Source organism: Danaus plexippus, chromosome 12 (assembly GCF_018135715.1).
Source record: "Danaus plexippus chromosome 12, MEX_DaPlex, whole genome shotgun sequence".
NCBI lineage: Eukaryota > Metazoa > Arthropoda > Insecta > Lepidoptera > Nymphalidae > Danaus > Danaus plexippus.
The window spans coordinates 1,393,427-1,465,515 of record NC_083545.1 but is presented as its reverse complement, the minus strand read 5'-3'; the positions used below and the strand labels follow the sequence as shown (position 1 = coordinate 1,465,515).

Genomic DNA, 72,089 nt, shown 5'->3' with positions numbered 1-72,089 from the left:
TTTCTTCACATTAAATAGTACATGTTATTTTAGTAGAAATAATACTCTGATTAAATAAAGACAAACGTGGTCACTTTGTTATAAAATCAAAACAATATATTTAGCGTGGTTTTAATAATGGACTTTTAATAAGCCTATTTCGAGTGTAACCGCTGTGTAATGTATGTTATTTTTGAGGTAGCCTATAATTAAATTGTATACGATCAGTTTATATGTGACATGCATTTGAAATTAACATATAATTTACTTCAATAACTGATGGAACTTACATATTACCAGCAGTCTTATGTTTAAAGACATTTTTGTCAATTTTTTTTAATATAGATTTTTACCGAAACTATATGTTTATTGAGTTCTTATTATTATTTTTAATATCTCTTGCTTTTAATATTTTCTTGGCGGAGTGTGAACTATCAGTCTAAGTATAAAACCTTGCCTTCCCACACAACATTCTCTCATACCTTTTCCCACCTTTTTTATACTCTTAGATTGTCTTAGTTTTATTTGGTCAATAAATATTTTCAAATAGATATAAAAGTTTTTGTATTTTTTATACAGAAGTTTACAATCTGTTATATTGTCATATTAATATATAATCAATCTGAGCAAAATAGAAAACAGTAATAAAGAAGTATCTTGTTCTAAGACACATTAGGCTCCTTGAAATTCTATTATAGTGTAACAAGAATATATGGTTTGAGTGACTGTTTAAGAATTCACTTCAATTCCAAGAAATTGTTATATTTGAATACTATAAGACATTTATTAAATGCCGCTTTTCAGGTAGCAATGTATTTTTATATGAGAGATGAGTTATTTTTGTACATGAGTCATTAATCCCCGATTTTCAAAAAATATTTATTTTCTTTCTCATAAATCCGTGAAAGTGATAACCTTCTTATTAAAATAAAACCAGTCTAAGCAGATAATTTCTTCGGAATTGAACACCATGTTGATTGATGAGGAAATATTGCTATTAATTTATATATACATCCATATATAAAATATGTGATTGTATTTCACTTTTTAACTATCTTGCTAACCAGAAAAAAAACCTTCCTAATATATAATAATACTAAAATTATCCTCAACCAAAAAGATATATATTTTTTATCTTAAAGAGACTTGTATCAACTAAACCGCAACATACAATTCAGTTTTTATTAACCAAGCGTTCAAAGTACTAACTTTATAGTATAGTGTAAAGACATCTATCGTAGTATCTTGACGAAGCCTGTATCCGTTACCTCTTCCGACGTGACGAGACATGTTCGATGAGTGACAGTTAAATCAAAGTAGTTCCATTTTTTCTATTAATATAGATTCATTTTTTTTTACTATTTACTGACAAAATGTCAGCTATGCTTCTTTTGGTAGTAATAAAAAGTATTTCATGTTATTCTTAAAAACCGAATCTTTTATACAATAATATATTTGTTACGAACATCACAAGGTAGACCCTCATTACGAATCTCAAGGGAAACAGGATTTAAATTCGATCTTAAGTGTTCTTGTTATGTGAAGGGACCAAGGAAAAATCACGAAATATCATTAATTACGATCATTTCTGTTTATTAATTTTAAAAGTTGTGTACACCATTCGGAACGAATATATTTTTTTCTAACGTTTTTTGCTGATTAAGGTTTTCTTACGTATTTTGTGCATATATTTTCATAAAGCCCTTATAAAAAAAATTGTCTTTGACAGCATAAGTGACTATACTTATTGTTGTCTATGAGATTTTATACTTCAAAGGTTTAGTTTACATAATGATATTTTATACATAGTAATTATTAAATACTTTTGTAAATATATGCCGGCATCTAATTATGAACTTTTTCTAACTGAAAATGGCTTTTGTGCTATATAGAGTTAACTAATGTATAAATTTTTAACATAAAACAACAAAACTGATGTAATTTCTGTCTAAAAAACAGACTTTCTTATAACAGTAATGTTATTTTGCAGTTTTCACTTTTTTTCAACCGTCGTCCCAAGAGAATATATAAATTAGTATTACTTGTACTGAAACAATATTACTTGTTACTCTCTCATGTCAGAAGTTTGTTAATCACTCGCTTGGTATTTTCACACGTCGTTACCGACATCTCGACGACTCTCATGCTTTTATACCTCGGGGTATAAAATGGTGTAGTCATGCTCATTAAGCATGTGACCTTTTATGTGACCTTTAATCATCAAAATAAAATGAAATTATACTGTCATGGTTTAATTCTAACGACTTTATCTAGAAGGACTCTATTGTGTACGATTCCACATACAGGCACACTGAAAAAGAATAAGTAAAATTTTTTTTTGTCTAGCCACAAAATGATTACTAGACAAAACTTAATTGGTTATAACCTAAATTTTTTAAAATGACTGTATTTTGTACAATTTCAGATACTGGGACACTGAAAAAGAATAAGTAAAGCATTTTTTTTTTCTAGCCGCGAAATGATTGCTAATCAAAACTTAATTGGTTTAACAAAAAAAAAAAACAATTTTATATTTCGGTAAGTAATGGAATATTGGCCATTAAAAATATATCTCTTAAAAAAAATACTTCGTAATATAAATAAAAAAAATTCGAAGCACTTTATTAGAATTATAAACACACGAATTACATAATGACCATGTAACAATATTTTTGTTTTATGGAAAAAATAATTAAACTACGTTGAAAAGTTAATGAAAATTATTAATTTATAATTAAACTATTACAACCGATTCAAATATATTGAGGCAATACTATAACCAACTATATAAAAAAAAATTAGAAAATATGGCACGATTTTTTCCTTTTTGGTACTGTTTCCCTTGACCTCCACCGCAGTAAATTCTGTTTTAATGTGTGCCCCATGGGATTTCCCATCAGCAGTATTTCAGCAACTATCCCACTAAACCTTTTATCTCTATTTAACTTTCTTAGTTTTTTCATAAATCCGGATGAGTTTCCCATGTAGCGTGATATCAAACATTTCTCTTTACGTTTTATCTGCTTTAAGAAAAATAAGTATAAAAAATGTTGGTTTGCCAAAACATTATATACAGATACATAGCTATAAAATGCGTTGACCTGTTGAACGGTTAAATAAATGTTCTTTTCAATCGTTTATAACTTGTTAGGTCATAATATTGCGTGAATGTTATGTTTTTTCATCCAAAGTAATATCATTTCATAACGTTTTTACTATAATAATATTTTTTTAATAAAAAAGTAATACGTACAAATTATTTTTAATATAATTTTTCAATAATTATAAATTATATTGCCATACGTGACTAAAATTGAAATTTATAGGTACGCCACCTAATTTTACTCGCCAGTATGGTTGTGTTGGTACTGTAACATTCTTATGAATCACAATAAATAAATTATTAACATATCCTGAAAATAAATACATGCTTTTAAATTTATAATAATATATTATTTAAAAAAAATCAATTAATTCTTCAACATTACTGACCTAATTTGCGATAACTACAAATTTTGGTTAGTCTTTAACGAGTACCTAAATTAAATTTACAATTAAATTTTTTTTTCATATCTTTCATAAAATATCTAATATTATTGGTTTCTACATATGTAAAACTGCGGACGATGTTCTGTCTAAGAGATAATTTAATTATTAAGTCCGAATACCTCAAACAACAATATTTCTGGAGCCACGTGATATTGATTCAATAATCCTAATTTGAAATATTTAATTTTATTAAATTCAATTCTTTTTATTCGATAGTTAATATTAATTTATAGAAAAATTAAAAGGGTATAACACATTTTTATATTTTTTGGGAGATTGATTTAAAAAACTATCTAGTAATAATTAAACTTAAAGCCCATTCCTATATTTCATGAAAACATTTTCGGAAGAACAATTCAGTAGTCTATGTAAAGTAAATAATAAATTTTTAATTAAAATACTTTGGATGCGAAAGGTACATTTAACTAAAACAACATCTTATTTGTGTTTACATACTGCCGATTCCTTCACATGTCTGTTTTTAATATCCGGTATATGTTTTCAGAGTCTTATACCGATATTTCACTCTGTTTGTGCAATTTATTTAAAGTCACAGTCGCTGCCAAGTTATTAATTCAAAACACCTGTTTGTTCCAAAGAAATACTACTTTGTAAAAGGCTTCGTTGTTAGCTTATGCAGCATGAACGTATGTAAATATTACCAGTTATATATTTCAGTACGTAGTTAACGATATTTTTTTAATAATTCTACTGAACCTTATTTATATCAATCATTATTACACAAGTTCTAATAACTTGTGCAATAACGATAATACTAACATTAAAAAAAAAAGCAAAAATATGAATTTGAAATATTACAAAGACAAGTTGTCAAAAAAATACATTTTTATAAATGAAGAAATTTTTGTTTCAACTAAGATTCCATTTCCTTTACAACTTTTTAAATACATTTTTTTATTACCAGTGGTATTTAAATAAAACTGCTCAGATTAATTTTTACATTAGATATCGAAAACAACTTAGATTCTTCAGCAGTACTGTTAATGCATTGAGCACCGAGAATTAAAAAAATAGTAAAAATTAATTTAAAGTAAGTTTAAATTAACCATAATAATTGTTATTTAGTCTCAAGCGGGTTTACTACAACAGTTTTTAAGTATTTTTAATTTTTTTATAATTCATCCATTTTGTACAAGGTAGCATGTGATTACAAAGTATCATTGATGTTTGATTAAGAGCGAATTCGAGTGATATTTGTAAAGACATAAGCTAAATCATAACATTTTCTTTAACCAGGCAATGATATTATTTTTCTAAAGCTATCTAGAATATTTCGGGGACATTTGAAAATATTAAATTATTATTCCTAAAATTATGCAAAAATTTCATTTCTTATTATTTGTTTTTGAACGTCATCCACTATAAGTATGATTTTGAAGCAGCAGCAATTTTAAATAGCTTTAATATAAAAAAAATAATATTAAATTATATATAAAAATTATTTAAAATATATATTTATGAAAATTATAGGAAATCAATGCAAAAATTTAATTCATATATACATACATATTTACAAAATGAAAGATATGGATAAAAATCTATTTAATAAAGTTGGTGTTATGGAAACATACTGGTGATATGGAATATAACTTTCATTAAAGCTCGTGTAGATTCTAAATTGTATTACACAATGCTTCTCGAAAAATCTATCTCTGATAAAAAAAAGTACCAATAGATTTTTTTTTAAGAAATGTCACGAGCTTTTTAGAATATAGTAACTGTTTAAATGAAACTAGTATTTTTCGGATAAACTACGCGTGATTTATTTTTTGTAAAAAACTACATACTCCCGACGTTTCGGTTACTTTTCAGCAACCGTGATCACGGGCAGACGAGATGTGTATGTCTGTCAGTTGGTCCTGTTATTTATCACCTACTATTATAGTAACTGTTATTAGGGTTTAATTTTTTGTTTTTGAGGTTGATAGTAAAATTATTATTTTTATTAATTTTCACAAAGCCTTTGTTTCGTATAAACAGTTTTTCTCAAATTTCACAGAATGCGAACGTCCTTAATATCAAAGTCACAACAAAGCTTTTTAAAAAAAATATTTTGTCTTAAAAAAAGAAACATAATGTTTTTCAAATTAATGTATGAAATTATTTTGATATAAGAACATATAAAACCAAATATAAATAATATTTGCGAAAACTAAAGCTTGTAATGAGCTTATTTTAATAAGTCTTTAAGCTGATATTCAATTATGTAACTTTGTAGTCTACTTTAAACGCTCATAATATTATAATGGATAATAATTTTTGAAATTGTTTACACTGCACTTAATATCGGGATGAATAGCTATTCTGGTTCGTAAACCACCTAATTAAAATTAATTTCAAAATCTCCATAGTGGTACTAATTATAAGTCGGTAAGGTTAGCTATTATACACTATTTTAGATGTTAGTTATAGATGTCAATTAAAAAAGATTTGTTAATAAAATATTCAATTCTCTGACAGTTTAAGCTGTATACTACTCGTTTTAAGGGAAAAGACAATTATTTGTCTGTTTTTCAGTTACTGTAGAGTTACGATTTCACATGCCAGAGGCGTAATAGGAATTCGTTATTCTCGTCGATGCCTTTGACGTTTTTAGAAGTTTAAAACAGTAAAATTTTGCGTTTAAACTCCTGCAGGATGTCCATTATTTCAATGTCTTAAATTATTTAATTATAATGGAAAACACATGTTTAAAATTAATAAAAAATATTTACAACTATATCCGACTACATTTTTATTGCCTTTACATAAAGCTTAGAATATGTGAGAGATTCTTTTTATCATATTTATTGCACATTACAACCGACTGACGTTTGAGTCTTTAATTGCCCAACTATAAGTATGTGTATGTAATTGCCCAACTACATGTATCAATTCAATATAGAAGAAAAAATCCCATCAAAATAATTATACTAAATTCCTATAATCATGCGTACAACATTGATGCAATGTTGAGCTAACACTGAAATAAATGTATAAATATAAAATTTACACTAAAAAATTCTTCGACGCTACAGAATCTGAAGCCGAGATTTCCGGAATTTCACGTTCCAGATACTTATTTCGTATAACATGTTACGAGATATAAAGGCGTTGTATGATGCAATATTTTAATATAGATCGTTTAAAAATTCAATTTATTCATGAAGCGATGGCACCACCCATTAGATTACTTAGCGGGATATTATTAATTTATTCCTTGGTCAGCTTAAACGGGACTAGATAACAAGGATCATCCGGTGCCTTTATTACTTGAATATTTTAACACTTAAATCGCTATAAATACGGAGTTCATATTGATTCGGTTCCTGAATATTAAATTTGGATTATTGATCGGATAAATTTGAAATATTTAACAAAAATACTTATGGTGTTAAGCTAATATTTGTAGAATTATTTTATATGGAATGAATAGGACTATATGCATGTATGCAAATACATATATGTAAATACAATAATTAATTATCATTATCAGCTATGTTGTTAGTGTTATCAAACGCTGAGATATGTTAATTGAAAATTTAAAGGGATTACGAACTGTGTGTGATTTAACAGCAAATAGTATTCTCATTGCGAATATATCGCTTGCGGCTTAAAGGAAAATACAAAGGCATGCATAACACGTAACACGTCAATGCCTTCGTCAATAAAAGACTGGCATTGTTCCAGTTTATGAAATAGCAGCTGATTTAAATTTAATTCTAGGAATATAAGTTAAAATATTCCATTTATTTTATTTGCATTTTTTTTGCAGATTAAAACGATAGAATGAGTCAATTAAATAAATAGCAATAAATATTACTGTAACCAACCTTAGTAATTTTTTTAGAAATACCAAGATCTTTTCGATGTTCGATTAAATAATTTTTAATTCCCAACGAAAAGAGTTAAATATACTTATTTGAGCAATCGGCTGAAACTTATAATTTAACATTTTATTTGACAAAATGTTATTTGATCTACTGCTTCGGATGTCTAGTTACTTCAGATGATTTTGAATTATTTTTATTTATTAAATAATAATTAATAGTTCAGAAAAAAATAAAGGTAACAAAAATTTAAGCAACATTAGTTACAACATAAAAAATGCTCTTCTTGATCCCGGTTACACTTCATAGTCAAAGCTTTGAAATTAAACAAAGATTTTAAGCCAGGTGCTAAGAACACAAAAATATCTTTTATTTTGTTTCCATGGCACTGTTGTCTAATAAAAATAAATAAATTCTCCTTGAATTAATTTAATCTCGAAAATGGTACAAAAATATTATTTCCAGCTTACGTTCATAAATATAGTTTATTAAATAAGTAATTTAGGTTGTTTTCTATTAGGTAAAGGTTTTTTAATAGTTCAGCCTTATCAAATGTTCTTGTCGTGAATTGTCGTAGTGGCCTGGAGATTAAAGGCTCGCCTCTCATACGTGAGGGCGCGGGATCGAAAACTGGCAAGTACCAATGTGATCTTTTCCGTGTCATATGTACTTTCTAGGAGTCTTTAGATACCACTGACGGAAGGTGAAGGAAAACACCGTGAGGAAACCTGGTCTTATAATTTCAAAAATTATAAGATTGAAATCGCCAACCCGTCTTGAGCAAGCGTGGTGATTAATGCTCTAACCTTCTCCATGTGAGAAGAGGCCTTTGCTCAGCAGTGGGCTCCGATAGGCTGATGATGACGATGAAATGTTCTTTAGTTATAAAACAATTTATCACACTCTTAAATCAATATTATAATCAGAATCAAATTAAAATAGTGAAATTCATACAAAATATCAGGACTAATAAGTCTCATAATATAATTTGTAACTACGATACCTATAACAAGCGGTCCGCAACTACGTTGACATTTTTCGCGCACCTCTCAGCTGATTTGAATAGTTCTGCCACATATTTTATAAAGCCCGTACAGCCCTGTTTTGTGTTGTGGAGCTTATAACGTTAGAGTTAAATTTTATGACACGTTAATGAAATAATCTTGTCATGTTTAGCGGCGTGCAAATTACATAGCAAGTTAGGTGTTGGTTTAAAGTAAGCTTATTAACTTTTTTTTTTTTGTTTAAAATTAACTACTAAAATAATGATTAATTAATATATATGTATATATTAAAACAGTATCGCTATTCATTTATCTCTAAAAAAAACAAGTCAATATAAATCCAAAAGTATATATGTGCGTATAAGTTTTTTGAGAATTATAGAATTGATTGGTAAAATTTCACAACAATTAAATTTAATAAAATTTGAATTAAAGTTACAGAAAGTTAATAGGGACTAGTAATTGGGACAAATAAAAATGTTAAATTATAAAAATTGCAATTAATAATGAAAGTGAAATTCGAAAAATGAAAAGTTAACAACATTTTGAATAAACGTATCATAAATAATATTTTCATTTTTGGGACATGGCCTAAAGCCGCTGTATATACATGCAACGGTAAAATGTAAATTTTTACCCAGAAATGCTAATCCCGTTTGTGATCATATCACATTATGAATTTGAATGAATTCATATAAATGATATGTACATTCATATAGAAATATATTTATTTTTTCATGTATATAGAAATGAAAAATGTTCTAAACACTGTGATCATTTTAAATTATGATATAAAATGAATTTGATATGAGTAATTTGTTGTTGAAGTCGTTATTTCTTGTATACGATAATATTATCTTGTAACTTAATGAGAATATGAAGTAACAAAAAAAAAGTAAACAATTACCCCGACCTTTTTCTATTATTTTACTTAAATATTCTTTTCATTCTGAATAGATTTCTATTATTATAGATAAAATAATTAAACACTCAGTTACCTTCTAAAGCATTTTACTTTTATTGAGCATTGAGCATGTCAACCTGCATTTCACTTAGGAATTCTCACACTAGACGTTTACGTTGGCCTAATTATGTTTAGTGTCGTTTTTAACAAAAAGGCCTACATTTAGTTCGGTTTAGGTAGTCGAATTGTCGTTAAAAATGTACCCAACTATAAAAATAATATAAAAATAAATATATTGTATTGATGTATTAAAATATATTTCATGAAAATCCTAGTGAGCAAATTGTTATTGTAATTGTTTGTTTGTAAACTGTTTTTGTAGGTTGTAGAGCCTAGCTATAGTCTGTAACTAAAGATTGAATATGGGCTGGCTCGACCGGGAAAGTACCACCCTCTCACAGAAGATCGGCGTGAAGTAGCCTTTATTGACTGCATTTCGTTTGATGACTGAGAGCACTGTTTGCCCTTTCCCTATTCCCACCTTGGTCTGTCATTTCCCTTTTTCCCACCCCTCCCTATTCCTAAAAAACCGAGGTTGACAACGCAACGCATGGACATCCGCAACAGAGATGTTGCCGATGTCCATGAGCGTCGGTGGCTATTGCCCACCAAGTAGGCCGTCTGCTCGTTTGCCACCTTTAAAATAAAAAAAAAGAAAAACGTTTTTTTCACATGATATATTATCTGGTTGGGTTGTTTGAGTGAAATAAAATTAATATTAAGGTTTAACATATTTGAATATTGTTTAAAATGTAGTAAGACTTAGGATAATTATTTAATATGTTACCATAGTATTTTTGTCCATAAAAACACTTAACATAATTTCAATGTAATAAATTTATGCCTTACATATTTTGTAAAACGCTACTAATATAAATTATACAAACTGTCATGTTTTATAACTGTAATTTAGATGGTAATACTATTTGGAAGCAGTAACAATACTGTAATTTCTCATGCGTCTATATTCCGGCTTCTTGTGTATTAATAATACATATTAATCAAACGTCTTAAAACAATATGCCAGTAAATGCGATATGAGTAAACAACCATCCCTTTATTTTTTGTTTCACATGAACATCTGTATTGATGAGTTATTAAGTGTGTGCGGTATATTTTTTTGCCCCTATTTCAATTAGTGTGATGTTATTAGTGGGAAAAGGAAGTAATGATTAATACTATAAATATACCTTTTACACACATATAGAGGAAGTTTTCAGATGTTTTCGCACACCGTCTAAGCAAATTAGCTTTATTTAGCTAAATTTTCAAATTAGCTTAGTAAGTGTGCGAAAAATATTGAAAATTTAACGAATATCGTCGGGGCAACGCCGTTGTATGAATAAAATATCATGTAACGAGTGACGCTGCTGATTCCATGGAATGAACACCTGGCCATGTGATCCAGAAGATTCCTGATACCACACAATCATGTGATGGCGTTGTTATCCTAACATCGAGCCAGAAATGTAGTCTAAGGTATAGCTTTAGTTATCTAATTTTTATTATAATATACGTCACGAGTAAGTTCCGCAGTTTTCCTATAACTTATGACTGGCCATCTAAAACTCATTACTAAGCCGATCTATTGTGTATCTTCAAATGTGAATCACATCAAAGGACACATAGGAACCAAAAGGACAAAAATGAAATCCGCTTGCAACCCTTAATTTTTTTAGTAATTTTAATCTATTAACAGAAAGCAATTTCGACCGTAGTGTGTAGACTGTGGAAATTGTATATATATTTTGTTATTTCTACCAGCTGGTAATAAATATTATAAGGTATTACTGGTAATCTCTATTATATTGATATCGGCGTAAGTGCAGAGAGCGCAATAGTAAAAAATGAATAAATAAAGAAGAAAATATTCATTTAGGATACAGTTGAAGATTTTAAGACAAAAATATAAACTTTACAAGTGTAATAAAGACATACCTACATATGTAAATATTCAAATTTAAATAATTAGACGCGACGAGACAACATTGCTTGGAATGTTCAATGTTACAATGAATGATCCTTCTAAAACGTGGTACATATATCGCATACTTATGTAACATTATTTTACGTAGACTTTTAAGTAAAAGAAACTAAACTTTCCCAGGTCTTATGGACCTTTATACAGTATAAGTTTTTTTTTCATTTAAACTATAAATGCCTGATTAACATATACATTATTCAACAAAATTTCATTATGCACCCTGGACTTCTTGAGTAATCTGATGAATGCGGGAATAAAAGTTACCTAGAAAAAAATGTCGTTAGTGAAGATAGAAAGATACAGAGTGTCATTTCGTGTATTGATGCGGAGGCAAGATCGTGGGGGCAAAATAAAAGTGGAACAGTTTTGGCATAAAAGAAATTTTCTGACTCGACACTCTGGTGTCATAAGACAACAAAAATAAAAATTAGCTTGTTACTACAACGTCGCTAATGTAGTATACAGTGATGTTATAGCCTTTGTCTCTGAGGACGGGAATACTAAAACCATGCTGAAGATCGAGAGACAAAAGAATAGTTGAGAAAACTAATTTATTTTTGTTAAAAGATTACACCAATTTATTTAATATTATACATTATATGCGTTTTTTTTTATCTAGATCTTAAAATATTTGTGGAAAAAAGTAAATAATAAATATTATTTTAGACGAAAACTATATTTATATTTTTTTTGAAAAGATTCAGTCTCCAAAAAAAAGCCTTTTAATTTCAAAAAAAATGTTAATGTAAAATTTGTTTTTATTTCTCTTACTATCAAAATAGGTAGGGATTCTAGTAATTGTAAAACTGATCATACAAAAAAAAATGTGTAATATCAACAAATTATAAACAAATAGCTTTATGAACAATTGTGACTAGCAGGTTAAATACTAGAATCTTATAATGTAACAAAATACGGTTTTATAAGTTGATAAAAAATATAAGTAGAAAAAAAATAACCAATTTACGTATGTAAATAAAAAACTGCATAAGAATGTCTACATTATTTTAAAGATGTGACGTATAGTCGAGAAAATACCAAAGCAAAATTATATAAATTTTTTAATAATTAGTTCTTGTTGGGAACTTTAAATGGATTATTTTTTCATTTCAAAGTTTTCTAAAATAACGTGTTTCATACAAATAGATACTATGACTATAATTTGTGACATGTCTAAAACAGATGAACAAAATGAAAACAATGGCATGGCAACTATTCAGTAACAATATTTCTTTTAATACATGCTGAGGATTAAATAGAAACAGGGCTTGCAAACAAAACGCCATGGTCATACCATAATATCATTTTCGTGATACGGTCATCGAATGTAAGAATTCATTAAAATTTACCTGAAACAGGAAAATAGTTTTACTATCTAGTATTGATGATGATGAACTAGTGGAGTACTTTAAATAGAATATGACTCATTGGAACGTCTGCTTTCACTGATAGTGAATGACCTTCACTTAGTCTTATTGTATATTGCAAATATACGGATCAGTTCCTATGTAGTACTGATTTATATAAAAGAAAATCAAATCAAATATCAAGATAATAATCTGATGGTTTCTTGAGACTTAAAGACTATAAATGCGTACTGAGGTTGCCAGGGCGGTCCTACAAAATATGCTTGTTGTCGTTGAGCATCCCATGTCGTACTGACAAAATTAATTTGAACCCTGACGTGTCTGGTTGTGTGGAGAAATACATTATAAATTTAGATTGGATTAAATAAATGTTAACAAGAATAAGGAGCTATATATATATAATAACTTCTTACAAAGTACATATAAATATTTAGGTTATTCAAAAAGAAATGGCTTTATAGCATTTTATGTAAGTTTTTGTGATGAGATGATTTCTTTCAAAATCCGTTATTTTTAAAACATAATAATTGTCATAATAATAACTAAGTTAAGATCCCGCATACCATACTTCTTGGATATTCTATTTGTTTGAATCTAATTGAATGTTACCCAGAAAATGATTACAGTTCGCTCAAGGGACAATAATAAAATTCCATTCAAAGAATCTAATATTTCACTTTTCAGTTCAGTCGTTGTCCATTCTTACGTGCCTCAGGCCACAAAGTACAATATGTTTCATTAATTTATTTTTTACGAGAATACAATTGAATATAAAAAAAAAATATTTTACAATTCTTACTGTAATTTTGCTTGGAATTTAATTTCTTGGTTACGACCAAGGTTAAGATACGTCTTAGCTAGCTTGTACATTCATACTCCGTCATTCACAAATTTAGAATATTTGATTCTTGATATTTTCTCACAGTTAATAAATGAAACTTTCCAAATAAATGCTGTCGTTGATAAATACGGTATTTTAATTACATTTCCAATGTTTTTATTTATATATGTACTATGTACAACATTTATTTAATTTTACACAAGCATTTAAAGTCTGTGGGCTATTTACAGTGCACGAGTGTACATTGAAAATAAAAGTATTATTTTACTTCGCACTTTCGTTATTTATATTTTTTTACCCCGAAATTTTCACCTTTCATCTCTTTTTGCAGACACTTTCACCTCGTTTTCCCGTGATGACGGTTTCCGGAAAGTAGTTATTTATAACGCTGATAATTAAACATTACTTAAAATAAATTTATTGTAAAGAGTTTCTATAATAAGACGAATTAATACATTTGCGAAAAAAAACCACAAAGAAAAAATAAAGGGTAAACAAATAAAATAAACAAGTATAGATAAAATGTATGTTTAAAGTGGTATCATCTAACTTATATCGTACTTGAAAATAAAATGAATATATAAGACAATGTGTCTTTTATTTTAGAATATTTTTTGACATACTTAACAATATATATAATAAATATACGATACGGTAAAAAAAAAAAATAAAAAAAAATAGTACCATTAAATTAATATCATATAAGTAATAAATAGTTAGTTACGCTATTAAAATACTGGCTATTTATAAGAACATCCTCTATTACCATAACTTTTTAAGTAAATTCGGTTGAGCCTAGGAGTGACTCTAATTGGTACGAGTTTATACGATTGTAAACATTGATATTGAAAATATTATTAGGCTTTGGACTGTTTAGGTTTATTCGATTCCAAGCAAGATGTTATAAACAAAATCGCATAATCAATTTTAATTTAGGTCCATAAAGGCGAGATCATCAATCAATATTTTATAATTTTTTTCTGTATTACTCTCAAATAACCAAATTGTCGGCAATCCTGTTATTTTTTTTTTACGAAATTATCGTTGACTGTAACCTGACCGTCCATTACTCGAAAGCAATTGTTTTAAAATTAAATTTTCAATCATTAAATATTTAACAAGTAGAATAACTGTCACTTAATAAATATATTCCTTATAAATCATAGATTAAATAGGAAAATAAAAATTCATGGCTTAAAAGAATGTTAAAGTCATTATATTTCTACTAAAGGGCGAATTTTTCGACAATTCATACCAGTACAGTTGGCTCTTCTAATTCATAATATATTTATAATTTATTTCTTTGGGACCTTGAAGGATTTATAAAAGAAATCTATAAAAGCTAACCAAACCGTCCAATGATGACACTATTGTTAAGTACACTCTTTCTTAATCTACTTAGCCATGAAATAAGGTGGTTAAAAATTTAATATCAAAAGTTTAAATTAAAATGAAGCTCAAGTAAATATCTCTTTAAAACGACAGTCCGAAGTTAGTAGAAATTGTATAAATTTTATATTCAAAAAATATAAAAAGCGTAAACGGTCCTACTGGTCAGTAACCTTTAAAGTAAAGGCTGGGTCTGATGTATCTGATTTATCGCTTATTTTATGAGTACTATTTTACAGTAATGTTGCTGTCTAAAGTGTTTTTTTTTACTTAATGTCTGGCTGTGTGACTAATCTCTTAACTCTTAAACTGGAAGCGAACGCCATATAGACTTATATTATTTATAAAGGACAAAGATATGTAGAATTATGTAAATGAAAGGATATTTATATTAATACTTTGTTTTCAAATTTTTCGTTTATTTAAGATAAAGATGATACACCTGATGCTCTTGGTCTTTATTATCAAAATATTATTGATTTCTGCTATTCATTTTACAATTTTGCAAGGAAGTTATGTATCGCTAAATAAATATTTATTTCATATAGTATATTTATATAAGCGGTAGACAATTAACTTATTAAAAGTTGGATAAAATTTACTACCGTGTGTATCCAGATGGCTAGCTTCTGTTCAATCTATATTGTTCGGCGATATGGAAAACGATCATGTACAGAAATTCCAGCAGAATGTTATTCTGTGCACGTTCAGTATATGTCGTATAAATTTAAAGTACATTTAAGCTATGAACATGACTAAGATTGGACTGTGCTTGACAGATTTCACTTGTCGTCGAATCGTTCAGATCAAATGAAAAAATAACTTGGATATTGAAATAGCAACACACACAAAATATATAAGGACATCAGGTATGAAAGCTATAGTAACATAAAAATCCTTAGCTCTCTCCATGGAAAAGGAAGTGGAGTTAAACAAGGTGTAATCTAAATGACACATTTAGGTATGTACATGTACGTCGAATTACAGAAATGTAAAAAATCAACGTTTATTTAAGATAAGCAGAACAATAATAAAATGACACATTATTTATATAATAAATGAGTACATTTAAAACAGGACTGTTGATTATATTTTCACTAACTGTATCGTTACGAAGTTTGTATAATTATAGTTTAAATGATCAGACATGGATTAAGTGTACGTAGACAAGATATAATATGCTAATAAAGTTGGAAAACTGAATAGATAAAGATATTTGTTAGTTTCAATATAACTTGCTTGATATTAAGTATTTTTGTAGTATTTAGAAAATATTATTATTAAATGATTACTAGAGAAAGTCATAGATTTCAACCTGCTTGATATTGTAGATTATTAATTTTGGAAGACGTTTCTCATGTGTTTCCATTGACAAAGCATTGGAAACAACATTTATCCTCTATTTCGCCCCCACTTAATTTGTATAGAAGGAAAATACCTCCAGGGCTTTTGTGTGCTGTGTGCCCTTTTTTGTATTCTTGTAATTTTTGTTGAGTAAAAATGTCTAAGTCACAAAAGTAATCATTACTGATTAACTGTACATTTAGTATTTTTTATATTTTTAATTGTGTTTCTGATGTTTATAATTCAAGTCTTTACAAAAGTACTAAATTTAAGACAGGAACTAGCTGTATCAAACGTGAGAAGGTCAAAGTTCGAACACATTTCGGGAAAACTTTATTGTCTCCGAAGTTTATATCTATTGTTGCTTTGTATGGATTTATAGAGATTGAATACCTATACATATATAAATATAGTATTTTATTATTAAAAACCTTTCATCCAGACTAATCTGGAAAAGAAAATAACTTACAAGTTGTTTTAAAAATACATAAATTGTCTCTGAAAAAAAAACGGTTAAATTTATTGATAATTTGGTAGTCACCATTGTAAGTGTAGATGCTTAAGAAAGAGAACTCAGAACGGGTCCTCGTGATAGACCTCTTCTGGGAGGAAAGCAGGATGATAAATATTATTGATTAGTTCTGGAGAGCTCTATTTCCTCCGTGGTCGTAGATGTTCGGGACAAGTTTATAAGCGACCAAATGACTACTTGGACATAACATACATTTATTATTATCTGTTTGACTGTTACAAGCAGATCCTGTATGTTACAGTGTCCATTTAAAGCATCTTGAATTTTAAATGTTTCTTGAAACTCTTTAATAAATTTTGTTTAAAAAAAAACAGGTAGCTAATGCCAAAAATTAATTAAAACCTCAAAACTTCGCTGAATGAAAATCAAAAAAAAAATGATTACCTCGGGTTTCATCAGACTAATAACGTATACATTTCCTTCTGGTAAAAAAATAGTACAGAAATGTTAGAATATGTAAAACCCAGTAAGCTTAAAGTGCTTAAGTATACACAAAAGTACCATTCACATTCAGAATTCTTTTTAAATAATATCAGAATAAGGTTTCATTTCCTGAAGCAAAAGAGTTATAACGTTTTTTTAATGTAGTTATAAAGGGCAAGTTCGGGTGATTTCAATGTTTGTTCCGAGATTTAATGTTGTGATAGGGCGACATTTACAAAGCCTTCAATTCAAAAAGCAAATAAAATTTGTGGAGGGACGGTTTTGAAGCGTGGGGTTTTGTTCTTTTCGTGTGAATGTGGCACGACTCTGGTCAGAAAATTAAATGAAATCTTTTCACTCTGACCAAAATAGTACAGATATTTAAAATGTTTAATCCGATCTTAAAAATAATACCAATAATATCTCTGACAACAAAGTGTTAATTTTAAAACTAAAAGTAAAAACTGTGGATAATGTGACTAAAACCTACTTACTGTTAAAAATAAATATACTTTTGGCCAAACGCTAAAGTAATTGGATATGACAGACAAAATATTCATCATAATCTATAACAGGTAATAATTATAGCTTCAGTTGACACGTTGGATTTTTCTTTTGTGAATTAAACAGAATATATTTTAACACTTGAAATCAAATTCAAAGCCAATGTTGCATCATTTTGTTATATAAATTAAAAGAGAAATAATAGTGAGCTAGCAACAAATTTGTTAATTACAATGCAATTATATTTAGGTCCGTGAAACTGATTGTTAGACTACTCTAACAGAAGTTAGAGGTTTTAACGTTCTATTTGATTTTAATTTTCCCAACCAAGAAGACTTAGATGAAGTAGTTCGATTTTAAAGCGTAGTTTGTTCTTCTGGTTTTCAACGAGTTACTCGTATTACTGAAGTTACTTGTAATAAAACCAGTTCAATAGATTAGGTATTTCAAAGGTGTAGGTATGTTATTTCATTTCACGTTTTCTGGTTAAAGTCTATGTTACTAAAAAAAACTTCACTAACTTTGATCTCAGCGTTGAATATAAGATATAAAATGAGTCTTTCTCATTTCTTTGACGTATCCTATTGCATTACTCCGTTTTACACATACATAAATAAAATAAAATGTACTCTGTGTTGTATGTGATGGTGCTACTAAATAATAAATATATTAAGATCTAACGACACGAGTTACTAACTGGATATCTGTCAAGAAAAATGTTAGCATTCAAATTGAAGCAAGACTTTTTAACTTATACATTTTTTGTTATTATAAAATATAATATTTTTGAAGTATATGAAGAAATCAGCATATTTAAAACATTATTATTAAACTAGAAACAATCAGAAAAGCAATTTTTAGTTCATAACTAATTCATTTTTAATAATGAATAGGCTTACATATCTGTTGCTCTAGTCATAATTTAACTCAAAAACAAATTATTAATGTTATTTTATGTAACAATTGTTATTTCTAATATATCACGTATTTTTACAACTATGACTATATATAAGATTACATTTAAAGTAATCTATCTATCTTTATATGGATGCCTTTTCTAATTGGCAACTACGGTAACAATTATTTCTGAAATGTATTTTATGACGAGGTGCAAAGCTTTACACTTATTGCTTGAACTCGTTAACAAATTCTAATTATAATAATAACTGTTAATTAACGCTGAAGTTCTGTGAAAAAAAAGAGAAATGTGAGTACGTCTTAATCTCAAATATAATTCACCGCGTAAAAGAAAGGCTTTAAAATAATTGAGGCAGTTCAACTATCTTGAAAATGCGATAACTATAGAAAATATTCATTGATTTTTGAGTAATAACATATTAAATTTCAAGATATCTGATTAAATTAATTACATGTAAGTAATTTAAATTCTGATTATTAATTACTCCATCGTTGTAACAGCTCAGAATGTTATGTACTCGCATTAAATCTGTAACGTAACGGATCAAACATCTTAAGTAAAGTTCAGCCAAAGTGAACTCAACCTTCGATCCGCTCCTTGTTTGTCGGAAGCAAGTTGCTATTATCTTACAATATAAAGAACCGTGGAGAGATTTCATCGTAGACTTGACAATATTGGCTATTACGTGTTATCCATTTCGCAAACAAACTATATAAGAATTAGAATAATGGTTAAAAGCTATTATTCCTGAATTAAATTATACCTTAATATAAACTATTTTGTATGTAAATTTGTTTATTTCAGACAATTTACAGTCCATTTGTTAGTTACGAAAAAAAAGAACCCTTACAACTATGTTACTATAATAAATAATAATAAGTAGACAAAAAAATAACATAAGAAAGAAAAAATGATTTTTATTTTTTAAGAATTAAATATAATAGCTGTACTTAAAAGTAAAGGATTCCAACTCCACTGAATAGCCGAAATTACTTTTAGTACTTATATAAATATAATTATTTTAATACTTAATACTTTGATAGATAATCCTAAATGATATATTGATTGTTCATTTATAATTTCATTGTACGATGCGTTCAAAATTAATTGCTCCCTATGTTGAGTTCGGACTTACATGTCGCATACCATCAATTATAGTTCAATATGAATAATGAAATAAAATGTTTGATATGTTTTCAATCAATTAAGGCGAAAAATATTCCAATTTACAACAAAACCCTTGTATAAAAGTAGATCCAGTCAATATGATTGTATAATTCATAAATTCGGTTTTTTGCGGGACGTTTTTTTAAAGAAAAGGTAAATCAATTTTTAAAAACTATGAGAGACGTAGTCGGTAGTTCGCCTACTGATATTATACATAACAGTACAGATCCATTAAAAAGTCGAAAAACATCACAAATTATTGTTATCACTTATATATATGTATATTTTATAACTTTGTTATATTTTTTCTTTCTTTAATTAATTATAATTCGGTGTAATTATAACTATGACTGAGAGACCAAATCTACGAATAAATTGTTACTGGATTGCAACGGGGTCGTTCAAATGTTTTTCAAAAGATCTTTACAAGAAATTTTATTACAGTTGTTCGTTTTGAAGCGACGTTAGATATATATGTATATACTGCATAAAATATTGTCATAAGATTTTTGCGATATGAAATGTACATATATATACTATATATGTATGTACTATTTTGAGATATACATAGTTAGATATATAAACTGGTATAATAAAGAAAAAAAAAATACTTATATGTATATAAATATACATATGTATATAAGGTATGTATCTTTCAAAACTTTAATTTGTTATAAATAATTTAATAACAACGCAGTTATCTTATTCACGAAAAAATATAAACTTAAAAAAATTATTGCATCTACATTCAACAGCATCAAATAGTTTAAAAAAATTTACAATTAACGTCATTTCAAAACGAACTACAGTCATAGAAGATCTTTTGAAAAATATTTCAACTATTATAATTACGGTTAAAATGAAAAGTTGCAATAACGACCCCGTTGCACTCCGGTAACAATTTCGTTTGTAGACTTGGTCATTCAATCATAAATTCGATATCTTAACTTTGAATTAAAATTGTGCCCGGATTAAAAAAATACCACTCTCGCTTACAATATATTATTATTTTGTGAGTTTTGTACAACAACTTAATTAATAACTTAATTAACAACTTAATTTACCTGGGTATATTATGTTTATTAATTTTAAAGAAAATCCTTCTACTATTAACAAAAACAAATGGTAATTGAAGTATAATTATATCTTGGTTATAATTATTTCAGGTCAACGATAATAGTTATTCGTTATGCCAAAGAAAGCTAAATAGAGAAACTTAGTAATGTTGTTAAAACAAATTTATTACATAATGATGTTTCGTTAAGCTTTTGAAAAAAATATATATGTTTTAAAAATAGTTAATACAAAAAGGCGGAAATAATTTGAGCAATACAATAATAACAGAATATAAAAAGTATATACTTATAAAACGACAAAATAAGAAAAGATCAAAGAATTAACATAATATCAAAGTTTCTATACAAGAGGTTAAACTTTACAATATAAAAGCTAAAGAAAAGGCTTACAAGAAGACACTCCAAACTCAGCAGAATGTTATGGTGTAAAAAAGGCTTTGTTATATTTGTTATATAAATTGTCTTAAAATAAAAATTGGAACACTTTCACATGTGCTATGGAAGCTGATTATTTAAAAAGATGTAACTCAAATGAATCTGATGAAAATCGTACTTAAAAAACAGTCAACTTAAACCACATAAACAAAATTTAAGGTAACAACAAAACTCAATTGCAAGCTGTTAGCCCATTTTGATATCAGTACATAAATCATTCAAGGAATAATGAAATTCTGATATTGCAACTTTGTTACTACGCTTTATACAAAGACACCGCTGTATTTGACGTATTTGGATTTTACACGTTTGCTTAAATTAAGATAAAATTAATTATCATATCTATACTTTAAGAACTGTTTCTTTAATTTCATATAATTCTTTTATATTTTCTCTTACATCTGCACTTTAATTTCATTTAATTTTATCAAATATGTGGTGAATTAAATTTGATAGTAACTTAAAAGCGAACCACAAGTATAAATATACAAAATTGAAACAAAAATGTTAGTCTCCTCTTTTCCAATGGATCCTTACAGGGATGAACATAGCGTAATAGTTATCTTGTTTGTAAATTTAAAAAAAAAAGTAGTATTGCAAGCGTTCACAGCCTATGGTGATTGCTTAACGTCCTTGATGACGCTTCGGGTCATACCCTTGTTTTTCAACTTTCTTGGGTTTTCAAAAATATAGATATTTTAATATCAATTAATTGTAAGTCAGCTTTTTGTACTGAACGAGATTGATAAAAATTAATCGTCAGTTTTAGTGAGTGACAAGCATGCCCTTCATTAAAATTAGACAGTTCAAATTTTTAAAAAAGTCCCCTCATCCCCTGTCTAAAACAAGAAATATTGTCTGTCTAAAAACAGGAAACAGATATATAATCGGAAGCGGTTATAGTATAAATATTTTAAAATATTATATGAACAAAATAACATTGGTCTAGTTTTAAGCGATTTCCAGTCCGTACTGGTTCACATAATGAGATCTAATTGTAAGACTTTCGCGAGTATTCGTTTAAATAAAACTAATATCTTCGGACTTTCTAAGAGTTTTTACAAAAAAATACTCCCGCCGTTTCAGCTACTTTGGCCGAAAATATTAGTTTTAATCTACTTTTAAGTTTTTTTATGTTTTCAATAATTTTCAAATGTCAAATGATGTGGGTAAGTACACAGATTTTCATAATGTTAGGCTTTTATGAAAATAATAATATAACAAAAATCATCATAAATTATTATTAACTTGATCATTTTCAAATAATTAGTTAACTTGACAACTGCTTAAAAAGTATAACCGTGTTAAGTTTGCTCGAAGTAATTTATTGTGTAAGCTCATTTCATCAACACAATTCCAATATTTAAATAGTATACCAACCTTCTCTGTCGATATTAAGGATGTAATTAATAAGTGTTTTATAAACATTTTACAAGTGAAACACTATAAGAACAAACGTTTTCATATTTGTAACAGTTTAAAATATCGATCAAATGATTACAAGCGATGATGGCATGTCAAAAGGTCATATTGAGGATTATGCTTATATGTTCATAAAACCTGCTCTAACACTCGTCTCCTTTTGGTCTGAAAAAAATTGCTTAAAGACTTTTTTCGATTATTAAAAAAGGTTTGGCTATATAAAGGTGAAATATTTAAAATCCATTCACAAAATTGGGTAACAATCACGTCATTACAGGTGATTGTGACAAATAAACTGAATGTTATATCATAATAGCTTCCAAGACGGATTTTTTTTTTGTATTTTTTTTCAAAAATATTTTTTGTAGTACACAAGTAATATGTAGAGTGAAAGTGTGAAGTAAATAATTTTCTCAAGACATTTGTTGTGTTAAATAATATCATAATTTACTAGTTCGCCGTTTGACAAAAGAGCACTTGGAATCCTGACTGATTAGACGTTGGTATTATTTTAATAGATAATTCATCTTCGCTAAAGATTAATGATATTGATCGATAGATTTTAATACTATGTATCTTTTAAAATATTATAACAATAACATCAAGAGACCAAAATGTGTTTCTACGGAACTAATTAATTACTTTTATTTTTTGATAATATAACTTAAATTATTTTAATCTTAAAACAGTTTGATATGAATAAATAACTTAAGTTTTGTTTTACATTCATGTTATTTTAAAATAGTTTTCCATTTATAGTATGCATTATTTTAGGTATTTAAGGTCAGACTTTGCATAAATTCTTTTACGCAAGTTGTATGTTATCGTCTTCATTAAACATTGAGTTAACATTGGTTAACGTAAGTTTGAAATTAATAAATATAACTAATAAATGCTGAAGTTCTAACACCCTTATTATAAACGCTGATTGTGCTAGACTAAACACAATGGGTACAATGTAAAGATACTTTTATCAGAAGACAAGGATCTTGCGGTTGAAACTTCACAAGCTGTTACGATTAATTTTCTGGTTTTGGTCTTGTTTCATCTCTTTATTTGGAAACTATGTTATAATTTGTAACAAATTATGTTGAAAATTATCCATAATTTAAAGGACGAGTCGCAAGATGCGTTGGTATACCATATTTAAAAATATTTCTGAACCATAGTCTTTGTTCTGGCTACGGTGTCATGGTTCTGTTTAATTAATGTATTGCCAGATATACTTTTTTTATTCCAACATAAAATATTCGGTAAAATTGACAATGATTAAACATGTACAAAAAATTTACCTCTACGTTATCTAATTTGTTAAGGTAATAAAAATCAGAGACGAAATTTTTTGTCATGTAACATATTGCAAATTTTTGGATAAGGTATGTATCTTACATTATCTCTGGACAATGGTTAGTGTGATTGAGTGGTTAGGGTTCATTTCATGTCATGAAATGCACTTATCACATACATTACTACGATTTTCTGTGATATTGGGTGTTGTCCCGATCGATCCAAACCACACTAGAGCTACATTAAGCTTTTTAGAGCCACATTTTAATACTTACTTTATATATGTGTATATAGTATGTGACTTGCTTTATACACATATGTAGAGATAAAAACATGCACACCGGACATTAATTTTTATTGTGAAACAAAATTGTAATTATATCATAATATGCGTAATATTGTTTATATTAGTATAAAAAATAGCCTTCAATTTAAAAATTAAACAGTAGAATTCTACTAATTATATTTATTATATTATAAAAAAGTTACATGTTATTACAAAAAATCATGAAGTGTGGCATAAGTCTACACTATATATTGGGCCTATTAGTGTGTGTATATCAACACACCAGCACATTCGTGTTGTTAATATACACATTCTTGTGTATTGTAATATCCATGCAACATAGCTCCTGGCTCCTGTCGCCTCGTTGTACATTCATGTCTGTTTCTTCCTCAATTAGTCCGCTTGGTTTGAACGTCTAACGAAAACGTTACTGAGAGTGTTTTAATAAGATTTGGGTTATACCAAAATTTAACCTACTACTGCTCGAGGAGACTAGGTAATTTTCAGTTTTCTTCTGGTATAATAGACTAATCTTTCAGGGAGAAAATATGAATGGATTCTTGCAATCATATCCGATAACCTGATATAATATATGGAATATATTTAGTAAAATAGTTACTATTTGTCTGAGTTTGATTTAATAAACAAAAGAAAGGAAGAAGCATTAATTTGTTAAAAATACATTATATACAGTTCAACTAAAACTATCACGTAACATAAATTCGTTTGTTGAATTTAAATTATATTTTATGAGTCGCAATATAAAATAATAAAAACTTTATTATTAAAGTTAAAGCGGTTTTAGTTGTTAGGTTCGTTGTTTATGACCTAAATAACATTTGAGTACACGTGTTTAGTCGGAATGTAAATTTTATTTCATATCATTGTGGAGAGTTATTGGAAAGACGATTTTCTCGGGAAGTTCTTCAAAAATGTTACAAGGATTTTTGTAATTTTACTATCTTATCCTATTTACTTTACTGGTTGGTAGAGAATTTTAAATATTCTTTATGCAATTGAAAATATTTAAGATCTTTAAAACCTAAGTAACAGGAACAATTTGCCTATCTTGGTATTTTACAATTAAAATGACTTAACTAGTTTACACATGTTCATCAGCTTCAAAAAAGAACTTTCAATTAAATATTCAAGATAATAGCATTTTTTTTCATGCTAAGCAAAGATTCTTAAAAACTTGTTTTGCATTCATACAAATACACGTTACAAAAATATATAAATATTACATATAGGGAGGTGATTTAAATATAGTCCTCAACAACATCGAGGGAATAAGTTTCCCTACGGATTGAAAACTAATTAAACCGCAGGAATATTTGAATATTGCAAGATAATTTAGTAAATAGTTTTTAAATATAGTTTGATCTGTTACTATGAATGATTATGGGCTCCTTATTTTAACAAAACGCTATGTTATATAGTAAGAGACTTAACTAGTCAAACAAAATAATAAACTGCGGCTTCATCTACTTTAAATTACTTCTAAATTTAGATCGGACGTCCCTACGTGCTTATTCACGCTTCAAGCTACACGGCCCGGTACTTTGTAATACAGAAATACTGTGGCTGAAGCAATAATTGAATTTGATATTGAGATTTACAGATAGCGATGAAATGAGATAAGTTAAGTTTCTTTACATTCCTTCTAAACATGTTATATAGAAATATATTCAGATAAATTTCATAATGAATTTTTTATATTAATTTTCATTTACAATGCAATAGAAAATATAATAACATTTTAATACTTTATATAAAACTTCACTCTTACATTCGGATACAGATTTTTACAAGGTTTCTTAAGATTTTCGTAAAATGGGTAACATAGCTGAAAAAATGGTTAATAAAATGAATTTTAATAACAAATATATGAGAAAATAATGTAAAATATTTTATGTAATGTCGTTGACTCCTTATTTTCCTAGAATGAATAACCTGCTGCCTATTCTTGTATCAGTAGCATTAAAACTAAACAGAGCGAATGGAATGTAGTTTTAAGAAACTGAATTATATTGATGTAGATCTTGGATATTGTAAGTGAGTTTTACTGTGTAATGTATAATATTGTAACTGACAAAGTTACCAGAAACCGATAAATACAAGTGTCTCAAGTTCTGTTGAAAAGTTTGATCAAGGTAAATAAAAGGATATACTATTTTTGCATATACACTGCCATTCGTTGTAGACCTTAATCTAAAATATTAAATAAAACATTGAAGAAAAAGTAACTATATCAGAAAATGTAATTTAAAAACAATTCTTTTCTGTGCTACTATAACAAACATCTGTCAATGTCAGTGTGAGATAACAACGTCTTAAAACACATGATATTTATCCTTATAAAATTGTAGGGGTAGTGAGGGGTAACCATTGTATGTACCTATCTATGATTAAATAAAATACATATTCTAATATAGGTATATAGAAAAGTTATAAATTGGTAGTCAAAGTAAAATATTTTAGTTTTAATATTTACAGGTTACGGGTAACCAACTCGGCCATCTAAAAAACTTCCTTTGATAACCACTTCATTATTCAAATTGAAGGTCACAAGGTTTAGTACAAATGTACTCTGCGTCTGCTCTTACAAGGTTGTTTTGATGTAAACAAGTATTAAACATTTTATATTATCCTACCAATACACAAATACAGCGTATACTTTGATTAATTAGTGATGTAAAATATAAAACGAACAGAAAAACTTTGTGATGGAATACGATTGCTGCGTGCTATAAATATCTCTAACGGAGTAATAAAATTTGAGGAAGGGTGATTTTTAGCTTTTTATTACATCTTACAAATGTTCGAATATACTTCTTTTGGATCTGTCAAGGAGAGCAGACATTTGAATTGAATAGACCGAATCTAAAATGCTTTATATTTTTTACTACTGTAAGGCCTAGTCTGCATCTTTAGGTCTTATGTAAGTATGAAAGCTTCTGTCTCATCTTTTAGTTATCAAAAATTTTGTAGTTTGATAATACGACGGAATGTTTCAAGATGATCATTTATTCCATGTAATCCTTTCATAAAAATTATTGCAAAGTGGTCAAAACGTCGGGTAGAATAAAAATGTAAATATACGAAATTGTAACCGTAGAACATTTCTGTCTTGACTTTGAAGAAGGTCTATAAAATATCCAGATATTTAGTGACATTTGAAAGACACTCGCTTTCCTTATTGAATAAATAATAAGTTTGAAGCCGAAAAATACTTAAACGAAAATGTAATATTTCATCGAACGGATATTAAATTTTTCTAAATCTCCTTTTTTATAAATGTTATTGTTAAGATAGGCTTTGACAAATAAGCAACAAAATGTATTGGATTATGATATTTAATTTCCCAATTTTATATAAGATTTTAGGATTCCCTATATTAAAAAATCGTGAGGCGATACAGATAGAGTAAAAATAATAATTTAATTTAAATGAAGGCATTTAATAATATAAATTATTAAATAACTCATAAATGTATTGATCTTAAATATTTAACTTAACATCTGATGAGGGCAGTCCTCGGGCATTGAAATAAGTCGCGATTCTTTTACTAAGCGCAAAAAAGTGCTTTCACAAAATAAAAATGTCGTTTTGGTAATTTCCTTGTGTTATAATACTACAATAATTATCGAATTATGTAAATTAATAAAATGTTAAATTCTAGTTGTGAATTTAAAGGACATACCTTCAAATTGATTGCATTTAAATATTTGTTTTTCTGCCATCCCAAGAGATCTGAGTATTTGTGATTATTACAAGGTGGTAAAACCTATCTGTGATTAAGTTATTGCAGCTTGAATATGGGCTGCCTCGACCGGGGAAGTCCCACCCTCTCAAAGAAGATTGGCGTCAAATAGTCTTAAGTGGCTATGTTTCATCCGATGACTGAGAGAGCCAGTCGCCCGTTCCCTTGTCCCACCTTTCATGCCTTTTCCCTTTTCCCGCCCTTTCCTCTCCCTCTACCATGCAGGGTGACGGTAACTACTTCCATCAGATAGGCCGTCTGGTCGTTGGCCCCCTTAACTATGTAAAAAAAATTATCAAACCTAAAAATTTTTGGCGTTCTAACTCTACAATTTGTAGAGATAAGATTTAAATTGAGAAAGAAATAACTTTTGTTCTTCGTCTGCAATATTTTGCTAACTCAAAATTTTTTTTTAGAAATATAATAATAGGTTATAACTAACTTCCTAAGTGTGAATCTTTCAACAAAATAAGTGACTTAGTACAACGATGTTGTTTCAAGTGACGTATGTAATATTATCTGTTACAAAAAATTGATTGAAATTGAGATTGAAAATAACAAATAATGTAATTATTCTTTGACAGTAATACAATAATCATGACACTTATGTCATTTCAAGTAACCAGCAGTTCGTATGAATGACGTAATCGGAGACATGGAATGTCATTAAATTAAGTAACGTTAAAAGCCTTAATTACCCATAATGTTCCTTATATTCGATGATGGATAATATAATTATTAAAATTATAAAGACTGCGTGTAAATTCCTTTTATGTTTTATAAAACTAATGGACTATTATCGGTTCAATTTTTCCTTTTTTATTGTAACAATTTAAATTTCTTATTTTACTTAACTATAAGATTATATTTTTATTTGAATCAACTACAGATAATAAACGATATACACTGTTAATATTTTCAATTTAAATTTTCACCACTTCGCCTTGGCTATTGTGAGCCTGTCCACGTAGAGTGCTGCATTACAAAATTATTCAAAATACTTTTATGGTTTTAATGCAATACACAACTGAAGACATATCTTTACTTTATACGACTTACTTTTGAATGTCTATATTATTTAAATATTCAAAGCATGATTTACATTTTATTTAACGTAATTCCGTAAATTGATCCTCCTTATTGCATTTCAGATGCAAATGTACATCGTTTAATAAAAGATATTATTCCAAATATGTACGAAGATAAAAAAGGGCCGTATCGTTTGTATACATGAGGAACTTTGAAAGTTTTTACAAACTCAGAGCGTTTTAATAATGACAGAGTTGTCCGTCCCCTATTACCGGTGGCTCGTTTCTGAGTTTAAGAGCAGCTAGTAGTTGATTTTATCAAACTTTCTGTTACACAACAATGGAAGTGATGAGTCGTGTAAGTACTGACCAACTAGCTTTCTTACGTAGCTTGTGCACGTGTTTCTTTGCAGCTCTCTGTATTGAGCTTACGACAAATAAGATCGCCCTTCTAAATTTCATATTTAAAAAACCTATTGTGGCAGAAAACCTACAACTCTAGTTGTGTAGTTTTCATTAGCAAATAAATAAAAATGTTATATTTATGCAATATGTTAGAATATTAATACTAACAACTTTAAGTGTTTTGTTAGAAATATTAAATAATAATTTCCAGCCTTTCAACGATCGCAGTATCCGGTAGTTAAAAGTATTACACACTTTAATTTTTACCTCTTTCTTTTAATATACTTTTTAAACGAATAGTCCTCTTTGTCTTCTTTTTAAGTAAGTTATACAATGAATAATTAAACAAACTTAGTACTTTACCGTATTAAGAGTTTTGACGTTAATTAAATTTTGAAAGAAAAAGACTTCATCACCATCCTGTGGCAACTGTATAACATTAAGACATTGTTTTTTTTTCTTACACTAAATACAAAAGTAAGTTCTAGAAATATTTTTTTTGCGTCTTTTAAATATAATTGCATTATAAATATACTGATATTTTAAATTTATTGAATAAACAATAACTGAATGAGACAAAAGAGCAAACTATTGACTTGATTTTATAAAATCAAATAATGTGTTGTCCGTGAAAACTTTAAACCAAATTAACAGAAGCTGTCACTGTATTAAGCCATTGAATCTGAAAGTTATTAAAACTATCCCGATCTCTGTACTTGCTGTCGATTTTAGAAATGTTATTTTATGTTTGGGTCACGACTAGGCAGCGGTATTTACTTAAGTGTTTGTTGTAATAAAATGTAGCAAAAAAATTATTTCTAATACTTATAATCTAATTCTATGACAGTTAACTGTTCTTAAGCTAAGAGGGCAATATTATTATTTTTAATTTGTTCGGACGACATTTGTTTCTGTAAATATAAAGGACCATTAAATCAGTAAATGTTCTTTGTCTTTATATAACGTCAAGTAAACAAACCTTAATATAGAAATGAACTTTCATTAATCATAAATAAATGTAACCGTTGAATTCTGTCAAAAGAATTTTGAGAAGAATTAAAGCATCCTTTTTTATAAACAAACGATTTTCAATCCAAAATAATTATGCTAGACCTGTTACGTCATGTGTAAAAATTACTGATACGAAAAAAGGGCCATCTTTATTAATGATGTTTCATTTTTATGGTTTCAGGTATGAAATATAGAATCATTTTGTTTATTTTCGTTTGATACCACCTGCTTTTAAAAACTTGTTCCTTTCTTGTCTCCATTGATTAAAAAATCTATGTGGGAAAAGGACACGTAACTTGTTCAATTTATTTTTTATACTGGCTTAAGATGTAATTCTGGTTTCCTTTAAAACAGCAAAGCAGATTTTTGTTCAATTTTACAGTCCAGTAAATTTGTTCTTAACGACTAAGATACTTTATCTGATACTTCATGAGTGTATAAATACGTTCCTATATTTTTTGTACTTGTTAAGTAATTTTTTTTTGTACTACGAAGGTAGTACTAGTATAGTTATCAAAACTTTAATGTTTGTAAAAATAATATTATTTTATACAAAATAGCAGGTTTTTCTAGTATACTGTTTATATTAGGAAAATAAATGGAACTTTGTTTCGGATATTCTATGCCATTCACTATACATGGCTATGTTTCACATTTTACCTAAGATTTCGGTTATTTTACAGGAACCATGGTCTCGGGCAGACGAGATGAAAGTGTCCGTATGTTATTTCTGTTATTGTACTACATGTACTACCGAAATTCTTAAATTCCTTATATCTTGCTAAGGATGCACGCAGAATTCGTTACCTATATCGTTAAGTTTGATAGTATAGTTAAAAAACACGCAATTTTATAATTTTAATGAAGAGATCCCAGAAGTTAGCTAATTGCAAGCTATTTTTTCTATTAAATTTCATTTTTTGTTACATCAATAGCCTTGAAGATGAATTTCAGCATACACCTAACTACACTAGCAGGAATCTGTGATTTATCAAACTGGATGTACAGCTTGGGTTGTCCACTATTTATTCACATACTGCTGACACCTATAGATAACTGAGATGTATTTCTTAACCCCTGTTTCCTTACGGTGGTCCAATGTATGACAAGTGGTTTTAAGATTTTGTCCACTTTTCTATGTTTTTTACATATTGATTTGATGGAAACCGTTTCAAGATGTTTCTTGTTCTGTCATTTACTTTTTACACATTTGATAATAATATGCAAGGTAGTCCCTCGTCTGTGGGTGGCTTTAAATAGTTCTCACTCAATTCGGTCAATAGATGTACAGCATTGCAAAGGTGGAAGAAAGATTTACCAATGTTAGTTAACTGTCTAAGCTGGTGGTGTGTTGTACCATTGAGATACCTATATGTATGTGTCGGGTCTTATAAACACTATGTCTCAGAGTTTTGTCAGGAGACTTAATGACAAGTATATCTAGAAAAGTTAAGAGTTATATGCTCTAATTCTATAGTACATTGAATCTTAGTGTTTAGAATTAAGACCATTAAGAAAAGCTGTTTTTTTTAAGTCACGTTTTAAAGGTATTATAAAATGGTGGTATATTAAGGACTTGGTTGGAGCAAACCACAAGGGCTTACAATCTATAGTTTTCCATAAAGACAGCAGCGACTAAGTGGGAGACCGGTGAACCAAATGCAACTCCATCTACTTGTATTCAGACTATTTCTTTTCACATATGGTAGCCAAATGTTAGGTAATGCGTAAGTAGCTCTACCTATTATACAAACATTTTATCATCTTATAACTATCTCTTGACAATCTAGATGCATTCAACAACAGGCAAACTAATAAAATGACTGTACATCGAAACTATACTCAACAACTGTCACTGTTTGCTAATTTTAGATGTTTAATATCATTAATAAATGATTTTGTTTGTTCTCGTAGTGGTGCTAGCACACTAAAATAAGTTTGGCTGTTTATGTGGATGTGAATTAAACTGGCTGATTAATCATGAATATTAGGTAATTTATAAAATTTTAGAGATTTCGCACACAAGTGTAAAGGTGATTTTATATTTAACATAATAAGATTAATTGCTATTGTTATTTGTTAAATTGTACAATTACATATTTTTATAAAAATAATTGTAAAAGTAAAATATCATCATCATCATCATCATCATCATCATCATCAGGCTATCGCAGCCCACTGCTGAGCAAAGTCCTCTTCTCACATGGAGAAGGTTAGAGCATTAATCACCACGCTTGCTCAATGTAAAATATACTTAGTATTTACTAAGAGTCAGTATAACAGCATTGGAGACAATTTCCTAAATTAGTAATCGCAATTATGGATTCATTAGGAGAGTTAATTGAAGTGGATACTTATTAAGTTAATTATTTAGCCTCTACCAAAAATAGAATGTTGAATTTCAGGACACAATTACACTTAATATTTAATTTTTAATGATCAGGCAAACGTGTCATTCACTTTAAAAAGGAGGTAGTACCTAATCAGGGAACGACAACTAGCATTCGAAGGGGCAAAAAAATCTTTTGAAAGAGATAATGGGAGATGTTGGACATTATTCATTAATTAATAAATAAATTTAAAGATTGAACAAACGCTTATGCATGCTTTTTGTTGTTTTGTTTTGTTTTGTTCTTATAATATAAGAATATATAGAGTTTCAATGAAATGTGAAACTTATACAAATGTGTCATAACATGTTTTATCGTATGTATTTTTATGTATCAAAAACGGAAATTTATTTTTTTTTGTTATTTCGATATCAATACTAAAATTACTTATTAATACTGAAAGTGTTAGCTTCAACAACTTTTCATTCTCTTCTTCAAATTTAAATATTAAGAAGATGATTAATAACAAATTTATTGATCAAAGCGTTACAAAATAGGCATGATGTAGGATTTTTAATAAAATAATATTAAAATATTTATATAAACCATTGCTTAATAATTTTTTTTGGGTGATTTTGTTATGTTTAAATAATTTCGAATACTGGTTAATGTATAAATAAATAATTTTAATGTTTGTGATTTTTTTATACACATAAATTAAGGGTTTTAAATAAGTGGAAGCTTGGAAAAGTAAAATTATAATGCTGGCTTCTATCGGTAAGTTAATAAATTAATAATTTAGAGAGATATTATATTATTAATTAATATGAAAGATAGTAGAGGTAGAGGTAGTCCTTTATATGTATGTAGAGGTAGTACTTTGACATTAAATATTTTAATAATATTTCTAGCAACCAAAACCTTTTAAAATCATATTTCGTTTTACAACTTCCTATTTAATTTTTTAATATTGGTAATTTTTATTTCTTAGATAACTTTAATATTAGAATATGTCGAGTGTTGTGAAGCAAAAAAAAAAAAAAACATTTAATCTTTGGCATACTTTAATAACATTCTGACAAGGAAATGCAAACATTTCTTCATTGACAAGGCGTTAAACATATATATATTTAATAATTATCACTACACATAATTATAAAAATAATTCCAATAACACAATATTACCTTGCAGAAAAGCACTAATCAATGGGCTCACAGTTCCAAAGAACAATTGATGTGAATGCTTTTCTTATAGTATATAATATTTTTACTTATCTTACATTATATTTACAACTTTATTTATATACAATTTAATTTTCATATTACATTAAATTCAAGTAATTGTTTTTTGTTTCTAATTACTAATAATTATTTCATTTATATTCACTAAAATTACACTTTTGGATATTTATATCTAGTTTGTATGTGTGCTGCTTAAGTTTTAACGAGTAGAACTATTTTTACCTGCAACAAAACAAAATTCCATCAATATTGTTAAATAAATAATTATTAGTAACATAATTTGTTCATACAAATATAAAATATAATTTATCAATGTAATTGTATTAACATACTAGCGATTTAACATATTTTAAAAACTAAATAAAAAAGGTTTTTACTGTTAATTATTGTGTATTTGTTTTTATTTAACTTATTGAGTGAACATGGAAATTATGTTGTGAACGAATTATTATAATATAATACCAAAAAAAAAAAATAAGTTAAATAATATGTCAGAACATTATAAATGGCCTGTAGTATTGAACCACACCACACAAAGCAAATTTCCTTGGGATGGGTCGTTTGTTTGGTTAATATTTGTTCAAATGATGTAGGACATTTTAGGCTTATGATTTGTAAAAAAATAACATATTTACTAACCTTTCTTACCAAGTTATCTTTAAAAACAAAAAAAAAAATGTTATAAGAGTGTGATATAATAGATAGAGTTAAAAATAAGTGATTGTTAAATTTATTAAAAAAAAGGATCTTAATGAAGTAAAGAACGTTATTAAAATATATTAGTATTAATAATCTGTTCAAATTCTACAAAAAAAATATAAATTGAAATTCATGGAAAATAATACTGTCGTAAAATTTAAGCTTTGGCCTAAAGAAGGTCAGGGCGCAAGATGTACCATGTGTTTTATAAATAAATTTATTTTTTATGCCCACTCTTAAATATCGGAGTGCTCATTTCACAGCGCAATATTTCGATCGATATTTTTACAGCTTATAAAATCTTATGACTCAATGTTGAGTGGCTAGCGGTGAGAAATCTAATAATAAATGTTACGATTTTATAGATTAAAAAGTGGTTTTAAGCGATTTTTTGAGTGTTTAAGTTGATAGATATAATTATAATTTATATAATACTTTAAATTGTTATAGATTGGCAACAATATTTGTGTAAAATAAGAAAACCCAAACATTTATTTAGTAGTATTTATTTCTTTTCATATATTATCTGACTAACGTCTACAAACCCAGCTTAATAAAGTTAGATAGTAATTATTATCAACTTAAAGATTAATAATATATAAGCCTTTGTCTGTACTTGTTATAATAAACATTACCTAAGAACTTCAGATCTCTGAAGTAAAACAAAGAAATTTTCTCTAAAGACCATCCCACCAACAATATTCTTATTCCTTAAACTCTAGAAGAAATTATTTTTAATGCAAATTCATATCAATTCCTTACCGAATCAAGATGTATAGTGCGATAAAAGTAACGTAAAATAATGATGCTCATAAATTTTATGTTTAGCGAAAGGAAAGATATTTTATTCAAAATTTACAAAAAAATAATGGTGAGCTTTATATCTCGAAGTTTGAAGGTAATATAATATGAACAAAAGAAAAATAATCTACTTTTATATATTATTACAAGAAATATATTGTGATATTTTATTTTAGATGGGTTGTTTCGTGGTAAATTTTCATAAAGGCCCTCTTTCATCCATATACTGACAGTACCCGTGACCGGCAGTCAGTATTGGGGTAGTGAAATAGGTGGCTTATGAGTGAGTTATTAGGGAGTACTTGGTTAGGCGGCTTCAGGATCAACAGAGTGGTGGGTTGTCCAAGCCTGGGTGAGTCAAATTGAGTAAGAGTGATTGGGAGTACCCTCTTACAATAAAGTCCACTTAGAGGAAGATTTACGCTTTGGCCACCCAAGTATTCTCTATTAAGTGGCGTCGCTTAGTGTCGTAGAAGAATGCTTTAAGAAATTTCAATTATGAACCACTATGTCGGGAAGTGAATGATAATGGAATTTTAATGGTGTCCCTGGAAATTTTGGCCTGATAATTCCACATAACTCTCCTCCGTCAGACGAAAAGACAGAAATGAAATCTTCTTCAGCTCTTTACCAAAGGAAATCAAGTTTGGAACAGATCGAACGTAGTCTTAAACAAGACCTTACATTAACGCCAGAGTCGCAAACCAGACTCCTCGGCTTTAGGAAAATGTCACTCACTTAAATAAAATGCAGTTTAAGTTACACTTCAAACCTGTTATTTTGTGCAATCCAGACAAAAACGTAGAGTTAACCCGATATACCTTAGAATAGCTGCTTCTTAGGATGATCATGTTTTTGGAGTCCTTTTGGAGCCTTATACAAGCTTTCCAATAAGTTGGATGGAATGGATGGATGGTAAAAAAATATTGAATTTTTGAATAATATATATCTATAATCTTGCAGCTGAATAAACACTTGTTACTAGTAGTATAAGACAAAAGTTCCATAGAACTTATTCTCAAAAATAAATATAAGTGAAGTTTACGTACGTCATAACTTTTGTAAGAAAATTTAGGTATGTTTTGTTAGTAGCTACATCACTATTTGTCATAATATTTATGAATAACTTCCAATCAACGGGTTAATACTGCAAATGAAGAATTTAGTTCCGTTTTTATTATTTGTAACAATAATTGGTAAAATCGTAGGTATATAAATTTAATTTATTTTTAAAATATTTGAAAAAAAATATGTTTTAATATTTAGGGTTAACAGTTTTAAAATGACATGATTTAATCTTGTGACTACTTGTATTTCAGTATTTTAATTATCCAACGAACTGCAAAGCCTTTTTTACTGTCAAGGACATTTTACGCTGTATTCTTTTTAAATATCTTGGAAAATTGACATTTATTGTCAACAATGAAGAAAAAAGGCACTATTACAATTTACTGTTATGAAAACATGATGAATATTATTTAACTTACCGTAAATCACAGAGCAGAAACTATTGGCTCCTTATCAGAAGTTACAATGGATTTATCAACGAACATATACATTTTGACGTAGTCTTCAGTTGGACTAGGTTTTTCTTCGGGTTTCTCATCAGGGCTTATATTTTCGGCATCATCCTCATAAGGTTTTAATTTCTCGTTTAATTCTATTTTATACCTAACTGAAGGTTTAGTCACAGTAGAAGTAAGAAGTGATTCTTGTATAGTTTCATTTCCATTGCAAGTCTTTTCTGAACGAAACATGCCCGTTCTTTCTGATTGATTATAATTTCTTTTTGATTTTTTGCCTACAATTGCTCCTAAACAAGGTAAAATTTGTTTAAATTCCTTTCTGAAATTTTCATTTAGCCAAGCGTAAAGAAATGGGTTATAGCAAGTTGATGACATAGCTATAAAATGTGCTATGAAAAACAAAACCATGTAGTATCTCCAGTCCTCAGCTAAGGAATAAAAATCACTACTTATGTTTATTAAATTAAGCGGCAGCCATGATAAACCAAAGATTGCTACCATCGCAATAAGCATTCTATTCGTTCTTCTCTTTCTTTCTCTTTCTGCATCTTCTTTTTTACTATTCTTACTACCCGGCCGTGTTTTTAATCGGTCATTTAATTTTATACTGACACAAGTATAACAAAATGCCATAACAATAAATGGCAAAACAAATTGCATAATAGTAGTAACAGCTCCAAACGCCTTCCTTATTTGATCTGAGGGCCATTTTTCAGCGCAGAACACATCCTGAAGAGCCATATAATAGCCATAGGGAAAAGTGACCGTTAATGCGAAAACCCAAATAAAAATGATAAGTCCGATACAAGTTTTTATCTTCATTCTTGGTTTAAAAGGATAAATTATGACAAAAAATCTGTCGATTGCTATAGATGTAAGTGTTAAAGTAGAAATATAGACACTACAACCTTGCGCATAAGGCATGATATGGCATAACAATCCTCCAAATACCCAACGTCCCAAGAAAGTGTAAAGCGGTGTAAATGGTACTGCAAACACACATAGTAATATATCAGATAATGCAAGGTTCGTGATGAAGAGATTAGTAACAGTTTGCATCGCTCGGTTCCTTATTACCGCATAGCAAACAAGAGCATTACCGAAGATTCCAACTACAAAAATAATTGTATACGCTGTGCAAAAAGCAGCTTGAATCGCTTTATCCTCGATGGGATCGGGGGGTAAAGTAACATTATCATTTTGGAAATTATCATTTAAATCGCTTATGTTATCATGATACAGGGAATCGTTGGCAATCCACACGTTCTGCATATTTTTTGTTTTCTTTTAATTGGATATCATAAACCATTCGGTTTGATTATATATATGTACATATTTATATGCTTGGTTCCCTTCAATGTTAGTATTTCGTTCGAGAAACTTTTTATTTTTCATACTTTTGTAGGATCAGCACTGGACATATTTGATTTGGCATTCATTATTTCATTTTCCTCTTATTATTCATATTCGTGTCAATAGGTAGGAAGCAAATCTGCAACAAAAATTTAACCGTTACATAATATTAAGACATTCACATGTAAATGATTATTTAGTGTAGTTAAATTATACCAAAAAAATCTGACTTAGACTAGATAATTTTATCAATAAATTTAAATAACATTTACATAATCTAAACATGACACGTCAAGTCTACGTACATAACTTTTATTGTAAAGGCAAGGACAACTTTTGTTTGATATAATTTTTATCATATATTATCGAGATTAAGATTATAATATAAATATGAATATTATTATTTTACTAAACATCATTTATTATATACGTAATGCTTTCATAACTCGTTCTTCTCTTTTCTTACGTCATATTTTTTCCAATAAAACAAATATAGTTTATAAGAACAAAAAAAAAAAACTAGAATATGAATATTATGACTCTACATACTTTCAAACTAGTAATTCTTGTCAACTGTCGTCATTGTAGAATCAATTATGAATTAAAAACATGATTTGTTAGTAGTTTTTATACAAAATAACTTTGCAACATTTTTTGCGAACATCGATGAAAATTTAAAATATAATTTGAATTCTAACAAACCATCGGAAATGAACAATGTAATATTTTATTTTGATTTATAATATTTCAATCACGTAAACTGAAATTTGGTTTTATTTTGTTATGGTGTATGTGTTGTCAGAACAATAAAACCGATTCGTACAACATCTTTTCGGCGATAAAACATTTATTACCCATATAGTTGTATCATTTGGTTTTGGATCAAAACTATTATTTAATTTTATGATTCTCTAAAATTCAATATCTTTTTGCTCATTCATCGAAACATAATAACTGAAATTGTGTTTAAATGGACAGATTATTTCTCTAAAAACAGTTTCCAAAAAAGTTTTCATGGTGGCATTATTTATTACTATATAGATATGTTTAAAGATAAGTTGTGCATAAGTAATACAAGTTCTTTCTGGTTCTATCAATATCAGATTTTATTTTACGAAATAAGCTTCGGTATCTTAAATGTTTATCGAAATTCAAATAAGATATAGACCACAGATTGCACGAGTTTTGAGGCTAAACGAAATTCCCATTTTATAATAAATATGGCACAATAGGTTTCACGACAAACAAGTACTCATTTTCAATGGACGTCATAAAAATATCAACACGTAGAATTTTATGGGCGTATTAAGGAACATTAGATATTAATGGAGATACATTTTCTGTTCAATATACTTACATACTTTATTATCATGCAAGTTGCAAGAAATACAAAGCCGAAAGTGACCTTTGATGTATTTTTCTTTCTTTTTAGTGGTGTGGACTTTAAACGTAATTAATTATAAAGTCTACTAACCAAGTATCTACAGTATAAGAGACTAGTCTCCATCATCTAGACTAATATGGGTTTGAGGGCTTCATGAAATTCACATTCCTAGATTTGACCTGGACAGATATAGGTTTCTACATCGTGTGACTAATTGGACCCGTGAGCTGATGTATAGATAAAAAATAATAGTTCGTAGCAATTATAATTCCACGCTTAATTATGTATTATTATGATTAATAAAGGAACTCACGACAGCAATTCCAGTAAATAGTGTTTTTAGTAAACATACATTTGAGAGATATGATTAAAAAATGATCTATGAAATAATTCCAGCCTTAATGTAAACGCGTGTAAGGAAGCAGAAGTAGTAATTATCACGCCATCATTTACTACCTTTCAATCCAAGGTCTATTTACTATAGCCGTACAATACTAATTTGCATCAACCTATTTCATTAACAGAGAATGGAAACTATGGTTTTCCAAGTACTTAATAGTCCATTACAATAGTTGACACGCCTGTACCTGTTTAAGTTATTTGTTCATGTGGCTACATTTAGCGCTCAATTAAAAAGCTTGAATTAATTGCCCTAAATCATTTGATCGATATTTCCGCCTAAATTGTATTTAAAAATATAGTCTTATATTGTAAAAATACAGTTATTACAATACAATAACACTTTTCTATTTTATTCCAGGCATATAAATTCGGAACACTATTTTTTTTTGTTTACTACGAAAACTCGTTTATTTCGATTGATGGTTGTCAGTAGTTTGACAGCAATCACTACTAAGGTCGAACCGGCGAATTAGAGTTTAAATGAAAACGACTAGAATTGAACAATTTGATTTATGTTATTTGCTATTTCTGTTGACTCGTATCTTCCGATTCTTTGTTGTCAAATTTGAACTTTTCTACTTTGAAATCACATTTTCTTTTTTAGAATTTACCTAATGTGTGATATTGAAAAAATATTTAAAAAGAGAAAAACGTGTGTATCTGAAGACTAAAAACTATTAATTCCTGTTTATTAAGGAAACCAAGGTTCAAGGAAATACATTTCAAAATCAACTTAGAGCTATTTTGAAAGCATCGTGGGATCCGAAACATACATTGAATATTTAATATTGATGGATAAGACACTCCCCGTTTTAGATAAAACAAGAATAGTGGATATATCTAGATCGATAACAGAAATAGGCATTTGACTTATTCTTTTCATAATTATGTATTTCCCATTTATATCATAACACTAAGATTCAAAAGTAAAGTAGAAAGACTGAAAGTACATTATTAAAAAAGGCCCAACAAACGACGTCGATCTATTACAACGCCCTTAATATTTTTTAACTTTAAGTATAAAACTCTCAATACTGTTATACAAATTATATATTTAGGATCTAGGAGCATTTGCTATATTAAATATATTTTGTATTGCATTAAATGGAAAAGTACTCAGATTGCATTAAGTGAGTACACAAAAACGTATGCTTAGATAAGATAGGACAAACAAGGATTCATATAAAAATATTCGGATAGTAAAGACCGAAAAAGAAAGGACTAACTTTTGAAATATTAAAGGAATTTTATTTTACATTAAAACTATGAGAATAAAAGAGAAATCAGAAAGATATAATAGAGCCTTCGTCGTAAATACATACATCTTATTACATATTCAATATCATTTTATTTAATTGGTCTCTATGTGGTAATGTCTTAGTTTAAAAATGGCAGCATTTAAGAGAGTAGATAAGATAAGAGTAAATTACGAATAGAACAGAAGAAAGATAGCCATTGTTTTTTATCGTGCTACTAAATTTGTGTAAGTGTTCATAAATTTGTTTAGCATATTTTTTTGTAACCTTAAAAGCAAATATTTGGATATCAAGATTTCTAATTAAAATTTTCCCTAAGTTTGGACTTCAACAATGCAAGTAAAGTTTATTATTGAGAGGATGATTATATCAGCTAAACGAAAACGTTGAAGTGAGCGAACAGTTCCTTGACGCGAGTAAAGAAATAATGTTATCGATATTTAGAGATCCCTCCAAGATTTTCACCATTGTTTATAACTTTGCCAAAAACTTGAAAAGCAAAATCTTGTAAGGAACTTCAGATATTAAAAGTTTCTATAAAATCGTTTTGACGTGCAACATGTTGCCATAATCAACATACAGAGGGAACTATTTAATTATTTGTCTCGCAGGTGGTTTCTATTTCGCTTAGTCAAAACATTTGAAAGACCAGGATTAGTAATTTTTAATTCTTTCATGTTTTGTAACTCAGTTTGTCTTAAGATGTACTTGTAGTCGACGTTTAATAAATTATTTCCAACGTTCATAAATACAAATAAAAAATGAGATTATTAAATAATACTACAACTTTAAAAAGTTTAGTTTGATTTTTCTCAAGCAATTAAAAAGTCACTCTCTGGTATTTTTCAAGAATGATGATATAATTTTACCCAAACAGAGTTCTCAAATAGTTTGTGTTAAGAATAACTTCAGGAACGACGTAATATATACATACATATAGAAAATTATTTCCTACTGGCCTTCCTACAATATTTTGAAGTTGAATGAAAAATTACCCGGAAAATAATGTACGTACGTGGAAAACGTCAAAAGAAAATCAGCTGACAAATACAACATTGGAGAATTAAGCTGCTGAGAAATTTAGCGCCTTTGTAATTAAAGTTCGGAGTGTTTTAATTACTTAAATAGTAGCTCAGTGTTTTAAGAGCGTAGCTGAGTTTAGCTAAAGCATCGAATTAAGTCGCTATTTCAATTCCTTTAAGTACTATAAACGCATTAATTGAATTAAAAAAATAATATAATTAAGAAATGTCTAGAAATTTATGATGAAAATTGAATTTGTTAATTACTGGTCACAAAATTTCAATAGAGTTCCTTTAAGAATTTTAAATTTATATGGATTCAATATTTCTAATTTCGTACTTATTAAATATTTTTAAATCTCTTTATATAAATAAGTTTTTCTCTAAAAATCCTTTTATGTTCCTTTATGGAACTTTTATATAAAATTACCATTAAAAATCTTTTAACCTTGCAATGTTCAATGATATCTAGAAAATTGTTTATGAGGAAAAATTTTAAATTTTAAACTTTATAACAATCAATACGTATTTATTACAAACATATAAAATTAAAACTTATTATGTGGAACTTATAAGAGATACTACGGTAAGATACTTTCTCCATTAATTAAGTTTTTTTTTCAGCTGCCTCTTAAATCCAACAACAAGCGTTGTTAGAAGAAATTTAATCTGTAAAAAAATGCAAACGCTTATTCCTTCACCGATTTATTTCATTTGTGTAAGTTTTATGTGTTTTAATAGGATTTCATTTCTCTATGATTAGTTATTTTTTTTTTAGTCAATCAAAATAATGGTCATCGTTCCACAAACTTACACTTAGGCTTAGAGGATATGTCTTTTGCACTCAAATAATTTAGCAAATATACCAATTAAGTTCCATGGCTGATATGCCTGGTATGTCTCCGAAATGCAATTTCGGTCAGAAATGTTGAGCGTGTTACATCTGCATCCCTTCTCATCGAGTGCGTTGAGATAGGCGTTGTTCTTTATTTATTCTCTTTGTATTATTACAGAGTTAAATATTTCGAAACTATAACTGTGATAATTGCAACTACGCGTTTGTTATTGAGTAGTTTTATGCTTAGACAGTGATAAGGTGAAAACGTTTTAAAATAGAAATAGTGTCCGACTACCAGGAATACAAGCTATTTCAAAACTATTTTAAGTATACTTTGTTATATCATGATGATGATATTCGATATTTTAAATGTTTCAAATATTGAAGTGCGTAATATATACATACTTATATTACACAAATTTTTAGTTAGCATGGTAAACGTGGTCCCGAGATTCACAAAATACAATAATTTTTCATATTCATTTAGTATATTTGGAACAAATAGATGTTAATATAATTTTGTATCCTTACTTTCATGTACAAAGGTTCAGAAAAGGCAAAAATGAACCTTTTAAAGGTTTAAAAGGATTTAACAGAGGTCGTACGTACTATGTTTTACCCGACCTCTGTGTTTTTATATAAAACATTATATATTTGTGATTCGCTTTCTTCACGTGTTTTATATATTGGTGATAATGACTATATTTGTGCTTGTCACAATTTATATAAAATACTTCATGGGTAAAACTCGATTGAATTTAAATGGACATTTTATTTATAATTACAGAAGTTTTAAAAGAAATTACAAGGTATTCAACCCTTTTAAAAAATGTATACCCATTTCGTTGTACTACCATTAACATTTTTAAAATCTGTGTAAGTAACGGCGCTCATCCTGTATTTTCTAAGCAATTTTATTTCGAAATGTTGCAAAGAAGTGTAACCATGACGGTCGATTGGAACAAAGAAGAAAAAATCGTTGATACCGATAATGGGCCATGTTTTTTATACCGTATATCGACATTTAATATATAATATACATGTTATTGTAAAAGTAAATAGTAAGTAAATTATATTTCAAGTAATGTTACAGCCAGCGTAAGAGTAGAGTCTTCTCAAACAAGCACAGTGTGACTAAATTTGTGAAAGCAATATTGTCGTGAATATAAGTGATATTATTAATATTTAAGTGCTCAAATATGAATATACATCATTATTTTGGATGAAACAAATAAAGTCTTTTGAATAAAGTAATCAAAAATTTTTACATGATGTGAGTTTGAAATCATTTCTTACGAAATGAAACGCATGTTTGTTCCAAGTAAATAACATAAATCTTTACCTGTGTGGAAATATAATGAGTTGAAAATAAACAAAAGATATGTTTACTTAACAATCATATGTCGTTTGTTAGTGTTTTAGTCGTTTATTTGATAACGAAATATAAGAAAACCAAATTTACTGGTGTCTATCAAAAACTGCGATCTCGAGTGACTTGCGAGACGTATAATGTCGGTGTAGACATAAAATTGTATTCGTGTATCTAGAATCTATTCTGTAGTATTGCAACCGCTTACTATTGAACAGTTAAAGATACGTTCAAACAATTTGTCGCACTATATTGAATTGATATCACAAAAAGGAAACTATTTTAAAAGACAGACTTCTGTTCATACTTTTCAAAAGCAATTATTAATTCATCTATATTCGTATGACCACAGCAAGCCTCTACCTGTAATATGTAACTGTATTTTTATATAACAGTGATAAAAGAATTTATTTTGCTGAACTAACCATTACCGAATATAATATTTACAGAATGATAAGTACTTAATTTAAGCGTAGCAAGAAAAGGGAAGCAAACTCAGCTTAAAGCTGATTTTCAGTTGGCTCAGCCTGAACAAATACTTCAAATTAAAAGCATGAGATTATAATATTTAATATGAAATAAAAAGATTGTAACAACTATTTTGATGATACGTAAGGTTTAACGTTTACATTAAGTTTAAATGTTGTTATTTTGTTGCGTTTTAAATTTCGCCGATAATAATCATTTATCAAATACAATTCATAATTTATAATGTTTATACATTTTTAAAATTCCCGCATAAAACGTATAGGAGTATAATCAATTGGGAGTTTAGATATCAATTTCAACACCTTATTATAACACATATAATTGTATATATCGGCGCAAGCAGCTTCAACGACGGATGCAACATGAAAATAACTGGCACCAATTATTATAACACCTTATTGGTCGTCGTTACTATTGTTAAAAGTAAAACGAAATCAAAGAGAATAGAACTATGTTTGAATTCTGGTTTAAATATGACGTCTGGACGCACGACAGGGGACTGCAGAGTTCAGCGAGTGCGGAGCATAAAGAACATTCGAGAAATACAAGAACATTTAGAAGAATTGAAGTTTCATTTTAAAATATCTGGAACTTACTGAAACAAGTGACATTAGAGACGTCAGCGAGGCTGGCGTCCTGTCTTTAAAATAATGAATTTATAATAAAATCCGATATATATAAAAATAATCAAGGCAGAAATAGCTTATTTAACAGTGCTGTTGATTTTATTTGTAAATAATTACAATAAGTAATAAATTTAATTATACACCGAGTTATTATATTTAACAAGTTAAAAATTTCCATTTAATTTAATGGCGGCACGTTTAATAAGATAATTTTATTTGTTTTCCATGTATAATTCTGTGGGTACTTTCAGAAACATTCGAAGCTGTTTAATGAATGTGAGACCCGAGACACAATAGAGCCCTCTGACTTAGACCGCTACGTTTGCTGATATTACAAAATTTTATTTAAATATTTCATATTTAATTATTGAAGTAGTATTTATTTAGAAGTAGAAAATAAATATAAAGTTTTAAACATAGGAGATATGTTCGGTTTGAAATGTTTTTATTTGTTAGGAATTCAATTATTGCAGTTGTTCGTATTTTTTATTGTTGTTAAAAATGTTTTGTTTAACTCATTCTGACTTATAAGCAAAAGTTAATTATTAGATGTTTGTCAAACATAACATAGTATTTAAATTTGTTTGTTTGCCATAGTCTGACATGTATATATGTACATATATGTATGTGTATATAAACATGACTTCGATGTGAATCTTAATGTACGTCCTTCTTATGTCATATACTTCGTTACGAGAATTTGAATATTATTATAAAAAAAAAATTAATGTCTTATAACAAAAATCGTAGTATTTTGAATAATATTTTCGTGAACTTTATATTTGAGCCATCGCGAAATTTATTCCGTTTTTTTTTTTTTAATATAATATAGTCAGATTATATTTTAGGATTGATGATAGCATAAACCAATACGCGGTGCGGAGTAAAGGTTTTTTATCTTTCAATTCACCGAATCTAAAGCAGGTTAATCTCCACGATAATGTCAACGGGAATAAGCATTATATGTTTTTGATATTTCAAACAAACATATATATATATATATATATATATATGTTTGTTTGAAATATATAATGTTTGTTATATATATATATATATATATAATTTTATTTTCTTCTGCAAAGTGACAAAGCACATTAAATAATTCTAAGTATATAATAACGGTTACAGTTTTGATGTTACTATTACAGAAAAGGCGATTACATCTTTTTTTTAAACTCGTAATAAAGAAAACTTAAATAATATTGAACATTAATTCTGAACGAACTTGTTAATTTTTAACTTAATATTTTCTAAAGATAATTTGGAACGATTCCAATCTTCGACTCAAATAATGTAACAAGCTACAAATTATTTATTGTGTGTAAGTAGCTTTATTTTCTTTTTATTATTTTACTTTCTTGACCCACGATATAAAAAGGTTTATTTAAAAATTAGGTGTATTAAAATGTTAGGCCACCGATTAACCCCCCCGGGGGGCCGCCACCTTGTCGTGGTGGGGGGGCTTGAGTGCTTCAGTGATCCCCAGGGCTTTACCGACAGGTACTACCATACCGGACGGGTCTGGGGTGAGGGGTCAGACTAAGAGCGGCACAAGCGGTTTCAGTGTCACTCCATGTATCCTCTGCTTACAGAGCTTCATAGGATGTGGCAGTGGCGGTGTACGGACCGCTGGGTAAATCTCCGGGTCCAATGATAGGGGTGGTGTTAAATCACCACAGATACGCAGCGGATTGAGCGCTAGTCCGTTGACCGCCGTAACCCCTTGGCCTTCAATTACGCAACAAAGACCCCGACAAGGCGCAGCCGGGTACGTTGCAAAGGTCAAGGTAGCGGAAGGGGCTTGCCTTTATTGGCCGGCCTACGACAAGGAAAAGTCTATAAATCCCGGGAGAGTACCCGTAAAAACCTGTGGATACCTGGCGACCTCCGCAGTATGTAGCCTTCCCCTCGGAATGGGCGTCACCCGGGGGGCGACCGTTTATTTCGTCCCATACTCGTGGGAACAAAATGAGTTTTCCTAATCCCAATTCAAAGCTAAGTGAGAGTGAAGAAGTAGAGAAGGAGATTGAAAAGAGGACAGGCGGGGTAACTGCTTTGGAGTTTGGCTCTAATCAAAGCCTTAACATGAGCATTGCCAGCTCTGACGGCGAGATCAATAATGGAATACGTAAGAAACGCACCCGTGACGCGGAAGCCGATAGTGAATCGGAAGAAATTCCTGGTCTTTCCAAGTCTCGGATAAAGCGCAGTACACAAGTGCCAAAACGAGGGAGAGGTCGCCCACCCACCACTGGAGTGTATGTGGGAAATGCAAGGGTGAGGAAAGAGCTCGCCGAAGCTAAACGGGCGTCAATGGAGCTTCTTACACAGACAGAGGTGTCTAATTTCACCCAAAAGCGTCGGCTCGAAAGAACGTCTCGATCTCTTGAATCGTTGGTCACCCTGGATTCTCGTCCTTCTAATAGTATGTTTGACAAGGTCGAGAAAAGCATCAGTGTCATCACCGAAGTGGCAATAAAATCGAAGAACTTGAAGGGTGCCTTTGTCAAAGCTCTTAATGAAGCGGCATCCAATATTCGAGAGGCTATGGAAGCCCTCCAATGTCAATCTTCCACGGAGGAAACTCGACGTCTTCAAGCGGACAATAAGAGTCTTCGAGATGAATTGGCAGCACTTCGCAAAGAAGTACATAATATGCGTGCAGCCATGGGAAAGTCGGCAAGTCCATCCCAGGAACCTATACTGCCAGTGCAGAGGATGGATGACGTCGTGCGCGAAGTTTTGTCCCAGGTAGGGACAATGATTAACGCACGATTTGAAGCAATGGAAGAGCGATTGCTTCCTGAGAAGCGTCTTAGACCACCTCTGGCCGCGGATAAACGGGCTGCAGAACGAGTTGGGATATCCTCAGCGACGAACTTTGCCCTCTCACCTCTGGAGAGGCCATGGAACGCTGTAGTCCAAAGTAAGGGAAAAAAGTCAACACCTGCAGCAACCACTTCTGGGGCTAACTCTATCGAGACAAGTGCTTCCATATCAAAACGAATGACCCAGACGTCAAAACCGTTTCACCGAAAAGCACCAGACTCACAGTCTACGGCGGCATCTAATCTTGCAGAGGCGTCTGTGTCTACTGCAGAGTCTTCGAGGAAAAACTTTAAAAACAAGAAAAGACAAGCAAAGCAAAGGTTAATTGCTCCACGAACGGCAGCCGTAGTCCTTACATTGCAGCCAGATGCTGTTGAAGAAGGAATCACGTACAGAGATATCCTTGCCAAGGCACGCCAAAGGTTGGATCTGAGAGCCTTAGACATCCCTGCAGGCCTTACAATTAGGCAGGCAGTCACTGGTGCACGAGTACTGGAGTTGCCTTCAGGAGTCTCGAGCGAAACAGCAGATCGTTTTGCTGTTAAGCTTCGGGAAGTTCTCGCCGGTGAAGCACGAGTCACTAGGCCGATAAAGTGCGCGGAGTTACGTCTTACTGGTCTGGATGACTCAATAAGCAAAAACGAGGTACTAGCTGCGGTTGCATCAACGTCAGGCTGCCCCCCAGAACATATCAAAGTAGGTGAGATTCGTTTTGGTGCTCGAGGAACTGGATCTTTATGGGTACAGTGCCCAATTACAGCTGCAAAAACACTTGCGGCGACTGGGCACCTACAAGTGGGATGGAGCAAAGTTCGCATTATAACGTTAGAGCAGCGCCCGATGAAATGTTTTCGGTGCATGGAAATCGGGCATACACGGCTCCAATGTAGCTCACAAGTAGATCGCACTAATCTCTGTTACCGCTGCAGTGAACCTGGCCATAAGGCGGCAACATGTGCCGCTAAACCGCATTGTGCAGTCTGTGCCCATGTGGGCAAGCCTGCGGAACATACGATGGGGGGCAGAGGATGCTCCCCTACAAAAAATAGGAATAAGGTTGGCCGTGTCCCAGCCTCCCAACAGACGGATCAGCAGACATTGGAATCGGAGGAAACTAATATAAACCCTACTAATGGATAATGTTCGAAAGCAATTCCTCCAGGTGAATTTGAACCACTGCGCAAGTGCCCAAGACTTGCTGTTCCAGGCACTTACGCAGTGGCAAATCGGGCTTGCCATTGTCTCGGAACCCTACTACATTCCTAACTGCTGGGCAAGCGATATGACAGGCACTGCTGCCATATATGTCAAAATTGACGCTGCTTGCCCCTCAATAAAAGAGAGAGGAAACGGTTTCGTCGCGGTTGATTGGGAAGAATACACTGTATTTTCTTTGTATTTTTCTCCCAACAAAACTTTCGTCGAGTTTGAAACATTTATGAATGAGATACAAATAGCTGTTAGAAGAGTTGCACCGCGCCCAGTGATAGTGGGTGGCGATTTTAATGCCAAAAATACGGCCTGGGGCTCACCAACCACCGACCCTCGAGGTAGGCTGGTGGAGGATTGGGCCACAGAGTTGGGATTGGTTCTTCTCAACCGTGGATCTGCATCTACGTGCATACGCCCACAGGGGGAGTCAATCGTAGACCTCTCCTTTGCAAGTTCCACTGTTTCTGGATCTATTCACGACTGGCGGGTTGAAGAGGAGGTAGAGACTTTATCCGATCATTTGTATATTCGGTTTAGCATCTTTCCGCGTAGAGTACTAACAGCCACTCGACCTCTTTCCACGTCGACCACTTTATTCCCACGCTGGGCCTCATCAAAAGCAAATATAAATCTGCTGGAAGAGGCTATTATTATTGAATCCTGGAGCTCTCACTCTGTTGAAATTTTAACAACAGACCAAGAGGCGATGCTCTTTGGTGATGCGATGAGAAGGATCTGCGATGCCTGTATGCCTCGAGTACGTCGGCAGGTACGAAAAAAACAGGTGTATTGGTGGACAACCGAAATCGCAGTTCTTCGCAAAGAATGCATAACTGCTCGTCGGGAATCTCAGCGACAGAGACGAAGACGCCCTAGAAATGAAGATTTAGAAAACCAGCTGCGGGAGATATATTGCAAAGCGAAAAAAGCCTTGAAATCTGCTATATGCCGAGCCAAAGAAACTGCCTGGATGGAACTCACTAGGGAGCTGGACCTCGACCCATGGGGTCGCCCATACCGAGCAGCGAGGGGCAAATTAGTACGAAGTCAGCCAGTTGCTGAATCCATGCCAACGGAACGTCTAATTTCAGTGCTGGCAGCATTATTTCCGGCTCCGTCTCAGCGACATAATCCCACACATGTCCATGACCCAGAGATGGACCCAGAAGAAGATGTCCCTCCAGTGACCGAGAGGGAACTTGGATCCTCACTCTTGCGTCTTCGCCATCGCAAAACTGCCCCTGGTCCTGACGGCGTGCCTGGCAGAGTAATGAGTCGGGCTCTGGGACCCCTGGAGGAGAGATTGCGGAATCTTTTTACTGCTTGTCTTCAACGTGGACAGTTTCCAAAGTGCTGGAAGGAAGGCCGAGTCGTTCTTATCCCCAAAGAAGGCCGCTCTCCTGAGTTACCGTCGGCTTACCGACCTATCGTCTTATTGAACGAGACAGGTAAACTACTGGAGAGAGTGGTTGCCTCTCGGATCATACACCAGTTGGTTGAAGAGGGTCCTGATCTGTCGGATGCGCAATATGGTTTTCGTCCTTCGCGTTCTACCATTGACGCCATACTTGATGTCAGAGGGTTTACAGAGAGGCAGCTAGAGAACGGTAGCACAGTATTGGCGGTCTCTCTTGATATTGCAAACGCATTTAACACGTTACCGTTTGCGGCCATCGAGGATGGCCTGTCCTATCATCGTTTGCCAAAGTACCTTCGCGTTTTTATTGCGTCGTATCTCCGAGATAGGACAATTTTGTGTGTGGGCCGCGAAGGTATCCTTGTTCGAAGAAATATGCGTTGCGGTGTTCCACAGGGATCGGTTCTTGGTCCACTTCTGTGGAACATTGGATATGATCGTGTTCTTCGTGGAGCCCTATTGCGCGGGCTTCGTATTGTTTGTTACGCAGATGACACGCTGGTTCTAGCCCATGGAATTACACATCATGAGGCGATTAGTTTGGCAGAGGTTGGAGCGAGACTTATTGTCTCTCGTATCGAAAATCAGGGCCTAAGGGTCGCCCTTGAAAAAACCGAGGCTTTATTCTTCCACGCTCCCCGTAGAAGACCGCCTGAGGGAATAATACTCCAAATCGGAGAGGTAGAGATTCGAGTTCAAGATGATATGAAGTATCTTGGTCTGGTCCTAGACAGAAGATGGTCTTTCGCCACTCATTTCAAGAGGTTGACACCAAAATTGCTTAAGATGGCTACTGCCTTGGGACGCCTCCTGCCAAATATTGGTGGGCCAGGTTCCGTATGCCGACGCCTATACATGGGGGTCATCAGATCCATGGCTCTTTATGGTGCGCCTGTATGGGTAGACCACTTGAAAACCGCAAATAAATCGCTACTGCGACGACCGCAGCGCGCTGTGGCCATCAGAGCGATCCGGGGCTACCGTACGGTAGCTTGTGAGGCGGCATGCGTACTAGCTGGGTCCGCTCCTTGGGACCTTGAGGCGCGAGTTCTAGCGGAAATATACCATAGGGTCGCTGATATTAGGCGATGCGGTGATAACCCAGTAAAAGAGCAGGTGGAACGGTGGAGACGCCAGGGTCGTATCATCTTGATGCGCACCTGGGCACAAAGACTGATGAATCCGACAGCTGGACACAGAGTGGTTGAAGCCATAAGACCAATCCTAGACGAATGGGTTTGTTCTCGAAATCGAAATTTGACGTTTCGAATGGTGCAGGTATTGACCGGACACGGATGTTTTGGTCACTATCTGTTTGCAATTGGGAGGGAACCGTCGAAAAGATGTCACCAATGCGTCTCCGAAGACGACACAGCGCAACACACGCTAGCGGAATGTCCAGCATGGGAAGAGCAGCGGAGAGAGCTCCGCAATGTCGTTGGTACAGACCTCTCGCTGTCGACCATTATGCAAATGATGGTCCGTAACAGGGTAGCGTGGGCGGCGATGGCTTCCTTCTGTGAGAAAGTCATGTCACTGAAGGAGGCTGACGAAAGAGAACGGGAAAAGGCACCTTCCTCTGATCCGATAAGACGACGTCGTGTGGGACGAAGGCGGACAGCGCATGAGCGCCGTCTCCCGCCTTAACGGGCTTCCGGGTGGTGGACGTGGGGACGTCTGCCACCTTACGGTCTGAGGCCCCGAGTATGCACACTAAAATGAAGAGCCCAACTGTAGTGGAAAATACCCCCTTTTGTGGGGCAGCCGATGCTAGACCACAGCAGAATCGCCTTGCGGGCCCTGTGGCTTAGCAGAAGAGCGGCGCGTGGAACAACCCGTGGGGTTTTAGTCGGTAGTGCGTCCTTATCAGGACGAGAGTCCGACATAACTCCTCTTTCTTCCTCCCCAAGCAAGAGAGTATGCATTAAGCATTTCCCCACGAGAAAAAAAAAAAAAAAAAAAGGCCACCGATTAAAAAAAAGGCCAACGATGTCACCCAAAGTCGGTATCAAATTTCGTTAAGTTTCTTTTATTTCAGGACTTTCGAAATTTAATATCAATATCAATAAAAATTTTGGGTCCTATAAAAAGTCATTAAATTTCAGAAAAGCAATAAATATTTTCTCCACTTAAATGTTATTACTATAGAAAACCCATGTGACTGATCGTTGTTGAGATACAATATATAATAAATAGTAAAAATGTCGATGGCACTGGAGAATTAAAAAAAAAAAACCGCCGAGAACTCAAACTTAGATTCCATAATATATAAACCATTCGTTGATATCAACTCACAATTTATCAGTTAACTGATTGTTTATATAGTTTTTCATAAATTTATTCAAAAAGACTATCACAATATAGTGAATTTCATACAATTCATTATTATTTTTTTTCGTTAAAAATAAGTTAGTGTAAAACAACAGGCTTGAGCATGTTCACAAAACGCACCCGTATAACTACTTCCGTCAAAAAGATTTAATACACGAATGAAATATTACTGAAAGCGTTGGATTCATATTGATGAATTTGACATATAATAAAGGCTATTTCAATCAGATTATTTGTCTTTTTTTTAGCACTATTAAAGTTTTTTGTAATTAAAAAATATTCAGAGTAAATATTAATATTATTTTTTATAAAAGAAAGATTTATTTCTTGTCTCAGGGTTACACAGAAGAAAAGTTGTGTAGAATTTAATTTCCGTAATAATCAACAAACATACTTCTAACAAAGAAATACGTCGAGAAATCTTATCTCTGTCATTGACTTTTCATGTATGTAGTATCGTTCGCATCAAAGGTTATATAAACAATTTACTAAATGCTTATTGATTGTAATGTGAAAATCATTGTTTTTAATTAACATTTTTAATTATAAAGCCATTAAATAATGGTGATTATGATTTTCATATTAATTCTATATAATGCGAACGAACGCGTGTAAAGTTCGAGTAATAGAGGTATCGAAGATTTTTCAAATATTCAAGAATTTTTTTTTCAAATATTTATATAACAGATTCATTTTCGTAACCAAAATGTCTAAAATAGATATAATTAGTATGATATATAATGCGTATGTAATAATATATAATACATAATACTCATAAGTGTACGTCAGAAGGATTTTAACTGAAATGAGAAGAATTACTTATGTACAGAAGACACAGACAAGTTAATGTGTATTTATGGATTTGACCGTAACAGGCTCTAAGTCAACCACAGTCGAAGACATTTATGGATAAAAAAGTAGGTAATAATATTGTTTAATAACAAGTAAAATAACTTTATGAGGGTGAGAGACTGGAGACTTTACAAGTATTCTTATACCTATTAATTACTTTATCAGCAAAACTTATTAATTATTATTTATTTATACCAAACAATCATATTATTTTTACTCTAGATGATTATTTTATTTTGTCTAGAAAAAAATCCTTAGACGATATTATTAAATTTCATAATAAAATTTATAATGCAGATCAAATACAATATAGTATTTAAACTCCCATCTGAAAGTTTTATAAGTTCTGAGTGACTTTAAAAAAGCGGAAAATTCTAATTTATTCATAGAATATCGATCGAAAACTTAAAAGCAAATATGTTTATTTTAGTTTAAAGTGCTTCACTCTAGCGCTATAATGTTAAATATTCATAATATCGCTTTTAGAAAAGTATTAAGTATTTTGTTTTATGCCAAAAATCAACAATATATTCATTTAAAAATGTAATAGTAGCTCATATATATACATATACATACATACGCAAGGACCTCCATCACCTTGGCGTACAATAATTGTTTTTATAAATTCATTACAATTCAATGATAAAAACTTGAATACTAGGTGTAAACACAAACCTGCCTCTAAATACAATTAAAATTAATGTTTATTAAACTAATTAATTTATTATGACAGCCAGCAAATTTAATAGTTTTTCGCTTGAAGGCTAATAAATACGTGCTTATAGACAGTAGCTGATAATCGATAGAATATGATTGTCATAGAGTCGAAAGAAGCAATATACCTTTATTGCAAGCGTTATTATTGCTACTTAGAAATTATATACTTTCTTTAATAATTTTAACAACCATTATATTTACCAACTGTTTCGAATAGATCGTACATTTATCACTAGTATTGAGTTTTATTTTAATTAAGAAATGTAGCTTTCTGCAGTCTTCCATTTGTAGCTAACGTAACATAATTCACTAACCAAAATTATTTCTTATTGAATTAAAAACCAACATTTAATGAAATAAGAAAAAAATTGTGTTATTTATTTTATTTTCTTCTAGTTATATATCAAATATTGCAATGAAATTTGCATTAATAATTACTAAATCTTAATTCATATAAAATATGTTCGTATTTCAGTATATTTAATTTAATATCAATGTATATACATACGTTTCGCTGTATTAAATGTCTTTAGAGTTCTCTCTATTTATTTTATTATAAGGCAAAGGTAATACAACAATACCACAATAACATATACAACACCAGTTTTTGTATTTAGTTTTTTTTAAATTTCTTCCTTTTATTAAAACTATAAATTGTGAACCTATACAAAATTATTGATGGCATGACATAACACGTTCGTAAAAAATCTTGTACACTCTCAGAACTTACGTGTCCAAAAACAACAATTGTTTTTTTATATATTTTTTAATTCTTAAAAACATGAAAGTCTCGGTACATCTAGGAAGGAAAAATAATAAATTTCCTCTCTAAATCGGCTTTCCGTTAAGTCAATGTCATGTTTACGAAAAGGAGAACACTGAAAACAGGATAATACAAAAATACCCTAAAACTTTGGTATTCTTTGTTGTCAATGTTATAAGTTATATCAATAACGTTCCTCTGATGAATTGTGAAAAAAATAATAATAAAAAATCATAAAACCTTGAACGAAATATTTTGAGAACAATAATTTGTTGAAGGTTAATAATTTAAAGAATATTCGTACGACATCCAACGATCAAACCAACATTTTCACTTTAAATAATTTAGAGCTGATAATAGACAAAAGAAAAACTATTTTAAGTTCTCCCTTTAATTCCACCTACACGCAGTATCTTTTACTGAAACAACAAAGTATTCTTACTGGTTGGCATTTTGGTTCTGTTAACTCAATTTTAAAATTTACTTTTATAACTTTCTCCTACATCTAGGAAATTATGTGGGGATGAATATGATCCTGAACAATAAATAACATTATAAAATATATTCAGGCAATGATTGAATAAATCATTGGAACTCACTGCGAGAAAATTTGTAAGATAAATAATAAATCTCGAAGCGACGGTAGCGTGAAAATGGACTTGTGTAAACAAATACGAGATAATATAACGAATCAGGAAGTTTGTTTGAGAAAGTTTGTTTTTCTTTCGTTATATAAATGGTATTCCTTTCTCTACCATATATTATATTTTTAATCACTCGTAATGTATATGTTCACATCGTTATACATTTTTCTCTTTATGAACTTTACTGGTGCTGTTTTCGCTCAATGTAGAAATATTATTCAGTTTTCAAATGCAGTTAGAACTTATGCCACCAATCGAAATAGTGGCGAATTCTCTATAAAAACACTGTAGATGAATCAAAATTATAAAGGTAAACTAAAATGATATCATACCCCCGTATCCTTGCTGGTCTCAAGGCCCTCTCAAGCTTAGAAAAAAAATCATCGGTCATAGATAATGTTTGTAGTTTTAGGTATTCTTATAAAATTCAATATTCTCTCATTATATTTCAGCCATCAGCAAACTCGTAATATAATAAAATTGTTCCTTAATGTTATCAGTAGCGTATTCCTTAGCGAGCGGAATCTACATACTTTTTAGTATTTAATTTCTTTTATGTCGATGTTTTTTTAAATTATATAATACTTTATTTGTTTGACAAATAAAGTATTATATAATAATAATTTCCATCCGTTTAGACCAATCCACGCATAGTTTCCTTGGTTTATATTTTTTTCAAGATTCGCGCTTGCGATCTTCATTATGACTAGTCTGTCATTATATTTTACTATTTTATATATTTTATCACAATTAAAGTATTTATGTGAATATAATAATAGTTCAGTGTTTTTTTTTTCTTTTTACAGTTCTTCATTACTTTAAGTTAGTACAATTAATCCATTAATACTTTTATTGAAAGCGCCTAATCCTTTAAATTTTCATTTAATTTCAAATGTCACTCGGTGTAAATAGAGCAATTAACTATTCAGTATAAGAACACTTTTATGAGTATTCAGAATATTGACTAATCTATTTATATCTTTGTCAATTTCTAAACTTTTCAAGAACTTATTTCGTTTGGAATTTTTAGTATACTTTAAGTTGTTCTGAATTTGAAAGGTGCAAAAAAATATAATTCCTAGAGGGAAAATATCAGATGAAAATCTATTTCGGCCCTGAAATTATGTAATTATGAAGATAAATATCTAGGTTTCATTCAAGACTGATGCTTATCGTAATTGTTGAATAAACTTTGCCGAGCGCACTTACTGTTAAGCTATTGGAACAATCCATTTACCTCGAGCTCTACAATAGAAACAGTTTTGAGTTGGCCCAACCAAGTATCTGATTTCGTAAAGTTATAATTTAAGACTTAACTTCTAAGTAACGGTTGTAATGATCGGATTTGTATTAAATTTATTTAGTTCATTTTAAGTGAAATGTGTTGCTATCAAATAAGTATATTCAAAGAAACAAATGAGTGACTCAATAGTAACCGGAATGACAAGAATATTTTGAACAAATATTAATGATGGGATTGCTTCCAAAGTTATTGCTTGCTGACGAAGTTATCACTCTGACCCAAATTTAATATATGAAAAGCATTATTATTTCAGTGGTTTTGATATTTTTCTTTTTTGCTGGTGATGTATAAATGATATATTGTGCATTTGTTTGATCCAGCCAGGGCTGCCCGAGCTTAAAATAACAAAACAATAACTTCTATACTTTGGTTGAACATTCGATAATTGTTAATTACTTCTGGTATATGTACAGCTAGATAGTCTTTGAAGGAAATAGGTCAGACGGATGTGTGCATACGGACGTCTGTTAGTATTGAATTTGTATCTAAATTGCTGACGGCTATTAAATGTGAAATTCGTTCAATTAAATACTGACAAATAGAATTCATATCGTTTATAAAATTTTAAGATTATCGAAAATATGTATGAAAAGATATTAGAATGTTTGACATTTAGAGGTTATAATTAATTCAGTTATAATTTTCTTATTAAAATAAAATGACCTCTATCACTTGCTGAAGACGACATATAAAATATTAATAGAGTAGGGTCAGGTTCTTTTAATAATATTAGGCTTTTGTTTGAAATAATGTAATGAAATTTAAAAAAAATGCCTTAAAGTAAATTCCACATATCTACGTCTTTCCTAAATCAAGTTTTTGAAAAAGGTTTTACAAATATTTTGTATAGTAAGCGTCTAGTTCTGAAAATACCACTATGAAAATTAATCAGTCTTTTTTTTACAATTCAATCATATTAGTAATACACATTTAATTTTAAACTGGAGATCTGGGATATTATGATAACATTACAATAATTAAGAATGCAACCGAACTATTGACGTACTGATTTTTCACTGTTTAAAATATTTTTAATTTGATTTTATATTGAAGCCTCTTAAATTTCATTCATTTTTTTACGAAAGAAGCTACTTTATTACGGGACAAAAGTATGATATCATTTGCCTATTGATCACAATTTTCTATTCATGTTTCATCCAATTACCTTCTGTAGTTTGAGAATGCTAGACATAACGTTCAATATTAGTCGCGGTTCGTATTTTTGTCAGTACATAAGAGACACCTATCGAGTAAGATTTGCGGGAAATTGTTGTTATAGAATTCCTAAGCTCTTTCTTCTCCAATAAAGATTTTCATCATTTTAAAAAGGATTCACCATCTTCCATATTTGGTCACATCTATGTCTAAAAATATCTAAGCTTCAAAATTTGTCCTATATTCCTTATCACTAAAATGTTTTTGTTTATTAATTTGACAATTTAATATATGTATACCAGTAAAAGTATTATTGCACGATTATAATCTATATATACTTAATGAGATGTAACTCTTAAGCGAGTATTCATTTAAATAGATATATATTTTCAGATTACCACGCGCTTTTATTACTTCAAACTACACACTCCCGACGTTTCGGTTACTTTGCAACTATGATCATACGAGATCAAAATGTCTTTCAGTTGGTCGTATTATAAAATAACGTTGAAACGTTTTGAGTATGTACATAGTTTAAAATAATAAAAAAACGTAGTATATGAAAATATTAGCCTTATTTATATATACTTATTTTATGGATATATAACAACTGTGTTATAAACTCCCAGATTGTTGTTTTGAACTCGTTAAGAACAATTTGAATTTTAATTAAAATAATTAGGATTGAGAAATTGAAATAAGATATTGTGTTAAGATGTTGTTACTTTAGACTTGTTTCTTTAATCGTTTCTTCAATTGCTTTGTCCACGATGTCTATATTTTAAAAATGTATTTACTATTTTTTCCACTTTGATTTAAAAAAGTCTAATTTAACAAACTATAACTTCTGTACTTTGCAAAAGGCTGAAGGGTTTTTTAAAAAATTGGAAAATTGTAAAGAATACGCCCGTAGTATATATATGATATTTTTTTAGAAGTTTTCCTGTCCTGCTGTGATGACATCATGAACCTTTGTAAAATGACTTCAAGGAAGTTTGTTTATCGTATAATCCAAGATTCAACAATTGAGATAGCATCGTTGACAACAAAATTGTTTGTTTGCGCAAATTTTCGTGGTATAAAGTTGACGGGCGTCCCCGTTTCATTATAATGGGTGTGGTTTCTTCATTATACATATAAGTACATATCCAGTCTGGCAAAGTTATGGTACTGAAATAGCAAAGTGAACATAATACTTAATATTCAAACTATATATTAGAATAAAAATGACTCACAAGGTTAAAGCTGAACTGTAACATAAAAAGTGGTTATGTTGAATAATTCGAATCTATTGAGTTCGAATAGATTGAAAATACAAGTTTGAAATGTTAAGTAACTCATCACTAGACCCAAGAAATACTTGAATGAGGATATACATAAATATGTCTCGCGTTGAAAAAATACTTAAAAGAAATATTCTAAATCTTAAGTTGTATGATTGTTAAGGAATATTGAGGTCGTAATAATATTTGCTGGCACTAAGCTTTCCTTAAAGACAAATTTAATTCAAATTTGAAATACATTTTTTCCGCCAAAATGAGTATCCTGCAATATAAGCAAAATAAGACTCGCTGTTATTAGTCAATTTTTTTTTTTTTTATCCGACAGACTATAAGTAATTATAACAAGCTAAGCCGACTATCATTATCATTAGACAAAATAATATATATATATATATATATTGTATAGTTTGCAGTTTGCATGAGGTGTATTGCCATAAGCAAAACGTAGTATTTTATCACGACTTGATAGAAACACTAAAAACTACACGATACATCCAAAACAGTCCATACGTGAAATAGTTGTTGCGGAGAATAGTTATAATTAGACTATTGAATATGGCTTCACTAAAAATACACTTTAGTCACTTGTGACGTATATCTTTAAAGAACTATTTGTGAATTTAAAACAGTACATCCTTATAAATATAAACAATATCAATTATTTAAGGGTAAGACACTTATTGATCGTCTCTACATCTGTTTCTTTTAATTGTTCAGTTTCACTCTAACTAGCGGACATAAAACAATATTAAAAAGTTGTTTCTCTTAATATCAAAGTTTCTTATGACATTTATAAATATAACATATTGAAGAGAAAATCCTACATTGTATAGAAAAAAAATATCCTCTTGTATAGGAACATAGATTAAATACTTCTTTATGCCATTCATGTACGTTACAGATAACGCATTGAATGATGTCAGTTTTGCAACATTGGCGAGATTACTGTCATGAAGATGAGTAATATACTGTGTTAGATATTTCGTTGAAATAATATTGTAAGCACAATTATATTAAGTGTTACATTTTACTTTACTATTAGGTATGCTTGTTAATCAAATTTAAAGCGATATAAGAGGTAGAGATCAATAGTTTTTATAGATGACTATTATTGTATTTCTTTCCAAAGTAATTTATATATATATATATATATATATCCATCCCGCGTATATGCAAAAACTATCTTCTCAAATATTTTAAATAAAATATATATAATATTTTTTTCTTTCCTATGCCTTCTTTTATTAGATATAAAGTTGTCGTTATCTGAAAATAAAATAACCCTTTCAAAATTATCAAGTTCGGTTTAAATTTTTTTGGACTTATATAAGTAGGTTGTTGTGGATATTACACCAATATAACAAAAATGTGAGACTAGTTTGACTTTATCTCAAGAGTCCATCTAACACTACAAACATGAAAGCTGTAGACATTTTTAATAAATACGAAATATTAAGACAATTATAAATTAAACTTTTCATAGTTAATAGTTTTGATCAAAGTAGCATTTTGAGCGAAAACTCATATAACCAACCAGTTATTATACTATATAGTATCATATAGAATTAGAAATACATACCATTAATTTTATTTCTGCTTTTATGTGTATATCAGTTGTAATGTTCATCAGTTGTTTAAACATATTTTTCTACATTATATCAAGGTTTAAGCTCAAATAACCAAAATTTGATAACGTTAAAATACGTACGATGTTAGATAAAAGATTAGGTACAACCTAACATTTTTAATCACTTGTATTCTATGCTTTCTTAACCTTATTCTTTTTTAAGTTTCATAAAGTTGCAACTTTTAATCTAAAGTTTTTGAGGACAAATTTTATGAACTGGCCTTTAAATTTATTTTTTTGCAAACAAATGAATGATTTAGAGCTTAAATACATTTTGTAGCACAAAATTATAATTCTATTAAAAGTTATAAAGATATATTGATTTTTTATACCTCTTTATGACTTTTGAAATGAGGAAACTGTGCAGATTCTTATTTTAAAAGCAAGAAATATATAACGGCTAAATTGGATGATTAGAAAGTACTTAATTTTACATTAGGCAAAAAACATATGCTCGCTCTGCGATATTTCTGAATCAATTTTGAAGTTGCTATATTAATAATCTCTTGTTTAGATAAATTTTATAGGTTAACTATAAAAATAATATAACTCTTAATGAGACAATTATTTTCAAAAAAATAAACTACTCGTGTATTTAATTAGTAATATTTATTAAATTGAAGTTGAAAACAAGTAATGAGACAACATGAAGTGTGCGGGAAATTGCAAAATAGGTCTTACACGTTACTATACACAGTTCTGTTATTATAAACTTTCAGACTTAATAACTTGTTCCTAAGAGCTGTTTTCCTGGTATTCTCTAAAGAATTCTCGTGGATGAACATCACTACAAACAATGTAGCATAAATTGTTACTAAGTATAAATTTTACTATAAGTCATAATTTAAGTATCATTGAATTTTTATCAGGAAAATACAAAGAAAATTAAGGAAATCCTGAATAGTTTCTTCAGTATTCAAAATAATAATAAAAAGATAAATAGTTTATAAGTCGTACTTTAATGTTAATGTTTGTTGTTCTTAAACTGACTTGATTTTAATTAATTTAATTTAGAGGTATAAAACGATGATATGTTACCATAAGTTGCTTACCGTGTGCCTTAACTCAATACGTAATAAATACTCTATTTCCTCAGTTGTAGGGAAACGTAATTTTTCTATGTGAAAATTTTATATCGTATCTCTTAATACCTTCCCTATAAAATGTTTAAAAACAAATACTCACCAAAATACTGCAAAATTTAAAAACAATTTCCAAACACAAACAAAACTGTACCAAAGAATTATATGTATTTCATATGTTGCCAAATAAAATAATATTTAATAAACCAAATTACTTTCAAATCATTTAAAATTCAAACGTTTTCGCGCTAAATATTAAACAGAGTATTGAGCGGCTTTCGCGTGTGATCGGACGAAAGACCAGATTGAGACTGCCATGTACTTCACAGTGATACTATAGATAACACTATATATAAATATAAGTAGAATAAAAACTCAAATAATCTTAATATTTTAATTTTCTGTTTACATTATACACATGTTTTAATAGAATTATGTTGTTTTACAATGGGCTCTCTCGTAGTCTCTTGAGATTCTGTGTTATCTAAGTAGAAATAATTTTACTAACATATCTTGATATAATTTTAATGATTATTAATTAAAATATTAAGTATGTTCTTTTTGGTGTTTAATAGATATCATCAAATTTAAATTATTTTAATTTCTTTATAAATTTTTTTCTTATTGTTTACGAAGCAGTAATTTTAACCTGTTAGTATTTTACTTAATATTTAGCTATTAAACTATTATTATACTCTATTGCATTATAAAAGCAATTACCTATGATATTTTTAACTAAACTCATAATAAAAAATTGGAGCATAGACATAAAAAATGAACGGTAAGCTCTAGTGAAGCAATATTGTTTATTGATTAGCAAGCTTGAAATTTTGCCAACTTTAAATGAGTATTATTACTTTTATTTTGCAATTTATTCCTGGCAACTACATATATGTACCTGCTTGACTCGAACGAATGCCTCGGGATAAAACTTTTTAAATTAATAATATTATATATGAAATAAAGGTTATTCTTTGTTGTATTTTTTTATTTATCTTTATAAAATTGTACGATAAGGTATTAACAATTACGTTTATCTAAAGTGCATCGTCTGTCAAGACGTATTAACTATAAAACACTTTGAAATCTTAGATATACATTTTATTTATATAGAAATTTGCCTTATACACTTATCAAATTTATATTTCCTGATTGTTACGAATAATTTTCATAATTACCGATGTTCAGATAAAGTGCGTATCGAAGTGAGCGGATACCTGAGTGTATTGATCAAGATGTGTTCTTTATGTAAAAATTCTTGGAATTTAGGTTAACATAAGTTAAAGGAATTTTGAAATTCATCACACTCTTCATGTGAAAAGCATTTTTATCAGCTTCACGGAACCGATCTGTTATCAAAGGGCTGATATAGTGTTTGATATAATTTATTTGATTGGAATACATACAAGTTCTTTTTTTTCATCATCTTGTACATTTCTTTGGTAAACAGTAGCCACTTAACACTTGCTGGGCCTTTTACTGGTTTGCCACCTTTGTGTAGAAGTTATGCTTTCTTCACATTATATATAACATGAAAGTATTGCAAGGCTAATCTAATATATTATTTATATCATATTTTATTAAGGTACGTTTACTGTTCGTAATTCTACGACAACTAGGTTTCAATTATTTAGTATTTGCAGAGTAAGAACTCTGTGTTCTTGTCATTCTCGAACATTGTTTGCAAAATGTGATTGAAGTTAAGAGCAAACTAGAGTTATCATTGGAAGTCAAAGAGTTGTATTTTAATTTACGCTTTCTAGGAACAGGAGTAGACTGCAGCTTTTCCATCTATCTCATTTATTTTCTTCTCCAATACGCTGTAAATTTATGTCAATAACAATAAAATATTCACTATTTGGCGTGATATTGTACTGAAAGCTGTTTCTAACACTTTGATTTTTATTTTGAAACTTATTTACATTAAAGAGCTACAGTTTATTGTTTAAGATCTTGGTCCCTAAGAATTATTTTTATTGCTCGCGATAAAGAATAAATATAAATTTTCATTTTAGTTTCTTTCTTTATTTAAAATGCGAGTCACTTGTATATTATTGCAAAGGCCCCAAAGTAAATTTTTGGCGAACACTTTTGCATCAAAGAGTTATGTGAATTTGTTTTATTTCACAAAAAATAACATCACAAATATTTTTTTAGTAAGTCATGGAAATTATAATCACGGTAATTTATATAAAGTATTTGCGAATAATGAAAAAGTTTTTGTTAGCGTTTAAGCAATGTTGAAGTACTTGGTTATACTTGAATTAATATACACAGGTTTATCAAAACCCTTTCCTTCCTGGAAATCGCGTCCCAGTTGCTTTGTCATTTCAACTTTAATAACCCAACTCTAAAAGAAAAAAGAATTTATATCATTAATTATATTTCAACATTTTTTCTTCTACAAGACAAATTTTGAAATTGATGAGTGATTTTCGGCAAATTTGATAGGTTTGTTACACAGATTTGTTACACAGATTTGTTACATTTTGTTACACAGGTTTTACTAAACTACTACCGACGTCAATTGGTTTTATTTTTTTATATATTAAAAAATATATATATGCTGCTATTTTTTTTTGAGCCCTAATAAGCCTTTTAATGTAATGATATTTAAATTTTGTTATAAGATATCATAGCGAAAATATATCTTAAAAGTGTTTTTGCAATTTTTCACTCAAATAATATTTTGATTTTTCAAGTAAGAAACCGCATCAAAATTTTAAAATAAAGGTAATAATATTTCATTTTCGAAGTAACACGTAAAGGGACTTATGTGTGGTTGTAGGTTTCATCCCAAAATAGCACTTTTGGACCTTTGTAAAGATATACATAATATTTAACAGAAAACATCATACACTCAGTTTTTTTATAGTAACTTTGAATTTGAGACATCATTTGAATAGGAACTAAATAAGATTTGGAAATAATAAAAGCTATTAAATATAAACACAAAATCGTAAACTGGAAATTCTTTAGTCTGAAAAATGAATTGCACAAAAGTAATATTTCGTGGAACCGACATTGGAAAACTCTCAACAATACGTTAGTTTACAGCTTGTAATGTTTTCCAATTTGCTTCGAAAAATTCTGTGCTGATGATTAACTTCGAATACTAAATAAAAAAAAAATTGAATGAAAATTATTGTATTCTAGTTATTTTTTATAACTCAAAACAATTAATGCACTTTTTATTTACAATAATTTGGCGATTTAATAACTGATTTTTGCGAGTTAAAAGAAATAGTAGAAGTACGTCATTTCCATCAATAGGAATGAATGAAAAAGACAGGAATATTTAAACTATGTATTTAAATACAATTTATATTATTTGGTTTTAATAATCTTCTTTATTTTTAACACGCAGGTATGGCATTAATTTGAGAAAAAAAGATACATGTAAAAAAAAATGCCGTGGCTCCGTAATGAGATCTAAATAGAATTTCTAATACTAAGAAATCATATCAGTATTGAAGAAATGTAATGGTTTTAATACAGTACCTGTAAAATGATTACTTGAAATTTCAGCTGAAACTAACTATAGGTCGTCAAAACTTTGGACCGGGAAGTTTTGTTTGACAAAATATTGGTTCAATTCTGATTCATTGGTAAATCGGTTAGACTAAATTGATTTTACTTCAAAGTTATCTTAATAATAATTTTATAGTTTATTTACGGTTTACGTTAAATAAGATATGTTTTTAATAACAACTTCTAGAAAATGTATTGTTTGTATAATTTTATTAACTATTTATATTAATTTGTATTTTATGCTCACCTTCCAATATAAGAATACAAGAGATAAAATGTTACAAACAATGACGTATATTGCCGAATGTTTAATTACAAATTAATACATTTTCCTGGATACGTAACAAAAATACAAAACCACTTCACATCTGTGTTGACAGTTCCGAGACGTGGGAACTGCATCAGAATCATTTGTTTATTCACATTATAAATAACATTGCGAGCGACAGTTATATTGTGAATCATTTACATTAAGTTTACCTTCAAATTATTATTCACTTATCATAACTATGTGACTAGACTTGAAAAGTCCTCAAATAATATTTACAAAAATGACAATATTATGTTAAATCTAAGAGACAAGAGCAAACAAAAATTCCGCACATAAAACATAAAAGAACAACTTTAAAACGTATTTTTTTTTTATATTACATTTTTATTCGTTAAACTGAGGTAGAAAGCCGAATTTGTAATAAACAGACCTTTCTATTTATTTTAGATTATTTTGGTTTAAGGATGCTTACAATTTTGACTGGAATATGTGCCACTTGAATTTTCAGTAATTTGTTTATAAAATGTGCAATCTAATAAACTACTCTTGAGTCTAGAGAATGTAGTATAAGAAATAAAAGTCATTCTCACAATCCATTTATTATAGACAATAGAAGGGGGAAATCATCAACCGTAAGTAGTAAATATTTCAAATTAAAATTATTTCGCTTATAGGAACACTTAAATTTGACGAGTGCTTTATTAAGTTAATAATTTTCTTAAGTTTAAGTTCCTTAACAATACTCTTAACAGATAAGACAAAATTTTTATTAGGTATAAAAGACCCTATAATGTATTCAGATATAAAATCAACAAGTTGAGAGACCGTCAAATAAATTATAAAGAGTACAAAAGTTGTATATTGTAAAACAATTCTGTAAAAACTTTATATTGTTTGAAACGGACAGATGATTGCCAAAAATACGTGGCTATGCTATCAATTTAGCAAAAGGAAAAGAATAATAGAAGTTTATTCAAAGGGAAGGTAATTGTAATTGAACTTATTTAAAAATAATTAAACTATACTACGATAAACTAAGTGATAAGTTCATACAGATATATATAAAATAGTTGACGTCTCGTTACTAGTTAGTACTTTCATAGAAAAGTATTGAATACTCCACATTAACAGAACGAGTGAGAGATCACACAGCCTATATCTGTAGTTTAATATGTTTCATATACTTTCATTTGATTTTATAGTTTCAATGTGTTTCAATCATAAATCTTCGGCGACACGAATAATCCAATGATTTATTATTGAAATCTTGGAACTGCCGGAAATTTATAGATAGCCCATAAAAGTTATTCGGGGTGTAGTTAATGTTCCAACGACTAATGAGTTTTTTTTTAAGATATCAAAAATATATTTTTGACAAAATCTAATTTTCAGGTTCGGATTTATATGGTTGTGTTAATGAATATGCAAGTCTAGGTTTAGATATTACAATGTTTTCAGTACTTTTTTAGGGAAATAGTGGAGGGTTGTGAAACAGATTAATACGTAAAAGTCATGACTCATTGTCTCTGATGTCTTTTTTTATATGCAGACAAATAATAATATATTATTTTACTGTTTTTCTTATCAAAACACACACTATTTTCGTTATCAAAACAAATTTAAGGAGTATAGAAAAATGTAAATTCTCTTTCATAAGCAATAAATTTGCTGTTTATTATCGAAATAGTTTATGAGTTTATGATGTGAAAACCGCCAAAAGTATACATCTAGGTCTTAATTTTACCATGCTCGTATTTCTGTCAGATTGCTCGTGCTTCACAGTTCACAGATAACCTTAAGACTCTTTCATAAAAGTTTAACCTTAATTAACAGCCTTATCATAACGTCACGAGATTTAATTTAAGTGTTTGGTGCCCATAATTTTATAAAATCAAATTAACTCGCGGTATATTGTATGCCGCTTTTTTTTCCACAAATAAGTTATCTTGTCCTAAGTTCCGAGGTTCTAAATTGGATTTCTGTTTGTGACGATGAATTTTTCATTCTGTATTTTCTCATTTCAATTATTATTTAAATATAAACTCAATATTGATTTTATGTTAAAAAGATAACTATACGAATTTGGTAACAGTGATGGTTCGAAAGTACTCCTTTTACACGCAAAGTTTGAAAACATTGATTAGGTTTGCATTAAGAAAACCTAATAGATAATACTTCAATCTCTATATAACTGTCAATCATATAGAATTCTTAAATCCATACGTTCTGGACCCCGTCCTCACATGTTATGAACTTATAGCTAATTCAATAAGGGAACAAGATGCTGGCCGACATTGTGTATATTTATATTACGTGAATAAAATTTACAGCCTATATATTTATAAAAATAAAAAGCAACTTATTTTATATATAACATGTATAAATTATAAACGCGATACGTAACTTCTGTAATCTTCAAACATAATTTTACATTTGTTGGTTTTATAGTTCAGAATAAACGAGTGTTTTTTTTAATAGTAATGATACTACTATTTTTTTTATAAGGGTAATGTAATTAAACAATCTTTCTGCATTTTAAAACTAATATCCCGGTATAAGGTGATCAGTTTCAGTTAGTGTTCATACTGCAATGAGTAATAATTATGCTTTTAAATGAATAAAAATCGCGAAAGTCTTAGATCTCATTATGTGAACCAGTACGGACTGGATATCGCCAAAAATCCGCGTAGTATAACCGAAAATATATTAGTTTCATTTAAATGAATAAAACTCGCGAAAGTCTTAGATCTCATTAGTAATTATGCTTGTGCTATATCCTAATAGTACTAATTTAACAATATCCTAATTCTTAGTCGAATGGAGTCTCTTATACGAATTCAATAACCTCATAAAACATGGAAAGAATTGAAGCATAAACGATTTTAGATTGACTTACAAGTATAATTTCTTTACTTCCCAAAGGGGTATCTGAGTATTTGATAACAATTTTATCTTTAAACGTCTATGAATTTCTGAGAAAAAAAGGTCTTGACAGATGATCAGACAGCAGAAGACTCTGTTCTTGATTTACGTAACCCTTGAAATTAAATAAAAACGTCTATAATATAATATCTGTCAAACCTTGCGAAGCTATAAAGGGAAAAGGAAAAATATTACTCCACAATTAATTAATAAATATATAAAGAAGTAGACGCCAAGGAAATTATATTTTTAAATGAGATCTAAGACTTTCGCGAGTATTCATTTAAATAAAACTAATATTTTTCGGATTTACTACGCGTATTTTATTATTTTAGAAAATAGATAATCCCGACGTTTCGGTTACTTTTCAGCAACCGGTTACTGGTTTTAATTAAAAATATTTTTAAAGTTTTCTAGCCTTTGTTGCCATAATTTATTTGTTTATCTGATACGATAATAACAATTAACTGTCTTTTACACAAACAAGCAAAGTGGAGTATATCGTTTATATAATAAAACGATAATTAATTAAATAAATAAGTTATAGAATTATTTATTACTCAGTGAGATTCGATTTCGGTTCTCCGCCTTATTATCCTCCCGTCTCGATTTACACAAAAGTTATGACGGATATAAAATAAAACAAATTTATAACTAGGTTCGAGTTTACTTTGTTTAATATTTATGGAAATGTGATTATTTATAACATTATATTATTTTCATAACAAAAGCTTACAATTTTACTGCATAAGTAATTATAAAAAATGCCTTAAATTTTATCACTTTGACATTAATCAATGTAACTCATTAATTAAATTAAAACGACCTTCACTCATCTTATTTTAATATCTGTGATTACGTGAGCGCGATTGGTTTACTTTACCTATCGTTTTATTTACGCTATTAAGAGTTATTTTCTATTCTCTGTAAAATATATAACGACTATACATCGGTCCGAATACAATAAGGTCTATTATTGCGTGCGGGATTTTGTCTTTTAATTACAACTGTTAATCGAAATTGTACATAAAATTTAATCGAAGTTAAACCAAATGATTCAGATGTATTGCAAGCCGTTACATTTCTACAGGTATAAGTAATCGAATTTCGGATAGCATTTTCTAACAATAAATTAATATTAACGTACAAAATATAAGCATGGTTATATTATAGTACAATTTCGTAATTGAATTTTCAAACTCACATGTCTGAACTTTGGGCTTATATTATAAATTCAATTCGACAACTTCACCTGTAAAGTTAAATTTCTAAAATGGATATCAAATGTAGGGAATCTCTAGACATGTTCTGTAATTAGCTTCGAGCGGACTATCGGTGAACCTAGGCCGTTGCATGTTAGGTATTGCTGATTCAAAGGCTATTATCATGTTCTCCCCACCAAACTTATTGGGATGTTATCTGTTAGATTGTACCGATTATCCACGATAATTACGAACTAGTTTGCTTTAATATCTCTTCATTTTACATGTCTCTACAGGGCTTGGATAAAAATATGAATATAAAATTTCGTTTCGTCAGGAACATTGTCTTTAAAAATTATTAAAGAGATAAGCTGTTTTGAGGAAATGGAAGGAAGAAAATAAAATTTTTTATCAATATTTTTTTACTTTTCGTAGTTAATAGATTATTTGTTTTTTTTTTTATTTCTCACTACTTCTTCTGCCGTTTACAGTAATACTCAAATGTTTTCTTCGAAATATTAATACAGTTCACATTATTTATTTTATTTGAATTCATTTTGACTATGAAATATATATTTTTAAATTGATCTCAAACGATAAATTTCATGGTTAAAAAGTTTTATAAAACTGTGAGTTAAAAAGCTCAGAAACCGTAGTTTTATTACATTTGAAATGAATTATCATCATTCTGTACCGTCGATTACAAACATCTAACCCACTTCAATGTACGACAGCTTAAAAAAAAATTGAGAATGCCATCCATCATTCAAATATAAATAAAATAAAGCAGAGTATCATTAGTGTTTATTTATATTCATGGATCTTATAACGACATTGACCGATTTATTCGTTCAATTCCCCGAGTTCGGTGCGAGTCGTCTACTCGACGGGATTACTTCTTGTTTGTGTGAAAATTACCCTTTTATTTGATATGATTTTGAATATAATTTGTTTTCTATATTTCTGAACGTAATTGCTTTATACCGATGGTTATCTTTCGATTCGCGAATGTATTTCAATGTATCACATAGAGTTACATAGCAACTGTGTGGAATAGACATATGTAATTAATGTTATAGATTTATGGTTTTATATTATTGAT

At 29.6% G+C, this 72,089-nt stretch overlaps 1 protein-coding gene across 1 annotated transcript; it reads right to left on the bottom strand.

Moving 5' to 3' along the window:
• Nucleotides 1-33,885: 33,885 nt before the first annotated feature.
• LOC116772566 (prolactin-releasing peptide receptor-like) lies at nt 33,886-63,374 on the bottom strand. Its single transcript, XM_032664796.2, has 3 exons — nt 63,165-63,374; nt 37,069-38,599; nt 33,886-34,303 (listed from the first exon to the last, which is right to left on the bottom strand). The coding sequence occupies exon 2, from the start codon at nt 38,377-38,379 to the stop codon at nt 37,075-37,077; it is 1,305 nt and encodes a 434-aa protein (XP_032520687.2). The 5' UTR covers nt 38,380-38,599; nt 63,165-63,374; the 3' UTR covers nt 33,886-34,303; nt 37,069-37,074.
• Nucleotides 63,375-72,089: the final 8,715 nt, after the last annotated feature.

Coding starts and splice junctions, on each gene's coding strand:
- LOC116772566 (XM_032664796.2), bottom strand. CDS start 38,379: ATGCAGAACGTGTGGATTGCCAACGATTCCCTGTATCATGATAACATA.